General features: G+C 46.6%; 1 protein-coding gene across 2 annotated transcripts; it reads left to right on the forward strand.

Moving 5' to 3' along the window:
• Window positions 1-2,891: 2,891 nt before the first annotated feature.
• Window positions 2,892-43,630, forward strand: MKI67 (marker of proliferation Ki-67). Of its 2 annotated transcripts, none has more exons than XM_073685064.1 (21): window positions 2,892-3,061; window positions 9,405-9,513; window positions 9,596-9,677; window positions 10,243-10,358; window positions 19,666-19,732; window positions 19,813-19,843; window positions 19,968-20,777; window positions 22,186-22,424; window positions 23,084-25,292; window positions 26,035-26,144; window positions 26,228-26,399; window positions 29,050-29,178; window positions 29,423-30,246; window positions 30,601-30,637; window positions 31,461-31,517; window positions 32,131-32,259; window positions 32,709-37,487; window positions 39,546-39,761; window positions 40,483-40,590; window positions 40,686-42,035; window positions 43,470-43,630. In XM_073685064.1, the coding sequence occupies exons 2-21, from the start codon at window positions 9,422-9,424 to the stop codon at window positions 43,583-43,585; spliced, it is 11,673 nt and encodes a 3,890-aa protein (XP_073541165.1). In that variant the 5' UTR covers window positions 2,892-3,061; window positions 9,405-9,421; the 3' UTR covers window positions 43,586-43,630. The 2 variants fall into 2 exon arrangements, with proteins under 2 accessions (XP_073541165.1, XP_073541166.1); XM_073685065.1 differs by having other exon boundaries at window positions 31,464-31,517.
• Window positions 43,631-71,713: the final 28,083 nt, after the last annotated feature.

Genomic DNA, 71,713 nt, shown 5'->3' on the forward strand with positions numbered 1-71,713 from the left:
CATCAGGGGCTCTCCAAACGTGACATGACACCCGCAGACCATTCCTCTAAGTCTGCGTTCCAAAGGTTACTCCTTCCTTTCCAAGCCCTACCGTGCGCCCAAACAATAGTTTTCCCCTACATATAGGATATTTCATACTCAGGAGCAATTGCACAACAAATTTTGGGGTCCATTTTCTCCTGTTACCCTTGTGAAAATACAAAAATTGGGGCTAAAAGTACATTTTTGTGGAAAACCATTTGATTTCTTAATTTCACGGCTCTACGTTATAAACTTCTGTAAAGCACCTGGCGGTTCAAGGTGCTCACCACACATCTAGATAAGTTCCCTGAGGGGTCTAGTTTCCAAAATGGTGTCACTTGTGGGGGGTTTCCACTGTTTAGGCACATCATGGGCTCCCCAAACGCAACATTGCGTCCGCTAATTATTCAAGCAAATTTTACATTCAAATATTGAAATGGCGCTCCTTCTCTTCCAAACCCTGCTGTGCGCCCAAACAGTGGTTTTCCCCCACATATGGGGTATCGGCTTACTCAGGCGGAATTACACGACACATTTTGTGGTCCATTTTCTCTTGTTACCCTTGTGAAAATAAAAAATTGGATCTGAAGTACACATTTTGTGAAAAAAAGTTAAATGTTCATTTTTTTCCTTCCACGTTAAGTTCCTGTGGAGCACATGAAGGGTTAATAAACTTCTTGAATGTGGTTTTGAGCACCTTGAGGGGCGCAGTTTTTAGAATGGTATCACTTTTGGGTATTTTCTGTCGTATAGATCCCTCAAAGTCACTTCAAATGTGATGCTGTCCCTAAAAAAATGTTTTTGTAAATTTTGTTGGAAAAATTAGAAATTGCTGGTCAACTTTTAACCCTTATAACTTCGGAACAAAAAAAAAATTTTGGTTTCAAAATTGTCAGGTGTAAAGTAGACATGTGGGAAATGTTATTTAGTAACTCTTTTGTGTGACATATCTCTCTGATTTAAGGGCATGAAAATTCAAAGTTTGAAAATTGTAAAATTTTCAAAATTTTTGTCAAATTTCCGTTTTTTTCACAAGTAAACGCAAGTCTTATCGAAGAAATTTCACCACTATCATGAAGTACAATATGTCACAAAAAAACAATCTCAGAATCAGGGGGATCCGTTGAAGCGTTCCAGAGTAATTACTTCATAAAGTGACAGTGGTCAGAATTGTAAAAATTGGTTTGGTCATTAAGTACATAATTGGCTCCGTCCTTAAGGGGTCAAGTGTTTGTCTTTGTTGTATTGTTGTGTAATTATAATAAATTTACGGCATATTTATTTTGTAGGTTTCCCTCTCTTTTAGGCTTCATTTAGCTGTCCGATTTTCGCGTGGTTTTCACGAATAGCACTCGTACATGTGATAGTCTGTGGGGTCGTTCACACGTCCGTGATTTTTTGCAGTCTGAGGAAAATCTTTGAGACGTGTCTAATTTTAATCCGAGGGTTGGATTAAAATCAGCATAGTAAATCAATGTGTCCTTGAAAAAATCAGAGCGCACTCGGATGACATTCAGTTGCTCTCGGATTTTCATGGATTGACAAAATGGAGATATTTTTTAATTTCTTCACGCCCGAGATGGCCCTCGTACCACTCTCTGATGAGAATAATCGCTCCGTTTTTCTCATACGTGGAAAAAAAATCGGACTTTGTGAACCTTTTTCCAGGTTTAGTACACCCCTTTTTTCTATATTTTTTGCTGAGCCCGCTTCCTTTTGTTTTTCTTTTACGGCAGCTTCGAACGCCTTTTTCTTCCACACACGTGTCCATTTTCGGGTCAATTTTGAATCTTTATTACATACATTTTCCACATACGTTTTACTATTGTCTCAATGCAAAATTCTTTGTGAACTCGATCTGTTAACTGGTTCAAACAACACCTTTTTTTTTTTTTTGCTATTTTGTCAGATCTTTTTCAGTCAGCATTGGCTTTTTTTTGACAATTTTCTGCTACAAAACAGAATTTTGACGGCTGCACGCTGCGATTTTTTATTATCAGATTACGACCTTCTGAGCGTCTATTTGCAAAATTGTTAGTCTGGATGGGGCCATTTAGTGTAATATGCTCCGATCAACTGACTTTGTCTCAAAAATACAAAACTGGATTGTAATAATCCTTGGTGTGATTACATCCTTAGCCTCACTGTTCCATGCGGTTTATTATACAGCTCCATGTTATATTAAGGTGTATAGATGCTATTGTTTTCCTGCAGCTTTTCACTACAGGTGCCAGCAGCTCCTCGCACACTCTCCTACACGTTGTTTAGCCCGGTCCTGTAATAACAGACGGTGCTATGAGCAATATACATAAAGCAGGGTGCTATAACCAGCATTCTGACTGGAAATGTTACAGCAGCTCCCTTATTTCGGGGTCATTTGTGTGTGTGCGTGTGTGTGTGTAAAGACACAGTCTGGTCACATAATTCGCAGCTCTGACACGTTTTTATTGTTTATTTCCCTCATGAACATTTTGCCGCCATAATGAAGCCGTCCCCTTCGTCGTCTTTGTTTGAGGAAACCTGCGCGCCTTTTTTACCCCTCCTTCGTACACTCCCACCCCGAATCAGATTGGCCACTCCTCCAATCACGTGTCCTCACACAGCCAATAACCGCGCTTCGCGCTGCTTTTCGAACACTTTTTAAAACTTCATACATATTCATGGTATCCTTACGCCTGGCGAAATAGTACACCGGACATAATTTATTCGCTTTTCCTTCGAATACTATCAACCATATGAAGACTGGCTCGTGTTCAAGATGAGCGTGAGCAGCGTCTATACGAATACTCGTCTCCAGGACTTATTTGTCAAGTTAGCCCGTAAGTGAGGCGGCGGAAGGATACGGGGAATGATAGATCGTGGTCAAACATTTGGCTTTGACTTCGCGCATGCGCTATGATGATTCCGCGCGGAGGAGCCGAATGCTAGTAACGGACAGTAGAGCTGTTGTTGTCGTCCCTGCGTTTCGGCGGCGGCTCTAGGCTGTCTCCTCATTAATGGACTGAGCGATACGCATCGGAAACCTTTATAGGCTGCTCAGGTTGGTAATGGCGGCTTAATGGCGGGGGTGAAGATTCATGGCGTATGAGGTTGTGGGGAAGCCCGCCAAATTGTGTTCGTGAAATCCGGTGCTGTCACGCGGCTTTTAGCTTCTGTTTTTAACCCGTTGCGGCCCGCTCGGGTTGTGTACGGCAAGCGGGTGGCACCAATACACCTCAAAGTTCGTTTCTGGGCCGTGGGCTCAGCAGGAGCCTCCTCTCCTGGGGGATGTGGCTGGAGGTTAGTCCCATCGCCTCTGCTGGGGTAGAGGAGGTCTGAGATCCCACCCAGGACAGTCTGTTAAGGGGGTACAGGTGTATATATCTGTCAATATCGCTACAGGTTGAACTACAACTCCCAGCAGGCAGCTGTCAGGGCACGTGCAGCAGCTGCTTGTTACCAGCCCCAGTCTGTCCAGTTGTGTGTTACCAGGTTCATCACCTTGGACAGCAGGGTCCTCCATCAATCAGATCAGGGTGGCTGTAGATAAGGATGTGATTGGTGTTTTCTGGGTTGGTCAGATCCAGGTTGGATCGGTTCTGGCTCTTGGCACTGTGGATTTGACTCCTGAGCCAATCCAGTCATTCATAGTTTATTAGGACTGATGATGAGACCGTCGTCCATATGCTAGCAGGATATCTGTGACTGCCGGACTCAGGCCCCATTCACATAACTAAAAGTTTCCTCTAAACTCCTGATTTGTGTATGTATAGTGGGTTTGATTGTCCGACTAAGGCCATGGCCCCACTATCCGTATTTGGTCAGTTTTTTTTTTTTCTCAGGAGTGGAAGCCAAAAAAAATAAAAGCAGTGGTGCCGCCTGGAAAGGGGGGGGGGGGTCGCGTGGCGGCCGCTGTGCTGCCTGGGGGGGGGGGGGGTGAGAGTGGTTCATGATGGTTGCTTGGTAGTGTTGGACCTCCACCAACCTAATACTGATGAACTGGCCACAAGCCATGATCGCTACTTTACCCCAGTATTTGTAATCCAGGAGTGGGTGATAAATGCAGAAGTGGTGACGTGTTTCTTTTATACTTTTCCTCTGATTGTTCTCCTGGTTTTGTCTTACAAATACTGATGTAAAATACTAAACGTGGCCTTAGGTGAAGTCATCAATATATGCCTGGAGAACCCCCTATAACAAGTTATCACCTTCCCACAGGATACATGATAACTTGCTATTCGCTTTGGGTCCTTCCAATAACTAGATAGGGACCGTGAAGTGATGAGCAGGTGTGCTGAGCTGCGTTATTCCTGGTCTGTGGGACAGTTCAGCTCTTGGTTATATCTTCAGCCCTGATGACTGAATAGTGGATGTCTGTGTTCTTGCAGAACCCCGATCCCGTTATCTGCGATTATATAGTTAGGTGAGAACTTGATGAATCAGAATAGCACTTTTTAAAGGACCACTCCAGTTGTTTTTTTTTTTTGTGTGGATTTTGTGCATTGATAGAGATTGCATTGAAGTACTTTTTGGTTGCTGTTTTTTTTTTTTTTTTTTTTTGCCTTTTCCACTCCTGCATCACAAGACCTGTCGACTCACGCCGTCTTCTGTATGGACTGGAGGTCACTTTCTCATTGCAAGTGTGCGAGACTTAGAATGGAGCCAGGAGAGCCTTATCAGTCTCATAGACTTGCATTGAGAAAGTGATCTCTGATCAACACACAAGATGCTGACGGGTCACATGTGGTTTGTTGTGGTCTTGCCGCTGGCCGGGCACTGGTGATTTACCATGTCTGGCAGATCTTATAGCCATGGTAACTGGTTGCAATGTCAGGCTGGGGGAATCATTAGCCTCTTGCAGGATTCTGCTTAAGGCTGTGTGCCCACGATGCATTTTTTTAAGCGTTCCCGGAGCGGCAGAAACACTTAAAAAAACGCATGGTAGAAGGTCTGCCATGTTCCCCAATGCTAATCTGCATGTGCTGTGCACATGCTGCGGAAATTTCCGCTGCGGATTATCATTGCGGAAAAAAACGCAGCACTACCAATTATTTTGCGGAAGTGCTGCGTTTTCGCCGCCATTGACTTGCATTAGATCGCATGGATTACGCATCACTGTATATGTAGATGCGCATTCCATGCGTTTCAATGTGCGGATGGTACCCAGGTGTAGAGGAGAGGAGACTCTCCTACGGACCCGGGTACCATAGAAAAAAAAGAATAAAATAAAAAATAAATGTTATATTTACCTTCTGATGGCCCCCGCTGTGCTCATCCTCCCATACCGGCAGATCGTGGTGGACTGAAGGACCTGCGCAGACGTCATAGTCATGTGACTGGTCACGCGATGCTGACGTCGGCAAGTCCTTCAGTGTACCGCGATCTGCCAGGACGGAGCGAAGCAAGACACCGGGGGCCATCGGAAGGTAAGTATAGATTTATTTTTTTATTTTTAAACATTCTTTTGGTCACACTATATAAATCCATGCCGTTTGCATGGATTTATATAGTGTGACCAAGTTGTCAAGCACTTTCCAAGTGATGCTAAAATCGCTTGGAAAAGCGCTTGACACCCGCATGTGATAATGCAAGTGAAGAACGCTTCACATCCGCATGTACCTCGTATGAAAAACACATGTACAATCCGCATGCTTTTTTTCTGCCAGGGAGATGCAGAAACGCTCAGGAAAAAATCCGGAGCATTTCTGCATCGTGGGCACATAGCCAAACACGTGTTCAGTCCTGGAGGAGGACGTGAAGGCTGCAGACATGTGCTGCAGTGTTGTGACAGGCCGGTCACTGTAGATAAAGCTCCATACATAGGCTGTCAGCACTTACACTGGTGGATGGAGGCGGCCGCTCACGTGGACTATGCCTGACAATCAGTGCAGGTTGTGTAGCTGCTCTGCAGTGATCAGCAGAGGTTTTGTCATGTAGATGTGAATTATTCCACCCTGCACCCACGTTTTCCAATATTCTTAGATAATGTTGGGGTCTGAAGCCATTGTTCCTACAGATCTCTACTGCTGCTGTAAATATTCTGTCTCCTGTATAAATGCTGCTAGTACCTGGATGCCATCTGTGGATTTTGGGGTCTCTAGTTATCTAATTAGTTCCTAACATTTGCAGAAAGTCAGACACCCCAACAAGTAGGAATTTAAAGGGACTATCATGTCTAAGATAAGAATGTTAAAGTGAAAGTCAAAATACCTGGTGCCATCCTTTGTTATGATCGTGCCACTGTTGCACACTTCTGTTCACTTTACTCATCTTTTCCAAATGGCTGGCAATCTCGTGGGGAGGGAATCTGAAAAGTCTGGGACCAGTGCCAATGACATTCCTACTTTTTTTTTTTTTCCCTACAGCCATAACATTTTGCTTTCTGGTTGATGTAGCCATATGACGACTTGTGATATTGGTTTGTTTTATTTGCTGGTGGCTTAGACTGTGTGCCCACGATGCGTTTAAGCTGCTGCAATTTCGCTGCAGAAACGCTTGGTAGAAGGCCTGCCATGTTCCCCAATGATGATCCACATGTACTGTGCACATGCTGCGGAAATATCCGCTGCGGGTTATCATTGCGGAAAAATCCACAGCACTACCAATTATTTTGTGCAATCGCGTCGTTTTCGCCGCCATTGACTTGCATTGAATCGCTTAGTATCCGCATTGACTACATGTGCACATGCGGATATTAAGCGATTCCATGTGTGGATGGTACCCGGGTATGGAGAAGAGGAGACTCTCCTCCAGACCCGGGTACCATAGTACCTGTAAAAAAAAGAATTTAAAATAAAAAAAATACATTATACTTACCTTCTAATGTCCCTCGGTCTCCTTAGCGATGCGTCCTGGCTCCTCGGCTGCTCGCGATGGTCTAAAAGGACCTGCCATGACGTCGTTTAGTCACATGACGGGTCAAGCACTTTCCAAGTGATGCTAAAAGCGCTTGGCAACCCGCATGCGAATTCGCATGTGAAAAACGCTTCACTTACACTTGTCCCTGGCAGGGAAAAACGCATTTAAAATTCGCATGCTTTTATTTCTGCCAGGGAGATGCAGAAACGTTCAGGAAAAATCCGGAGCATTTCTGCATCGTGGGCACTTACAATACATTTTGAACAATACAAGTGACGACTGGTACAGGAGGAGCGAGGACCCTGCCCGTGAGGGCTCATAATCTACAAGGGATGGGTGAGCATACAGTAGGTGGGGGTAGAGCTGGTCGTGTCGCGGTGTGGTGGACCGAGGGTTACTGCAGGTTGTAGGCTTGTCTGAAGAGGTGGGTCTTCAGGTTCCGTTTGAAGGTTTCCACGGTAGGTGAGAGTGATGTGTTGGGTAGAGATCCAGAGTAGGGGGGATACACGGGAGAAATCTTGTATGCGATTGTGGGAAGAGGAGATAAGAGGGGATTAGAGAAGGAGATCTTGTGAGGATCGGAGGTTGTGTGTAGGTATATATCGGGAGACTAGGTCACAGATATATGGAGCAGACAGGTTGTGGATGGCTTTGTATTCCATGATTAGTGTCTTGAACTTGAGCCTCTGGGCAATGGGGAGCCAGTGAAGGGATTGATAGAGAGGGGACTGGTGGATTAGTCGGGCAGCAGAGTTTAGGATAGATTAGAGGGGTCTGAGAGTGATAGAAGGGAGGCCACAGAGCAGGAGGTTGCAGTAGTCGAGGTGGGAGATGATGAGGGCATGCACTATGTCTTTTGCAGATTCGTGGTTGAGGAATGTGCGGATCCGGGAGATGTTTTTGAGTTGGAGTCAGCAGGAAGTGGAAAGGGCTTGGATATGTGGTTTGAAGGGCGAGATCAGGGTTACCCCGAGGCAGCGAGCTTGCAGGACTGGGGAGAGTGAGCAGCCATTAGCTATGATTGATAGGTCAGATAGGTGGGTGGGTGTTAAGTGAGACGGTGGAAAGATGATGAATTCAGTTTTATCCATGCTAAGTTTTAGAAATCTGTCAGAGAAGACGGATTAAATAGCGGACAGACATTGTGGTAGATCTGTGTCATGAGCATGGCTTTGAGTATCACCTCTATGAGCTGTCCCAGGCCGAAGGTGTAGATGGAGAAGAGCAGGGGTCCTAGGACTGCACCTTGGAGAACACTGACAGATAGGGGGCGAGATGAGGAGGTGGTGTGTGAGTTGGAGACACTGAATGTCCGGTCTGTTAAATTTGAGGAGTGCAAGATAGGGCTGAGTCTTTAATGCCAAGAGATGAGTCTGTAGTAAGAGGGAATGGTCCACTGTGTCAAAGGCAGATGACAGGTCCAGGAGGAGGCTAGAGTAGTGTCGCTTGAATTTGATGATAGGTCGTTGGTGACTTTAGTCAGGGCAGTTTCAGTGGAGTGATGCGGTCGTAGAGGAAGCAGGAGGAGAGGTGGGAGGACAGTTCAGAATGGATGTGTTCCAGTAGGTTTAAAACAAAGGGGAGAAGTGATATGGGGCGATGGCTAGACAGAGAGGATGGGTCAAGGGAGGACTTTTTGAGGATGGATGTGATTGAGGCATGTTTGAAGCATGAGGGGAAGACACCAGTTGTTAATGACAGGTTGAAAAGGTAGGTTAGGGTTGGGATGAAGACTGTGGTGAGGTTAGGGATGAGGTGGGACGGGATTGGGTAAAGTTTGCAGGTGGTGGTGGTTTGATTTGGAGAGTAAGGAGGAAACTTGATTGTCTGTAATGGTGGGGAAGCTGGTTTTCGAGGCGGACGGTTGAGTAGTTATGATGAGAGGTTGTGGGAGCTTTGTCTGATGGTGTCAATCTTCTGCTTGAAGAATGAGGCAAAGTCTTCGGCTGAGAGGAGAAGGAGCAGGCGCTGGGGGACGAAGGAGAGATTGAAAGTGTTGAATAGCTGCTTATGGTTGTGAGACAGGGAGGATATGAGAGTTGAGAAGTAGGTTTGTTTTGCTACATTAACTGTTGACTTAAAAGAAGTGAGGAACTGTTTAAATGCGGTGAAATGCTCGTTGGAGTGGACCCTTTTCCATTTCTGCTCAGCAACCCTGGAGGCCCTCTGCAGTTCTTTAGTCTGGTTGGTGTGCCAGGGTTGCCTGTTGAGTGGGCGAGCTGTGGTATGTGTGAGGGGCACCAAATTGAGAGCTGGAGCTGTTGTGGTGTTATATAAAGTGGCGGCAGCATCTGCATTGTGTAATGAACTTATGCCTGTGAGAGTGAGAAGGGATTCAGAGAGTGAGTGTAGGTCTAGGTGTTTTAAGATTTCTGCGGGGTTGTGCATGTTTGTGGAGTGGGGATTGTACACCTGGGAGAGGAGATGGAAGAGAATGTAAGTAAGTTGTGGTCAGACAGGGGGAGAGGAGAGTTAAATAAAAACCCTTCATGTTTAGTTCCATTGGCTGTTATCACCAAATTGATACTCAATCTGTTTATTTATAGGTAAGTTTAATGTAAAGATGCCTCTGCATGGTGAAATAGTTGTGATAAAAAGAAATGGCTCAGACGGGACACACTTTCCGTTGACTGCAACATCGTGCTTGTTTGGAAGGTATGTACACGTTGCTTCTGTCCTAATGCTGCTGATGCCTTATGATACTGCGCTGAAACTAATGTCATTTCTCACATTACAGGAAAACTGAGTGTGACATCCGCATTCAGCTGCCACACGTCTCCAAAGAACATTGTAAAGTTGAGGTCAGGGATAATGGAGAGGTAAGTGATTGTACTAAGGAGGCTGCCTGGTTGGAGCAGTGCTGGGTTACAGACCCCAACCCCCACATTAAGGCCTCATCTATTAACCTGTGCACAATAGTTGTATGATATTTTATTAAAACCTTGTATCTGCTGGCTTGTGGGGGGACTAGATTCCTCATCTTTTCCAATCTCTGCTTGCTGTCCTTGAATGGTTACATGAATTGTTTGCATTTGGAGGCGGATACCTTTCCTGTCAACTTTGTTGGAAAGTATCAGTGCAAGTAAAGTACAAGTCCCGGCTGTTTGAGATTGGAAACACTTGTGATAACTCTGACTAGGTCTGAATAGACTTCAGCCTCCAAAGCTCAACAAATATTTGAAAATGTGAAGATATAGAATGAAATATTAGACAGTGACAGATCTTTGCATTTATATAAACCGTCTTTGTCAAACCTTACAGTATCAATGCAGGGATACTTTACTACGAAGTTAACAGGAAAAGTGAGCCGCTCCTATGGCGGTTTTTGGTGGGCGCTATTGGAGTTTCACAATTTTCTTAGACGGGTTTTGTATTTTTCTTTAGGCGTTTATTACCAACTTAAGCTCCGTGAACCCAACTCAGCTGAATGGAACTACTGTTAAAAAACCCGTGTGTCTCAAACACGGAGATGTTATCACAATCATTGATCGCTCATTCAGGTAAGTGCAGGTTTTGTTTCATGTTTTATTTTTTTTTCTTAAGAGAACGTATTGGGATGATTTTATTACTGAAATTAGTGGTACGGCTCTATAGGCTCTTGTACATTAATAAAGACACTTGTCTTTTTAGTAAACCCTTGTGCCAGTGCTGATTTACCGTATTTTTCGGACCATAAGACGCACTTTTTTCCTCCAAAATTTTGGAGTAAAATGGGGGGGGGGGGGGGTGCATCTTATAGTCCGAATGTTGGGGGGGGGGGGGTGTTATATTTGTGTGGGGGTAGCGGTGGAGGAGCGGGGCACAGGAGGCAGCAGCTGCCTGCTGCAGCCTACACTGTCCCCGCTGCTAAAGAAAATGAATATTCAGTGCTCCCCACGCCCATGAGGCGTGGGGAGCACTGAATATTCATGCTCCTTAACCCTAGAACGCATACCTGGGGCCTCGCAGGCCCTCCCTGTTAATTGTTTTCTATTTTCTGCAAGATTACTTTAGTTAGAATTTTGAAACTCTAGGTATTCCTCAGGTATATAGTTGTTTGTCATTTTTGTTTGAGTTATTCCATGTTATTGCACACGGCCTAAAAGGCCCCAGGTATGTGAAAGTGTAGATTTTTATGGTCATGCGTTCTAGGGTTAATAGCGGTATACAGTGTAGTCGCGCTGCTGCTGCCGGCTATCTCCTGAGCCCGCTGTTAAAGGGCATGAATATTCAACCTCTCTCCACACCCATGGGCGTGGGGAGGGGGTGAATATTCATGCCCTTTAATGAGTGGGCACAGGAGATAGCCGGCAGCAGCCGCAGCGTGGCTCCGCTGTGTGCCGGCTATGAAGGAGAGTGAAGTCACTGCTCCCCGCGCACACAGACTTGGCGTAGGGAGCAGTGACTTCTGGCAGCTGATTTCTCCATGTGAGCTGCGCATGGCAGTGACGTCATGCGCGACTCACATGGAGAGATCCGTGCAGGCAGACACCGGACACAGCGCTGGAGGAAAGAGAAGAAAGGTGAGTATGAGTGTTTTTTTTTTTTTTGCAGCCTGATGAGGATGAGGGGGTGCCATGCATACCAGGACGGGGATGAGGGGTGCCATGCATACCAGGACGGGGATGAGGGGTGCCATGCATACCAGGACGGGGATGAGGGGTGCCATGCATACCAGGACGGGGATGAGGGGTGCCATGCATACCAGGACGGGGATGAGGGGTGCCATGCATACCAGGACGGGGATGAGGGGTGCCATGCATACCAGGACGGGGATGAGGGGTGCCATGCATACCAGGACTGGGATGAGGGGTGCCATGCATACCAGGACTGGGATGAGGGGTGCCATGCATACCAGGACTGGGATGAGGGGTGCCATGCATACCAGGACTGGGATGAGGGGTGCCATGCATACCAGGACTGGGATGAGGGGTGCCATGCATACCAGGACTGGGATGAGGGGTGCCATGCATACCAGGACTGGGATGAGGGGTGCCATGCATACCAGGACTGGGATGAGGGGTGCCATGCATACCAGGACTGGGATGAGGGGTGCCATGCATACCAGGACTGGGATGAGGGGTGCCATGCATACCAGGACGGGGATGAGGGGTGCCATGCATACCAGGACGGGGATGAGGGGGTGCCATGCATACCAGGACGGGGATGAGGGGGTGCCATGCATACCAGGACGGGGATGAGGGGGTGCCATGCATACCAGGACGGGGATGAGGGGTGCCATGCATACCAGGACGGGGATGAGGGGTGCCATGCATACCAGGACGGGGGTGAGGGGGTGCCATGCATACCAGGACGGGGGTGAGGGGGTGCCATGCATACCAGGACGGGGATGAGGGGGTGCCATGCATACCAGGACGGGGATGAGGGGGTGCCATGCATACCAGGACGGGGGATATTGTCAGAATTGGGGGACATTACTCCTATGCCAGTGTCAGCAGAAGACCCCCCCCCCCTTAAAAGTGCATCATGACCACATTTTTTGCTTATTTTTTTTATTTTCCTCCTCTAAAACCTAGGTGTGTCTTATGGTCCGGTGCGTCTTATAGACCGAAAAATACAGTACTCAAGCTTTGAGGCCACATGTAATGCGCATTGCAAATGCATAAACAATGCACTTTGACTCTCCCCCAGTGCACTTCCAGGCTGAATTGCATATGACCTCAGAGCTTGATTTCTCAGCTCCTAACAAATTACCCTTTTTTAACTTGTTTTCCTATCTGCAAAATGTGATAATTTGCTGATCGGTGGGTGTAGCATCCCTGGGACTTGCACAAATCTCAAGAACAAGGCACTTATCTCCAGTAGAAAGAAAACAAGAGTGCACTTGTAATACCTGGGCTCCATTCACTTCTTATTATAGGACTGCGCTCAACTTTACGGCAGCCCCATAATGAATGATGTGGTGGTCGGGTATCCGATCTGCAGTGCCCATTTTGTTTAATGGGAATAAAAATTCTCCGCTCTGCCGATTGGTGCAGGCCCCTGTGATGATCCACCAATCAGCAATTTATCATTTATTATGTAGGTAGGTGACAACTTGTTTTCACTAGACAACTTTAACACTCCATGATGTGTTTTAATTACATGTCGTGTATTGGGCTCATAAACTGAGCCCAATCCACACAGAACTGATCGGGGCTGTTACAAAAGTGTCAAGTAAAGAGATGCTGCCCAGGTGTTTGTTCAGGCACCCATCAGGGTTACTGATTTGTTGCCATGGTAGCTTGGAGGTCTCCTGGAGGTCCCCATCACTGCCATGTTGGTTCCTTTGAGAAATGCAGCCACAGGCTGGGCCTTCTTGGGAGATCTTGACTTTTACCATATACTGTAGTTAGTATTGTATATAGTACAAGCAATTGCAGGTTCAAGTCCCCTGTAAGGGCTGAACAAAGACGGATTTTGGTAAGACCTTACCTGTAAAATCCTTTTCAGCGAGGGAAGGAAGGGAGACACAGTCATTACTAGTGGGTAGGCGGAGCCCACATAGGATAGAACACCTCAGATTAAAAAAGTGTTGTCCGGCCCCTCCATCTTGGCCTCCTCCTACTCCAGCTCTCCAGTCCGTACACAAGCTAAGGAAGAGCAAATATCACCAGCGGAGCAACATAACCCCTTCTGAAGAACTTCAGAGAAAAAACAAGACAGGTTATGCATATAACAGAAAAACCACACAGTCCCAGGTACTACTCACTGGACCTGACCACTGCGATGAGCTGGCAATGCTGGAACAGAGCCTTAGCGCGCCGACCTCAGCCCAGATAACCGCCATCAGAGAAGGGTCACGATGCATCTGAAAACACAACAACACACTTCTGCCATGGGAGGGAGCTGTGTCTCCCTTCCTTCCCTCGCTGAAAAGGATTTTACAGGTAAGGTCTTACCAAAATCCGTCTTTCAGCAGCAGATGGAAGGAAGGGAGACAGAGGTCATTACTAGTGGGACGTCCCAAAGCAGTCCAAAAATTAAGGGTGGGAAAAAACCAACAGAGGCAGAATCCCAACAACCTAGAAAAATGCGCAACTAGCGCGAAATACAAGTTAACGATAACTTAAACTACAGCCGCCTGCAGGACCCTACGTTCTAAGGCTGCATCAGCGGAAGCACTGACGTCCACCTTATAAAACTTTGTAAAAGTGTGGACGGAGCGCCAGGTAGCCGCCCGGCAGAGTTGAGCTGCCGAGGCCCCTTGATGAAAAGCCCACGATGAACCCACAGCTCTCGTGGAGTGAGCTCGAATCTTAATTGGACAAGATTCGCCCTTGAGTCGGTAAGCCTCTAAAATGGCCGACCGAATCCATCGAGCTATAGTGTCCTTGGAAGCTCGTTGACCACGCCGACGACCTGCTGGAATCACAAACAGAGAGTCCGATTTCCGAAAACCTTGAGTAATAGACAAATAGAACTTCAAAGCCCGCACTAAATCCAATGAGTGCAAGGCCCGTTCCTTCGCATTCCTCGGTTCCGGACAGAGCGAGGGCAACACAATATCCTGGTTAACATGAAATTGTGACACCACCTTAGGTAGAAAGTCGCCCCGTGTGCGAAGCACCACGCGATCCGGGAGAAACTCTAGAAAAGGAGGCGAGCAAGAAAGAGCCGCCAGTTCAGAAACCCTTCTCAAAGAGGTGACTGCCACTAAAAAGGCAACCTTCCAAGAAAGCAAAGAAAGTCTAACGGAGTCCATAGGCTCAAAAGGCCCATGTTGAAGAGCCTCCAAGACCAGATTGAGCCGCCAAGGGGACACAAGCGCCTTCCGCGGCGGAAACTGACGGGTTACCCCGCGAAAAAAGGAACGAACGTCCCTACGCGAGGCGATAGCCTTCCGAAACAGCAAGGACAAAGCAGAAACCTGACCCCTCAGAGTGCTAACTGCCAAACCCTTGTCCAGGCCATACTGCAAAAAGGCCAACAAATTGGGAATGGAAAAAATCCTCGGGTTCCATGAAGAACCCGAACACCATGAAAAGAAGGCCTCCCAAGTCTTGTGATAGATCCTAGTAGTGGCAGGACCCCTGGCAGCTCGCAGAGTGACAATGACTTCGGCTGAAAAACCTTGACGAGTCAAGATTTTGGTCTCAAGAGCCACGCCGTCAAATGCAGAGACTTCGGGTCCGGATGACGAACGGGCCCTTGGGTTAACAGGTGAGGGAGAGGAAGTGGAGGCGCAGCCAGAAGCGACACCAGCGTCGAGAACCACGTCCTCCTTGGCCAGTCTGGGGCTACTAACATAGCCGGGACTCTTTCCAGTCTGATCCGACGCAACACCAGAGGAAGTAAGGATATCGGCGGGAACACATAGATTAGCTCGAATTGGTCCCACGGAGCCACCAGAGCATCCACCGCCACAGCCTTCGGGTCCTTGTACCTGGACATGAACGTCGGTAACTTGGTGTTGAACCTTGATGCCATCAAATCCACTTGAGGAGTTCCCCAACGGGAGCACAGCTGTGCAAAAATTTCTGGGTGAAGACTCCATTCTCCGGGATCCACCTTCTCGCGACTGAGGAAGTCCGCCGTGATATTCTGAACTCCCGGAATGTGAATCGCAGAGATGGCTGGCACCTTGGCCTCGGCCCATACCAGGATCCGAGACACTTCCATCATGAGCCTGGAGCTCCTCGTTCCACCTTGATGGTTGATATACGCGACCGCCGTCGCGTTGTCTGTCTGCACTCGGACTGGCAGACCGTTTAAAGGGACTGTCCAGTGTTGGAGGCAAAGGAAAATCGCCCTCAATTCCAGGATGTTGATCGGCAGGACAGACTCTTCCGACGACCATACTCCCTGAATCCAGAGATCGTTCCAGACACCCCCCCCAGCCTGAAAGGCTGGCATCGGTGGTTATGACCGACCATCTCGGAAGGAGGAAGGACTTCCCCAGGGATAACGCTTCTGGACGTAACCACCATTCTAGAGACTCTCGCACCCTGTGGGAGATGATGACACTGCGATCCAGCGAAGCCTGTGATCGATCCCAACGGTTCAGAATGAGCATTTGGAGAGTCCTGGAATGAAATTGGGCAAACGGAAGTGCCTCCATTGACGCCACCATCAAACCCAAAAGGCGCATACACCTTCGAAGGGACATTGCTGTCGAAGACTTCATAACCTGTACATGTCGAAGAAGACTTGCTTGCTTGTCTGGAGGCAGGGACACCACTGCTCGTACCGTGTCGAAATGCATCCCCAAAAACAGGATTGACTGCGACGGTTCCGGAGACGACTTCTTCCAATTGACCAGCCACCCGAAGTCCTCCAGGAGCTGAAGGGATAGATTGCGAGCCATCACCGCCTCCTCCTTTGAGGACGCCACAATCAAAAGGTCGTCCAGGTAGGGAAGAACCGTAACCCCCTGTCTTCGAAGGATCGCCATGAGAGGTGCCAGAATTTTTGTAAAAACTCTGGGCGCCGAGGCCAACCCGAATGGTAGGGCCACAAACTGGAAATGGTCCTGACCTATGGCAAAACGAAGGAAGCGTTGGTGGGCCCTTCCGACGGGAACATGCAAATAAGCGTTGCGAATGTCGATTGACACCAAAAAGTCGTTCTGCGACAGGGCCGCCACAACCGAGCGAAGCGACTCCATGCGGAATTTCCGGGTGCGGACATGCCGATTCAATCTTTTGAGATCCAGAATGGGGCGAAATTTGTCCTCCTTTTTGGGGACCACAAAGAGGTTTGAATAAAACCCTCTTCCCCGGTCCTCCGGCGGAACCGGTACCACCACACCCTTCTGCAGAAGGGAATCGACCTCCTGCCGTAGAGCGGCAACTAGCTCGGGCTCTGACGGAATGCGAGATCGGCAAAACCTGTCCGGGGGTCGAGAAAGAAACTTTATGAAGTAGCCTGCTGACACAACCCGCGTCACCCAGGCGTCCGAAACGCGGGACGCCCAAGTCGATTCGAATTGGAGCAGGCGACCCCCCACTCGAGAGCCCTCGAGAGAAAACCTGGCGTCAGTCCGCCTTAGCGGGCTTTTTGTCAGCTTCCCGCTTGTCTTGACGGAAGCTCTGTTTCCAGGGAGTGCGGGATTTCTGAGAAGCCTTTTTTCCTGAAAAAGAGGGACGACCCGATCCCCAAGAGGGCTGACCGGACCGTCCCCTGGACCGAAAGGGCCGCCGACTACTACCGGCACTAGGCCTGCCCGACGCAGAAGCCACAGTTCTTCGCTGTGGTAAGGCCGCTTCTTTTGCCTTTGCCTTGACAATCATCTCCGTGAGGTCAGATCCAAATAACTGACCACCCTTGTAAGCTAAAGATAGCAAACCCTGCTTGGAAACCGCGTCCCCGGTCCACTGTCTGAGCCACAGTGCTCTTCTGACTGTGACCGCCGAGGATTGCGCCCTGGACAGCAGTGACGCGGTATCCAGACCTGCATCACTGCCATATCGGGCCGCATCCTCCAACAACTTGAAAAGCCCATCTACCTCGGATAGCGGGGATCCATCCTGCCACGCCGTCCGTAGACGGTCCAACCAGCTTAGGGAAGCTTTACAAGCACACATGGATCCTAGCACCGCTCTGAATCCATGACCCGCGGCCTCGTAGATGGATTTCGCCGCCATCTCCGTTTTTCTGTCCAGCGGATCCTGCAGACTCGCCTTCCCTTTAACAAGCAGTAATGAGGATTTGCTCAGCTGGGATAAAGGGACATCCAATTATCAATCAACTCCGTGGAACACGGATACAGTGCCTCAAAAAACCGTGTCCCCTGAAAACGTTTATCTGGACACAGGCGTTCCTTCTCCACTGCCCCATTAAGCTCATCCAGAGATGGTAATGCCAAGCGCGACCTATGCGACTCCTGAAACATCCGGGCCGACTTATCAGGACGTCTAGTTACCTCCTCCGGAAACTGTAACGCCTCCCTCATGGCTTGCACGGCCCAAAAAAGAGGCAGAGTGCCCCTGCCGATCCTCCTTATCCGAATCGGACATCTCCCCATCTGAGCTTTAAGGGGAACCCTCCATAACAGAGATCTCCGAGTCGCTGCGCGGGGAGGGCAGTACCGGCCTGTGGCGCTTCCTGCCATGAGAGGATCTAGCTGACACCCAATAACCTAGAAGGTCAGACAGGCCATCAATAGAACGAGTGAGGGCCTCCATTTTGACCACTGCCCCATCACCGAAACCCCCGACCGCTGCGCTTGACGCCGTCGAGGACTCCTGCGTGTCAGACACGCGAGACTGATCCTGTAGCGGACCTGGGAGACTGTCCGCACCTCCTGGACCCTGATCTGACATGCCCTCACACAGTATATGGCAGGTTAAACCTGTCAGTAAGTAGGACAGTGTGGTTTCTTAAAAGAAAGCTGAAGGGTTAAAGCTCTTAAAGAGAGCTACCCCAGCTGACCCCCAATTAAGGGATAACCGCCTAATAAGGGGTTAATGTCGCAGACTCCCCACAACCTCTGTGAAATGAAAAGGATGTGCGAGCCCCAGACAAAAAAAGGAACCTCTATATGAGGTAATAGCTGCAGGACAGCACAGTCTGCCACCTTATTGTGCCTCAGAAAGGTGCCCTGCGCTGAGGGGGTGAGGGGTGAAGCTTCTGCCCTGACAGGCAGAAGCGACTCACCCAGCTGGCCGCGGTGCAGTGTTCCTTCGGTCTGTCGTGAGGAGCCCGATGGAAGCCGTTCAGTAATGGCCGCCGCGCTGTGAGGAGAGAGAAGCTGGAAGAGGAGGGGCAGGAGAAAGCGCGCGCTCAGAGCGCTTCCTGCCCGCGAAAGACCGGGAAGGCGCGAAGCCGCGCGCGACTCCTCCGCTCTCCGCTCCCCGCTCCTGCCCCGCTTCCATGTCCTGCAGGCATCCACCTGCGGACAAAAAAGCACAAGTCACTACCTGAATACATGTAGCAGCGGCTGCCGCAGCAGCCGTACTCACCCAGCTGAGCGCCACAGGGACCCCCAGGGATTTGTGGCGCTGTGCCCAAGCTTCCCCCCAGGGCGGAGAACGCAGTGACCCCAGATGCGCGGTTTGCGTCCCCGCCAGGGAAGCATCCCTCATCCCCCGGGGCCGGCAGGGTTCTGCAGGGACCTCTCTCAAAGGGTAATGCAGATCCGCCAAGGGAGGGGTGGGGGTCCAGCAGCGCTGAGACCTCAAGACCACGGGGGTCCAAGTCTCTGTCCGATAAAAATAAAAAATTTTCTGAGGAGCTGCTTCCAGCAGCGACCATCCTCTGTGACCTCAAATTTTAGACTGGAGAGCTGGAGTAGGAGGAGCCCAAGCTGGAGGGGCCGGACAACACTTTTTTAATCTGAGGTGTTCTATCCTATGTGGGCTCCGCCTACCCACTAGTAATGACTGTGTCTCCCTTCCTTCCATCTGCTGCTGAAAGTAAAGTTTTTGAAAATGTAAAAAAATCTTTAATATTAACATTCTCCCCCCTTTCCCTAGTTAAAAATAAAGAAATGTAAACAAAAAAATACACTAATGCAGCATCCAAAAATGTAAAAAAAAAATAAAAAAATCTATAGAAGTAAAAAAAAAAACAAATAGAAATATATACAGGCATATACATCTATAGATCATATATCTATATTATGATTTTATTCATTTATTTTACCAAGCTTTGAATTTGGGGTTGGGTTGGCTGCGTCCTTTCTATGATCTGTATAGTGGCATTATTGTCTCTCCTGTATTATGACCATAATTCCTGACCCAAACTAACAGTGATCTAGGTATATATGATGCCTGTTAACAAGACACTTAGTTCGGCCAGGAAAATATGGCCCTTGTGCCACCCTGGATATAATTTTCCTTTTAAGGTAAAATATTAATGCTTTTTTATAATGCTATATATTAACAGATTTGAGAAACCTCCTACACAACAAGGAAAACGACGATCAACAGGGCTGGACTCTGACACCTTTAAGGTAGCTCTATTGATGGCAAATTTTATACTACATTTAATTGACTTGTAAACGCTTAATTAATTTTTCTCCCTTTCTTCCAGGTGTTTGCAAGTAACCACCCTTCAGACACAAGTAGGTATTTTGTACTTCTAACTGTCTTTTATTTCTTCTAAGTGTTGCGACTTGTTACTGTAGCGCAGGGATGAGATGTTACAGGTATTTTCAGATTTCTCTATCGTATATTTTTCTCAATCAGATGAAACCGTGCGAATTGAAACTCTAACCAATAAAACACAGCGCAAATCTGAAGGCAATATCCTCAAAACTACTCATTCGAGGCGATCGCTGCAGATTTCCTCTACGTCATCGCCAAGAAATGACTTGTCACCCTTTGGCGAATTGTACGAAATGCTTAAAAGTGAAGTGGAAAATGGGAAAACGCCCGTGAAAGAGAAAAGCAGTTCGCCAAAAAATATGACTCTAAAAAGAAGTCTTCAGGTGCAAGACGGCTCCCAGTCTCCTGTTGCGCCAAAGCGTACTTCTAGAAGTCAGTCCAGCGACAGCCCAATGACCCGTCCCAAAGAGGTTGCTGTGGTGCCTCGATCAGCTTCTGCTGGAAGAGTCAGGGAGGCCTCGAAGAGTCCATCAAGAAGTCCCAAAACTTCTACTAAAAACTTGAACAAGTCTCTACAAGAGGTGGGACAGGAACCTGAAGCAACGACACGGAGACGCTCCAAACGCGATTCTCAGCCAGTGCCTCAGGAGCAAGTGCATCCCATTGTAAATGGGTATGAAGAGAGACGCTCTCCCAGAAGATCTGCAAGTGCTGAAGAAGGCAAAGCAGTGTCTCAAATACAGTCTACCCCTAATAACGCAAAAACAGCAGACTCTCCAGCACCTCGCCGGCGGGGCAGTCAGTCTGCCTCTAAGCAGCTGGTGTTAAAGAGCCCAGACAGTTCTCCTCGAGGTAAATCTCCTACTCAAGGAAGGCAAAGCAAGACTCCAGATAAATCCCCAAAAAGAACTCCATCTGCAGCTTCTGTGACCGAGGGCAAAGCAAGTGAAGGTGCGTTCTTGCATTGTATGCTGTAGCTGCTTGTTCACTGGTACACCGAAACCTGGTCCAAAACGTATGCTAGTCTTGTTCTTATAAATACCTCTTTAATGCCCTGTCTTGTAGTTTACACATGTCAAATATAATCGTCTTATCCCATCTGTCCGTCCAGGAAATCCCGCGTCTCTGGTCGCAGCCAATCAGCGACGCGGGATTTCAGAACAAGATGGCAGCCGTTAGCGGCTCATCTGCCGCACGGAGGTCAGCGGCGATGCCCGGCGCTCGCCGGTCAACTCCCGGCTGCTCGCAGCATAAGTACCCCAACCTGCGGCACCGCTGACCGATGGCAAATGTGAAGGGAGGACCGGGGAGCGGCGCCGGTCGGGATACTTCTGCTCGCAGAGGAAGTACCCGCACAGTCACCGCCGCTCCCCAGTCTTCACTAATACGGTTCGCTGATTGGTCGTGGCCGGGACCAATCAGCGATATTGGCGCCAAATTTAAACACTGCTCTGCTGATGTCGGCCGCATACATATTCTAGAATTCCCGATGCGTTAGAATCAGGCCACCATCTAGTGTCAAATAAGAGCCTTAATATTGAGGTCAGGAGTCACTTGTTCAGTGGTAAAGGTTTTTTTTTCTAGACCGGAGGCTTCCAGGAGTTTACTCACCAGCTGCTGCTTCCAGTCGTTGAACGGCTGCAGCAGTATGTGGCCACTGCAGTCAATCAATGCCTTTTTGTCATCTACACTTTTGGAGCTGTTGAGCCCTGTGATTGGCAGCAGTGGTCTTATGATGGGATCAGGGGCAGGGGCCAGTGAGAACATGTTTATTTTATTTTAACCCTTGGAAGCCTGTAGGATGCAAAAAAAAATAAACAAATACCATCTTACTAGGTGTTCCACTTAACTAAAGCTGATCGAACGCCCTTATACATGTAAAATAACAAACGCAGCACATGCTTCCCCTTACCACTCAGGGCCCATTGCTGTTTTTCCACCACTGCAGTGATGAGCTCAGTTGAAGAGATATTGGCAAAGTATTTGGTACATAATGAGTTAACCTTTCAGTTATCAGTTTTCACTGTAGGGGGCGTGTTCTCCCTGTAAGATGCTGACCAATCATAAGCAGGCAGCAACATTCAGGGGAAATAAGACCACGCCCCCATAATAGCTCAGGTGGGTCTTTTATCCAGGTATTTCTGTGAACTCAGTTCTGATGATCAGTAAGTGCCCAAGGGATTTGATACCCAACCCTTTTCCTTGGGATATCCTAAAGTGCGTTCCTATAAGTTGGAACAAGCAATCTGAGATTTGTGATCAGTTTGGTTTGTGTCAGGAGACTTTCCAATTAATGGGGCAGTGTATTTTATTTTATTTTTTAGGTTATTTTAATTCATGTTTTTTTTTTTCTTAACAGCTGAACCAAGAAAAACTCCAAGGAAGCGAAGAAGTGACGAACTTTCCCTTCCTGAACCACCACCTAAAAGGAAGAGGGTCTCGTTTGGAGGACAACTTAGTCCAGAGCTGTTTGATAAAAGATTGCCTCCCAATTCACCTCTTAAAAAAGGTGCAACGCCTGCTCGACGGAGTCTGTCTATCAACTCGCCTCGCACCGTTACACGTAAAAGCTTTGGCCTGAAGCAATCGGTGATCAGGGTAAGAGATTTTTTTTACAGGATAGGATGCTGTTAAAATTCTATTTACATCTTAATAAGCCATGTTTTGCAGTGGAAGATTTCATGTAACTAAACAGAATATATTACATCAAGCAAAAAGGATTTTTATACGTTAACGAAAAATCCCTATCGTAGCCTTCATTGAAGGAGACCGGAAACCAGTGGTGTACGCTGCTGCCACCAGGAGGCTGACAGAAAGAATTACAACCTTAAGGGAAAATCTTAGGAATGTGTAGCCTGGTGAGAAGGTGATATTTTTTTTTTTTTTTTTTACTGGTGACAGCAGCGTACATCCGTGGCTTCTTGAGTCCCCCAAAGTGCCAAAGAAAATTGTATATGCAAGTTATGAAGGCGAAAAATCTTTGGTCTTGCTTGTTTCAGAACTTGTTTTCATACAATATAGGTGCTCAGTCTCATAGCAGTATTTTCCTTCAGAAACCTACATGTATAAGTATTATATAAACCAACCACTTCTACGTAGACGCAGCACTACTAGCTGCCAATAGACTGTTAGTGTTTCTCAAGAAAATAAGCCTCCCCCCCCCTTCTAATTTTAAACATTAATGTTGCGCCCCAAAATGCAGTCAAGAGTAAACAGTTTTTGTCCGTCCCCCCTCCCCCTTTCAATTTTTTTATTAGGAGGTCTTTGAGCATTCTGCTGGAAAGTCTAGCCCAGCAAGAAGTTCACCTGTGAAACGTTCACCAGCCAAGCAATCTCCCTTAGCTAAGACACTTACTAAAAGTTTATCGCCAGCTAAAAGTTCAGTTGATAAGAAGTCACCTGCTGGGTCTCAGAGCTCTGCTGCAGTAACGCCTGTGAAAAATTCTCCAGCTAAGAAATCTGTAGTGAAAACGCCATCCTTGTCTGCTAGATTAACACCAGTTACAAAATCTCCATCTACAAAGTCACCTGTCAAATCTCCGTCCAGAAGTCCTAAAGGTTTATCTCTTAAACCTATTCCCACTACACCAACAAAGACTGCGTCTGCGAGGTCCCCAGTTGCCAGGATGCAGTCACCGTCCAAGAGGTCCCCAGTGGCCAAAACGCCTACTTCAGCCATGAAGTCCCCTGTGACCAGGACGCCGTCCAAGAGGTCCCCAGTGACCAAAATGCCTACTTCATCTGTGAGGTCCCCAGTGGCCAGGACGCCGTCGCCTTCCGAGAGGTCCCCAGTGGCCAGGACGCCGTCGCCTTCCGAGAGGTCCCCGGATGCCAAGACGCCCTCTTCAATGAGGAGGTCTCCTGTGGAAAGGACGCCCACCCCTGCCAAGCAGTCCCTGGTGGCCAAGACGCCCTCTTCAGTCAGGTCATCTCCTGTGGCCAAGACGCCCACCCCAACCAAGCGGTCTCCTGTGGCCAAGACACCATCTTCAGTGAGGAGGTCTCCTGTGGCCAAGACGCCCTCTTCAGTCAGGTCGTCTCCTGTGGCCAAGACGCCCACCCCAACCAAGCGGTCTCCTGTGGCCAAGACACCATCGTCAGTGAGGAGGTCTCCTGTGTCCAAAACGCCCACCCCAACCAAGCGGTCTCCTGTGGCCAAGACACCATCCTCAGTGAGGAGGTCTCCTGTGGCCAAGACACCATCCTCAGTGAGGAGGTCTCCTGTGGCCAAGACACCATCCTCAGTGAGGAGGTCACTGGTGGCCAAGACACCATCTTCAGTGAGGAAGTCACTGGTGGCCAAGACACCATCTTCAATGAGGAGGTCTCCTGTGGCCAAGACGCCCACCCCAGTGAGGAGGTCTCCTGTGGCCAAGACGCCCACCCCAGCCAAGCGGTCTCCTGTGGCCAAGACCCCATCTTCAGTGAGGAAGTCTCCTGTGGCCAAGACACCCACCCCAACCAAGCGGTCTCCTGTGGCCAAGACACCATCTTCAGTGAGGAAGTCTCCTGTGGCCAAGACACCCACCCCAACCAAGCGGTCTCCTGTGGCCAAGACACCATCTTCAGTGAGGAAGTCTCCTGTGGCCAAGACACCCACCCCAACCAAGCGGTCTCCTGTGGCCAAGACACCATCTTCAGTGAGGAAGTCTCCTGTGGCCAAGACACCCACCCCAACCAAGCGGTCTCCTGTGGCCAAGACACCATCTTCAGTGAGGAAGTCTCCTGTGGCCAAGACACCCACCCCAACCAAGCGGTCTCCTGTGGCCAAGACACCATCTTCAGTGAGGAAGTCTCCTGTGGCCAAGACACCCACCCCAACCAAGCGGTCTCCTGTGGCCAAGACACCATCTTCAGTGAGGAAGTCTCCTGTGGCCAAGACACCCACCCCAACCAAGCGGTCTCCTGTGGCCAAGACACCATCTTCAGTGAGGAAGTCTCCTGTGGCCAAGACACCCACCCCAACCAAGCGGTCTCCTGTGGCCAAGACACCATCTTCAGTGAGGAAGTCTCCTGTGGCCAAGACGCCCTCTTCAATGAGGAGGTCTCCTGTGGCCAGGACGCCCACCTCAGCCAAGCGGTCTCCTGTGGCCAAGACACCATCGTCGGTGAGGAGGTCTCCTGTGGCCAAAACGCCCACCCCAACCAGGCGGTCTCCTGTGACCAAGACGCCTTCTTCAGTCAGAAGGTCCCCGGTGGCCAAGATGCCCTCTTCAGTGAGGAGGTCTCCTGTGGCCAGGATCCCCACCCCGGTGACTCCATATATGAAAGGACGATTCTCTGTTTCACGTATAGAGACACCACCACAAGAACAAGGTCAGAGTGATCTTCCAGCTTCACAGACACCAAAGACCTCTCGTAAATCTCTATCCGTGAAGAAAACTCCTCGAAGAAGCCGGAAACTTGAAGCTTTTGAACTTATTCGTTCCAGAAGGAGAAGTGGTGCTACAGAAGCCAACCTGCTTGGTAAGTCTTTATAAGCTTAAAGAGGCACTCGCTAGTGATGAGTGAGTATGTTTTGTTAACCCTTTCGGCGAGCATGCTCGGGTGCTCGCCGAGTATCTTTAGTGTGCTTGAATGTTATGTTTGAATCACTCCCCCTGTGCATGATTTGCGACTGACATCTTTAATACATGTGAGGAATGGCTAAGAAATAGGCATTCCTCACATGTATTAAAGTTGTCAAACGGTCACAAATCATGTGCACAGAGAGACTGAAACATAACACCCGAGCACGCTGTAGATACTCGGGAAAACACCCGAGCATGCTCGCTCATCACTAGCATTCGCATCAAAATTTGTATCCTCTTAATATATTGCAATCACATTTATATATCGCTGTGTTCTTACAATTGCTCATTTTGCTTTTCTACCCCATAATTCTTTTTCATTAAGTCTACGACATCACGTGGTTAAAAACAGACTGGCTGAATTGTTCTAAGCTCTATGTAGAAACTGTAAATCAGCTGGGTCAGGAGTTGAAAATGGGAATGAATAAATGCAGGGACAAGAGACTTCCTGTTTCTACATAGAGCAGAGAAGAATTAGCTGGGTAGAAAGGCAAAATGAACTTTTAAGAACAGTGCTACATAACATGCTGACTGCAATATACTAAGGATAAAAACTTTTATGGGAGTACTTCTTTAATAGACAGTTTGTTTCAGTTTGTAAATGTATTTTTTTTTTCTTTACCCCCTTCTTAATTTAGTGTCTAAAACATGGGCTGATGTTGTGAAAATTGGAGTAGCAAAATCCCAAAGGACGATTAATAAACCTGCACAGAAAATAGTGGCTATAAAAAAGAAACTTAAGCATAAGGTATGTGGTGGAATTTTTTTATTATATATAAATATATACTTTTTTTTTGTGTTGCAAATGTGATATGCTTTGCCTGCTTTCAGACTCCAATGAAAAAAATCAAGGATGTGACGAGCACAGGTCATGCAGACTCTCCTGCCACAATTCTTGTAGGAAGAGCTCATACACGAGTAGTGAACCTAACCGGATTTGTCCCTAAAGTCATGAGGAACCAGGCTGTGAAACTTGACACTGCCCACAATGAAAGTTTCACTGGTAAGGATTACTGCTAATATCTTGCTAAATGATGAATAAAGCCCCCGTCTCGCATAGCGAGATCGCTGCTGTGTCACGGTTTTGGTGACGCAACAGCGACCTCACCAGCGATGTCGCTATGTGTGACACTTTGCAGCGATCAGGCCCCTGCTGTGAGGTCGCCTATCGCTGCAAAATGTCCTGGACCATTTTTTGGTCGTTGCCCTCCCACTGGTCAGCACACATCGCTGCTCCCGCTGGTCACACACAGCGATCAGGCTGGTAACCATGGTAAACATCGGGTTACTAGGGGCACACGCGCACCTAGTAACCTGTTTATCATGGTTACGAGCCTGCTAAAGTGAGCGGTAACCTCCCGCTCACCGTAGCAGAGTGGTAACCATGATAAACAATGGGTTACTAGGTGCGCGTGTGCCCCTAGTAACCCGATGTTTACCATGGTTACCAGCCTGTTGAAGCAGGAGCAACTAGGAGCAGGACATCGTGGAAAGATTCTTTCCACGATGTCGCTGCTCCCCTGATCGTTGGTGAGCCTGCCTGTTTGACAGCTCACCAGCGACCACATAGCGACGCAGCAACGATCCCTGACAGGTCGTATCGTTGTCGGGATCGTTGCAGCGTTGGTAAGTGTGACGGGGCTTGAATACGTCACAGGCTGTAAAAGGGTTAAGATCCTGTGATAAGTGTAGAACCTCAAAAGTGGGTGGGCAAAAACTTTATCACAATTTCTGTTTTTTTTGTCCTCCCAGTTTTTGAGTAATGATCAGGGGTTCTTAAAGGAGTGTTCTCAAGTTCTTGCATTGCTTTAGTTGGCATAGAAAAAGCATGTCAACTGCACACTTGCCTATTTTCATCTGCTGTCATTCTCCTGCAATGAGGGATTTTCTCTTGTGCACAGCTAGTTTCCATGGAGCCCAGCCTCTAGTTCCTCTCCCAGTAGTTAACTCCTCACATGGAACGTAGTTAACTCTTAACATCCCAGTCAGGTCTCTCCAGTCCATTGATTTCTATGCAGGAGTTGGCTGCTTATCTTCCTCCTCTCCTCTTTTGAAGAGTTGGTTTTAAATCACCAGCCTGACAGCTTTAACAGGTCTCCTAATCTCAGATCTTGGCTTTCCCTGTTGGACCCATGTGCTTGTTCAGATGCCCTGTTGTCTCTGTAAATACAGTGTAAAAGTGTAGACTGAGAGCAAAGCACTTATACCGAAATGTTACGGCAGAACTTATGCTGGGCTTTATAGTTCTACAAGTATTATAGTTCTATTCACCAGAGTTGTCACTCTCAGAGGAGAGTGCGCCCTGCTAGAAGTGAGGAGACTACACAGATTGCATGCTCAAGAGACAGCCTGAGAATACCCCATTATGGGATTGAGCTCTGGAGAGTTTCTGGACCATGCTCCTAAAATGTCAATGTTATGTTTACTGAGCCACTTGGTTTTCACTTTGGCCTTGTGGCATTGTTCATCACCAAATTTCTCCTGGGTCATTAGGAGAAGTTGCTGTTGTAGGATGTTTAGATCCCGTTCTTTATTCATGGCAGCGTTCTTAGGCCAAATTGTGATCCATTTTCATTTTTCAAGTAGTAAAGTGGTTGCTCTCACAATTTTGCTTAATACTGCCATGAATAAAAGCATGAGATCTAAACATCCTACAAAAGCAACTTGTCCCAGTGATCAAGTAGTAATTTTGTGATATTCATACTTTTTGCAGCATGATGACCAAAAGTCCATGATGACCATGTCACAAGGCAAAATTGATAAGTAGGTGGCTCGGTGAACAAAATTGACATTTTGGGTCCATAGCCAGGATTCTTTATAGATTTCAATCTCATCAGAAAGCGGGAGGACAAACAAAAACACAAAAATTGTGATAAACTTGGAGCACTGATTAGGTAATAATAGGTAGTCAGTCAGGATATAGCCCAGAAGATAATATCCAGCTGCCAGGGAGAAAGGCAGAAGTCTTAAGAAATAAGTCAACACTAAATATTGAGTCTTTTAACTTCTAACAAATACATTAAGTTTGTGTAAACTTTTTAAATTCTTATAATGCTTCAGTAACTTTAGAAACATGTGATTTAGAAGATCTAAAACTCTGAAGCTGTAAAATCTGTCATTCTCAAAAAACTTTTAAACTTTTGGCCATGACCGCACAGGCGCGCACACACTAGATATGCCGTCTTTCAGGAGAAAGTTTTAGTTGTGTAAGCATACATCTATCAAAGTAAAAAATGGTTATGGTGCAGGAATCTGCAGTAATATTATTTTTCTATAGCACTCGATTAGAGGCTTTCGCTGTTTACATACAGCACGGACCGTCCAAAGTCTATCCTGCGGTCGACAGGAAGGGAGACGATGTCCTCCAAAAACCTCTAATCCTCTAAAATGATTTAGAAAAACTATGATACTGCAGAGTCCTGCACTATACTTTTTTTCTTTTGAAAGTGGAGTTACTGTATGCTTTTAAGAAAATAAGTGCTGCCACTCATTGATTGTGATTGGTATTGCAAATTTGCCTAACTCAATATAAAGGATGCTCAGTGGGGTTTTGTGATTTTGTTCTGTGTTTTTTTTTTTTTTTTTTTTTTTTTTTTTTTTGGGGGGGGTCAGTTCATCTTTGACTTTTTTTTGTCTTTTATCTTTTAATTAAGGTGTGGCTGAATTATTTAGCACCCCAGCAAATAAGCCAAGGAAAAGTAATCGCCTGGAAAGCTCGAAAACGGAGTCTCCCAGCTCAGTGCTTGTGGAGGTGTCGGTGATGAAGACTCCAGAGGAGTCAGGTCAGTGTTCAGATTGCCATTTCTGCCGTTAGTAAAAAACCTAGTGACTCATTCTGCAGCTTCAAAATAAAATTATCATGCAAGATAAAAGCCTAGCTCGCTGAAAATTTACCAGACTCTTTGGCAAAATAGGAGTTGGAAGCAGTTTATTGGGTGGGCTAGTCCTCGTATATATCCTATCCCTCCAAACTGCGTGTGCTCACAGCCTGACGTGTTTAAAACAAATAAATATTTTTGCCTACAGGTGAAATGGTGGTTTCTCCATTAGACAGTCCTAATACCACACGGCGTAGGCAGTACAGTCGAGATGCGGTGTCCAGGCTACTTCAGAGTCCGGCCTCCCCAGAATTGCGTAAGAAGGATGGTAGCGCCACAGTTGAGATGGCAGCAGGAACTTCAAAATCACAGAAAAATAATCGGAAATCTGTGGGTCTCTCCGGCATCAAACGCATCATGAGAACTCCAAAGCAAAAAGGGACACCGGTCACCGACCCTCACGCATTAAGGAAACTGCTGAGAACACCAACAGAAGCTGAAACCTCCCGGGCTTATTCTCGAAGATCCACTAAACTTGAAGTGCTTGGTATCGACAGACTCTTGAAAACACCAAAGGAAAAGCCGGCACCTGTAGAAGATTTCACGGGTGTCCAAAGACTCCTGAAGACCCCAAAACAGAAGGCAGAGCCTGTGCAAGATTTTGCTGGTGTGAAGAGGATCACAAGAACACCTAAAGAAAAAGTACAACCTGTGGAAGATATGGTCGGAGTAATGCAGACGATGAGAACACCCAAGGAGAAGCCTCTACCGGTGGAGGATATGGTCGGGATAAAACGCATGATGAGAACCCCCAAGGTGCGGGGGCAGCCCGTGGAGGACATGATCGGTATAAAGCGCATCATGAAAACCCCTAAAGAACGAGGACAACCAGTTGAGGATATTGCCCTAAATCACTTACTGAGTAGTCCAATTGAGAGCGTCCAGTCAATTGAAAGTACCCGTCCAATAGAGGAAATTTTTGGGATAAAGAACTTGATAAAGACACCGCCAAAGTCTTTGGTCAGTGAAAAGGTAATAAAAAAAAAAAAAAGTGTGTATATTTTATATCATATATTGAGACTTACAGGATCAGTAGTCAATATGTTTTCAACTTTCACTAGTGATGTATGGTACATAGTTTTCTATCAGACTTGAGCTCCAAAAGTATATTGGGCTCTGTACAGTGTTATTGGCTGCTCTAATGTGGGGTCAGTAGAGCCTTAGGGGTACATTAAATGTTTGCGCTGGGGAACTTATCTTGACATATATGCCAAAAGTAGGGCTCCGGCTGATGTGATCAGGGTCTTCTGTTTCGAAATCCACTTGTTCATGTGTGATTTATATTCCAGTTTTATGCTAATAGTTCCAACCTTTTTATTTTAATAGGCTATATCAAAGGATCGTGGCAGCCAATCTGCAAAGTGTAAGTATGACGATATCTATAATGATATGGGAAAATATAAGACCAATGTCCCCTAAGATCAGTGGGAATAAAATGACTAAGGGCCCCAATACACATTAGTCTGTTGGCTGAAGCAGCCAATATATAGACGTGTCGGCCAACAGTCTAATGTGCATGGCGGCACTGGTCGGGGGAGATGTCTATTGCATGTCCAATTTCAGACTGCAGATCGCATTGTTCTGGAGATAAGCTACCGGCCGACATTCATTTGGCGGCTTTCTCATAGAGAACACAGGAGCTCTCAGCCAAATGAGCCCTCCTGGTATGGGAGAGTCGGCAGCAGCCAACTAATGTGTATGACTGGCTTAAAGGGGGTATCCCCAACTCCAAGATCCTATCCCAATATGTAGAAGTAATATTGGAAAATACCTCCAAATATAAATGTAGTATAGTTCTTCTGATTCGCTATGTCTGTTACCCCATGTGCAGGGCAATGCAGTAGCTTAGGTATCCATGCTTATGACCACTCATATAGTGAGTTATTTGCTAGTGGTCGTAACCATGGATACCTAAGCTACTGCAATGCCCTGCACATGAGGTAAACAACATAGTTAATCAGAAGAACTATACTACATTTCTAATTAAAGGCAATTGCTAATATTACACATACTACATATTGAGAATAGGATCTTGGAGATGGGAATACATCACATCTTTGTGCATGGCTCATTCATTCAGACAGGTTTAGAGACTGGATTTGTAATGGGTTAAATATGACATGAAGGAAATTTTTATTATATTTTCCCCCCAATTTAATTTAATTTTATTTTTATATATATTTTAGCAGCAAAGAGGGGCACATCTGCAAAACGCTTAAGCCTTCTGGTGGACACTACATCAGGTAGAGAATATTCTTTCAATTCATTGTATTTCCAGTGTGCATTTGTGTGTGGAAAGCGCTCATTGTGGGAGATTTATTACTGTGTCATATGTAGTAGGTGTAGTAATATTAGAAAATATCTCCAATTGTTTTTCTGATTCGCTATGTCTTTCCTCATGTTCAGGTATTGCAGGATCTTGAGTATCCATGGTTATGACCACTGATAGTGACAGCTAGTTGTGAGTGGTTGTAACCATGGATACCTAAGCTACTGCAATGCCTGCACATGAGGAAAGAGACATAGCGAATCAGAAGAACTATACTACATTTCTAATTGGAGGGATTTGCTAATATTACACTTACTACATATTGGGAATATCTTTTAAGTTTGCGCCTATTTCTTGGCTTACTTTATGCCGGAGATCTGCACATTTTTGGGCGCACAGTGTTGCATGCTAGGTTGCTATTTCTTTCTTCGAGACCCAAGCCTTCTTGTTGGAATTTGAGCGGTAAAGCCTTTTCTCGTCTGGTGGTCTGACAGAAGACCTCACCAGTGTAATCTGGATTATGATAAATTGATTAACTATTTCCATAACCAGATATAAAAATAATCGCTTTCAATTTGTAACCACAGGTAAGGCTGCCCACGACACGGTGCATATACAGATTACGCCACAGTCTGTTACACCCAGCAGCCAAGAGGTTGTTAGATCTACGCCACCGAGAGGCAGACCCTCCACGAGTCGAGGCCTTTCCTCCACAGGTGAGTCTGTGCTGACACTTCCACTTACAAATTAAAAAGAAAATACTCGGTCTTCACTGCAGTTGCTCCCTTGTAATATGCTGTTATAGAAGCTACTTTCTAAAAATCTATGCAAAACCCCTCCTTGCTATTGACTGTTCAATCATGGACGATTTGTTTCAGTGTGCAACAAAACCTCTTAATTGATGGGGATGGCTGTTTTAATCAAGCGTAACATGAGAGAGAATTGTGTGAATTCAGCCTTGTTTTACTTGCATAAGCGAGGATAGTGCAGGGGCTGATTTCATGTCAACTTTATATAGAGGAAAAACTGGAAGCTAGTGGACCTATTCTGTAGAATAGTTTGTAGTAGACTTGCCACCTCTGCTCAGCTTAATTTGGGCTTGTTTGGTAGCTGACAAATTGAAATCACATATTTTAACACCATTTTTTTTTTTTGTCTGTTGCAGAAGTGCTTAAGGATCTTGTAGAATCTGAAGCGACTTTCCCAAAACATAGAGGAAGACCAAGCTCTGCTGCCAAATCTCCTACAGGATCTGCTTCTAAAGCAGAAGAGATGTCCCCAATTCAACACGGAAGACCTAAAGCCACGGCAGAAGAACCAAAGGAATCTGTTCCCATTGCTGATGGCAAGGTTACATCTTCAGCACGTAAAGGAAGACCTAGCACCACGTCGGAAACACCAAAAGAGTCTGTGTCTAACACTGTCATTGAAGTGACTTCCACAAGTCGTAGGGGAAGACCGAGCTCTAAAGGTGAAGCTCCTAAGGAGTCTCTGACAATATCTGATGGAGAAATGCCAACAGTCATTGAAGTGACTTCCCCAAGTCGTAGGGGAAGACCAAGCTCCACTGGTAAAACTCCTAAAGAAGCTCTCTCTACTTCTGATGCTAAAGTGACTTCCCCAAGTCGTAGGGGAAGATCTAAAACTGAGGCAGAAGAACCCAAAGAATCTGTTCCCATTGCTGATGGCAAGGTTACATCTTCAGCACGTAAAGGAAGACCTAGCACCACGCCAGAAACACCAAAAGAGTCTGTGTCTAACACGGTCATTGAAGTGACTTCCCCAAGTCGTAGGGGAAGACCAAGCTCCACTGGTAAAACTCCTAAAGAAGCTCTCTCTACTTCTGATGCTAAAGTGACTTCCCCAAGTCGTAGGGGAAGATCTAAAACTGAGGCAGAAGAACCCAAGGAATCTGTTCCCATTGCTGATGGCAAGGTTACATCTTCAGCACATAAAGGAAGAACTAGTACAACTGTAGAAGCTCCAAAGCAATCTGTGTCTGATGTGGTCAGTGAGTCCATTTCCCCAAGACGCAGGGGCAGACCGAGCTTTAAGTCTGACGCTCCTAAGGAGTCTGCCACAATATCTGATGGAGTAAATGCAATACCATCAGTCAGTGAATTGATTTCCCCAAGTCATAGGGGAAGACCAAGCTCCACTGGTAAACCTAAATCCATGGCAGAAGAATCCAATGAATCTTTTCCCATTGTTGATGGCAAGGTGACATCTCCAGCACGTAAAGGAAGAACTAGCACCACAACAGAGGGTCCCAAGGAGCCTGTTTCTGATGGGGTCAGTGAGGTGATTTCCCCAAGACGCGGGGGAAGATCAAGCTCCACTGGTAAAGCTCCTAAAGAAGATCTCTCTAGGTCTAATGCTAAAGTGAGTTCCCCAAGTCAACGAGGAAGATCTAAAACTGTGGCAGAAGAACCCAAGGAATCTGTTCCTATTGCTGATGGCAAGGTGACATCTCCAGCACGTAAAGGAAGACCTAGTACAACTGTAGGAGCTCCTAAGGAGTCTGTATCTGATGTGGTCACTGAGGTAACTTCACCAAGGCGCAGGGGCAGACAGAGCTCCAATTCTGAAGCTCCTAAGGAGTCTTCGGCAGTATCTGATGGAGAGCTAGCTTCCCCAACACGAGAAAGATTGGGAAGCCGTAGAGGAAGACAAAATGCCTCTGCCATTAGCATTGAATCTGATCCGCCAACTTCTCCAGCACCTAAAGGAAGACAAAGCACCACAACAGAAGCGATCAAGGAAGTAGTACCTAAAGTTACTTCCCCAACTCGCCGTGGAAGATCCACAAAAAGCATTGCCTCAGCCCCGGAGGAGTCTGTTCCCTTTGTCGAGACCAAGTTGGCATCCCCGGCACGTAGAGGAAGACCACCAAGCAGCATTGCGGTTACTAATGCATCTGATCTCCCAACCTCCCCAGCACCTAAAGGAAGACAAAGCACCACAACAGAAGCCATCAAGGAAGTAGTACCTAAAGTTACTTCCCCAACTCGCCGTGGAAGATCCACAAAAAGCATTGCCTCAGCCCCGGAGGAGTCTGTTCCCTTTGTCGAGACCAAGTTGGCATCCCCGGCACGTAGAGGAAGACCACCAAGCAGCATTGCGGTTACTAATGCATCTGATCTCCCAACCTCCCCAGCACCTAAAGGAAGACAAAGCACCACAACAGAAGCCATCAAGGAAGTAGTACCTAAAGTTACTTCCCCAACTCGCCGTGGAAGATCCACAGAAAGCATTGCCTCAGCCCCGGAGGAGTCTGTTCGCTTTGTCGAGACCAAGTTGGCATCCCCGGCACGTAGAGGAAGACCACCAAGCAGCATTGCGGTTACTAATGCATCTGATCTCCCAACCTCCCCAGCACCTAAAGGAAGACAAAGCACCACAACAGAAGCCATCAAGGAAGTAGTACCTAAAGTTACTTCCCCAACTCGCCGTGGAAGATCCACAAAAACAATCACCCCAGAGGAGTCTGTTCCCTCTGTCGAAACCAAGTTGGCATCCCCGACACGTAAAGGAAAACCTAGCAGCTCCACAGTTACTAATGCACCTAGTCTCCAGACTTCCCCAGTACCTAAAGGTAGACAAAGCACCATAGCCGAAGCAATGAAGGAAGCTCCTGAAGTTGCTTCCCCAACTCGCCGTGGAAGATCCAGTACTAGGGCGGTGCTTTTTGTGGAAGAGTCTGTTCCCTCTGTCGAGTCCAATGTGGCATCCCCATCACGTAGAGGAAGACCACACCGCTCCACAGTTTCTAATGCATCTGATCTACAGACTTCCCCAGCACCTAAAGGAAGACAAAGCACCACAACAGAAGCGATCAAGGAAGTTCCTGAAGTGACTTCCCCAACTCGCCATGGAAGATCCACAAAAAGCCCAGCCCCAGAAGAATCTGTTCCCTCTGTCGAGACCAAGTTGGCATCCCCATCACGTAGAGGAAGACCACACAGCTCCACAGTTACTAATGCATCTGATCTACAGACTTCCCCAGCACCTAAAGGAAGACAAAGCACCACAACAGAAGCGATCAAGGAAGTTCCTGAAGTGACTTCCCCAACTTGCCGTGGAAGAACCACAAAAAGCACCGCCCCAGAAGAATCTGTTCCCTCTGTCGAGACCAAGTTGGCATCCCCTACACGTAGAGGAAGACCACACAGCTCCACAGTTACTAATGCACCTAGTCTCCAGACTTCCCCAGCACCTAAAGGAAGACAAAGCACCACAACAGAAGCGATCAAGGAAGTTCCTGAAGTGACTTCCCCAACTCGCCGTGGGAGATCCACAAAAAGCTCAGCCCCAGAAGAATCTGTTCCCTCTGTCGAGACCAAGTTGGCATCCCCATCACGTAGAGGAAGACCACACAGCTCCACAGTTACTAATGCACCTAGTCTCCAGACTTCCTCAGCACCTAAAGGAAGACAAAGCACCACAACAGAAGCGATCAAGGAAGTTCCTGAAGTGACTTCCCCAACTCGCCGTGGGAGATCCACAAAAAGCTCAGCCCCAGAAGAATCTGTTCCCTCTGTCGAGACCAAGCTGGCATCCCCATCACGTAGAGGAAGACCACACAGCTCCACAGTTACTAATGCACCTAGTCTCCAGACTTCCTCAGCACCTAAAGGAAGACAAAGCACCACAACAGAAGCAATCAAGGAAGTTCCTGAAGTGACTTCCCCAACTCGCCGTGGAAGAACCACAAAAAGCACCGCCCCAGAAGAATCTGTTCTCTCTGTCGAGACCAAGTTGGCATCCCCGGCACGTAGTGCCAGACTTAGCAGCTACGCAGTTACGAATGCATCTGATCTACAAACTTCCCCAGCACCTAAAGGAAGACAGAGCACCATAACAGAAACGCTCAAGGAATCTCTTCCAGTTCCTGAAGTTACTTCCCCAGTGCTCCGCGGAAGACCCAAAAAAAGCACCGCCCCAGCACCGGAGGAGTCTGTTACCAAAGCTGAGACCAAATTCACATCCCGGGCACGCAGAGGAAAACAAAGCGTACCTGCAGTCACCAATGAATCAGTTCTCCCAACTTCCCCAGCACCAAAAGAGAGACTGAGCACCAATACAGAAGTACTCAAGGATGTTACTACAGTCACTTCCCCGAATCGCCGTGGAAGAGCCAAAAAAAGCATTGTACTTGAGGAGTCTGTTCCATTAGTTGAGACCAAATCGACCTCCCTGGGATGTAGGAAAAAACCCAGCACCCTTCCTGAAATCTCCCAGGAGCCAGCTACTCACAAAGATCATCCTGTTTTTACTGAAGGTAAAGCAACATCGCAAACACGCAGGGGCAGACAAAAGGCTGCAGAGGAATTGCCCCAAGAGCCTTCAGCTCCTGAGTTGCCAGTAACTCGTGGAAGTAGGTCTGAAGTCTCTGCTGAATTATCAGAGCAGTTGCCCAGCGTCCAGTCACGAAGAGGAAGACCAAAAGCCTCTGCGCAAGTTTCTAAGGTGTCTGCCTCCGTCCCTGAGGTGCATGTAAGTTCTCCAACCCGCAGAAGCAAATCTAAGGACATTGCAGAGGCACCAAAGGACTCTGCTCCAGCTGTGACTGACGCGGCCACTTCTCAGAAGCGCAGAGGGCGGACAAAAGTGACCGAAATTGACTCTTTAGTAACATCTGGCACTGTTAGCGAGACAACTGCACCGAGGCGTGGAACTAGGTCTAAGGATACGGTCGCTGCCTCAGGGGAGTCTGCTCCAGCTGTAGAGGAGGTAACGTCACCGATGCGCAGAGGGGCTAGAAAGGCGGACTCTCCCAAAGAAGCTGCAGTTTCATCTGTGCAGGAAGCAAACGATGTTTCTGAAGTTGCCTCTCCAACACGCACGGGAAGATCGAAGAAAACAACCGAAACATCCAAGGAGACAGTGCCTGTTTCTGAGGTTACATCACCTAAAGGAAGGAGGAAACCTGCCATTGCTGAAGGTGAGTGAAGATTTTACTAAAGCTTAGCCCATTTCTGCCCAGTGGTCAGCGCTGATAGGAAGCGAGCAATTCTGCTACACACAGGCGATCATAATGGGCTACGTGCCCATTATGCGTTTTTTTCAGCGGAATTTCTGCAGCGAAAACGCTTGGTAATACGTGCCCTACGGTCCCCAATGATAATCCGCATGTGCTGTACACATGTTGCGGAAATTTCCGCTGCGGATTATCGCTGCGGAAATTTCCGCAGCATGTCCGTTATTTTTGCGGAAACTCGGTGTAATTGCCTCTATTGACTTGCATTGAATCACATAATATCCGCATGACTACATGTACACATGCGGATATTAAGCGATTCAATGTGTGGATAGTACCCGGGTCTGGAGAAGAGGAGACTGTCATCCAGATCCGGGTACCATAGTACCTGTTAAAAATAAATAAATAAATAATAAAAAAAAATAATAATAATTTGAAAATAAATAAACATCCTACTCTCCTTCTGATGGCCCTGGTCTCCTGTACGGTGCGTCCTGGCTCCCCGGCCGCTCGCGTTGGTGTAAAAGGACCTTCCATGACGTCATTTAGTCATGTGACAGGTTACGTGACCGTTGATGTCGGCGGTCGCATGACCAGTCACATGACTAAATTATGTCATGGAAGGTCCTTTTACAACATCGCGAGCCCCTGTGGAGCCAAGGCGCATCGGAGAGAAGACCGGGGGACATCAGAAGGTGAGTATGATGTTTGTTTTTTACTATTTTTTTAACTATTAACTTGGTCACATTATATAAATCCATGCCGGTTGCATGGATTTATATAGTGTGACCAAGTTGTCAAGCACTTTCCAAGTGATGCTAAAATCGCTTGGAAAGCGCTTGACAACCCGCATGCAAAAACGCTTGACAAACTCTTCTACCTGGTGGGAAAAATGCATGTAAAATCCACATGTGTTTTTCCTGCCAGGGAGATGCAGAAAAAATCAGCGTTTCTGCATTGTGGGCGCACAGCCTTAAAGCATGCAAAAAGTGTAAAAAAAAAATAAATAAATAAAAATATAAAAGTTTAAATCACCCCCCTTGCGCCCCATTCAACATAAAACCCATACACATTTGGTATCGCCGCATTCAGAATCCCCCAATCTGTGTATATAATAAAAGAATAAATCCGATCAGTAAACGACGTAATGAGAAAAAAATTGTAAATTCCAGAATTACGTTTTTTCTGCAGCGCTCAGCTGTTACAGCATTGAGGATGGGACTTCTAGAAATCCCATGTCCACTGTGCGTCTATGTACTTGGGGATCACCCACGGAAACGGACATGCGGCGCGTCTTTCAGACAAGCAGCATGTCCATTTCTCTTGTGGGTCCACTAGTGGACTTTCCCCATAGATTAACATCTGAGGAAAGACCGCATGTAAAAAGAAAAAAAAATTGTGTGCCTCATTTGCCTAAAATGAGGTCGGAAGCCACGTGGCTATCCCACAGTGTCGAGGCCGCAGGCGGCTCCTCACCGTGGGCACATACCCTTAATAATATGCCCGTTCTCTGGGGTGGGACTGTGGGCAGGGTCTTCCCTTCATGCTAGGATGAGGAACGTACTTGTGCTTCGGGGCGGCCTGTGGGCAGGTCTTTTGCTGATCTGGCCTAGAGAACCAGGATAAGACCCTGCCCCGGAGCTTGGGCATATCATTAACTCAAAACTGCAAACACTGATTACGCAAGAACCACAGGATGGATTTTTTCACCTCAGGTATCATATTAATCATTGCAGCAGCCCCAACATGACACTGCCTGCTGACAGGTTCGCTTTGAAGGGACTCAGTCTGAAAAGTCATTCTGTGCAGATTAAAGTCCATCTGCTCTGGCTTCACGGCAAAGCCATTCATTTATATACGCCTTCCCACCTGCTTGTTTTCTCTCCATCTCCCCTTCTTCTTTGACACCTGTGGCTTCATAGTCTGAGAAGGGGGTAGATAGGTGGGAAGGTGTAACCAATCTGCCCTGTGTCCTGCTGTCGCGGAGCTTGTAACCTGACTGTTAACTCTTCGTCCCTGTAGGAGATTCCAAGTTCTCTCAATTACCACCTGAAGACACAAACCAAAAGACTGTCGGCTCAACCAAGACAACTGTCCGCCAGATCGTCAAATCCTCAAAGCCAAGTGCAGAGCAGCGGCTACAAGAACCTGAACCGGAGTCTGTGGCTGAAAAGACCCAGCTACCCGCGCCAAGAGGAAGAAGGAAAGCTGTGCAAAGTGAACCCGCATCTTCTGAAGGTACATGAAATACAGCCGCTTTCTGGGCTAGATAGGGAATAATCTTATGTCATGGGGAACGTGGAGTAATGTCTCCTCAGCTACAGCCATTCTAAAGCTACTGAACACGGTTTCCGTATTCTGAGATAATGCCTTCCTCATTTCATCCGCCTTGGATATTCTGAGATCTGGGGCATTTTCTCAAACTACCAATGTGTAAAACAGTGGACCTAGTCTTAGGTGGAGGGGTGCAAAAGTCAGGCACCTGGTAATACCTCCTTAGCTGGTATTTTTAATCTGATTTACAATATAATTACAGGTGCAATTTTATTTTTTTTAATTTCAGGAGCGTGCATAAATTATTGGACTAAATGCTTTGCATAGCAGATTCAGCGTTTGGGCGGCGGCACAGACCAGTGTCCTGTTGTACAGGAGACAGGTGTAATACGATTGTGTAGTGCTGGCTCCCTCTACTGGACACATGGCAGAATGCTTTGTCTTGTGATTACATATGTACCGCCCAGCTATGGCTGCTGTTTAGATTAAATTTGCTATTCTGTGTATTTAAAAAGACCATTCTCTGCCATCCTGCAGGATAGTTTTTACTCTGTATAATTATCGATAACACAATTTTGCGAACCTGTTTTTCAGCTCTTTATTCACAACCATTATGTACCGTAGCTGGTAGTCTGCTTCATTGCAGTAACTCAAGTTATTTTTCCTTTTGGCTTCTTGGTTTTAGGAGATCATAATTTAAGTTTGGAGCGTGAACAAACAGAAAAGTTACCCGTCCAGACTTCCCCCGTGGCCAGAAGAGGCGGAAGACGGAAAGATACAGAAGATCTTGCTGGTGAGTTCAGAGCACGCCAGATTATCAACCTGCAATTTCCAATGTTGTAGAATTGGCTGAAAGTATTTTTTTTTTTATTTTTTTTATTATTGCAGCTGCGAAGCCAGATGATGTTAAACCAAAGACATCCAAGCAAAAGACTAGAAGCCGGGGCCAGTCTAAGGCCAAGGGCGTCACAGAAGTGAAGGAAAGCTCGGATTCAACAGATGAGTCCATTAAGTCTCCAAAAGGATCAGCTCAACAAGCAAAGGAGTCGGCGACTGAAAATCAGCCTAAGAGTTTACGTGGACAACCAAGAAAAAGAAAAGATAACTCTCCCGAGGCCGGTACAGAAACCGTGGTACCTGAAGCTGAGGTCCCCCAGAAGAAGGCAGCGCCTGCTAGAGGAAGATCTAGAGCTGCCAGAGATATTAGTGATACATCTGATGACCAGGCAAAGGGATCTAGTTTACCAGCGACCAAACCGCAAAGAGCTTCTAGAAGAAATCAGAGCGTACACGACAGCTCCAGTGCTGCACATGAGGAGCCGACGAAACCGGTGTCTACAGAATTTACTACGAGGAGCACACGGGGTAAGAAAGCATCCGACAAAGATGAACCCCAGCCAGCACCTGAAGTAAAGGGTAGAAAAAACACGAGAGGTAAAACTGTGGAAGAACTGGATGCTTCTAAATCCAAGGCAAAATCTGTACAATGGCACCCTCTGCTGGCCACTGACATTCAAAGCACAGCAGACGAAGTAAAAGCTCAGGAGTCCAATGAAGCATCTACCCGAGGTGGAAGGTCCAAAGGAAAGGCCAAACCTGATGCTCCTGAACTGCAAGTCCCTGCAAAGAGATCTCGCAGAGGAAGCAATCAGGAAGCTGAGGAGACTCCAGCAGCACCCGTCCCAGAAACTCCAACAGTATTAGATGCTGCTCCTCCTAAAAGAGGGAAAGGAGCCAATGTGCAGAAGGAAGACACCGGGGCTAAAGCTACAGAGTCTACTAAAGTGAAAAGTCCACAACGGGGCCGACGAGCAGCATCAACTGTACTAAATGCTGAAAATAATGCAGAACATGAGGTTCAACCGTCCACTTCAAGAAGACAGAGGGGAACAGCGGCTAGTAAGACAGCTGGCGAAAAAGAAAGTGCCCAGTCCCCTGTTAAGGCTAAGAGCCAGAAGGGAGGCTCGGGTCAAAATGACGCTGATGAAAAGTCCCCCAAACCTGCACGGGGAGTAAAAAGGAAATTGCCAAACACTGAAGCAAACATTCCTCCTCCTGAGGAAAGGGAAACACTTTCCCAAGCCAGCAAATCCGTCCCAGTGGAAGCAGAGAATATTCCTGCTGGTCGTGGTAGGAAGAATCAAAGAAATGCCAAAACTCCGAAAAGTGAAGTACAAGAGGTGCCAGATAAGAAGCCGGCGGTGACCTCCGAATCGCCAGCAAAGAAAAGGAAAACAGGTATGCAAGGCGAGATAATAGAATGCTCAGTGATTGTCAGTGTCACTGTAGGTTTTCTCATATTAACAACGAGAATGAGAACAGTTGTAAAAGAAAACTTATACAATGCACAGATCTAAGAACGATGTTGTAGGATTGTCTGGCAGATAGACGGCCATGTGCGCTCCGAGCAGGAGCCAGATATGTTATGCTAACACCTCGACACAATATAGTCCTTGTTCTTACGGGATTTGGGGTAGTTCAATAGGGCTCACTTCCACATGGGGGTGAGTGGTGCTGATTCAACAGCCCTGTTTTAAAGCACCACTCCAGCGTTTATTTCACCACTGCAGTAGTGCTTTAAATGCAAGTCCCCGGTCTCCTACGCCGCTTCTGGCGTTTTCAGCGGTTTTCGCCGCTGCTCATTTCAGTCTGTGGCTGTGTTTCATGGAGTGGCACTTTTCCATACAAGTCTTAGAACCTCCTTCTGGCCCTCATAGATTTGCATTCGCTCTAGTGACGTGGCTTCTGACTAGCTGCGCTCACAAGTTGGCGCAGAGGGACTGGATCTGACACTGAAGACACCGGAGGGTGGGTATATGACCCAGGGCAGGGGGCTTAGATTTAAAGCGCCACTCCAGCGCTGGGAGAAAAAAAAAACTTGCTGGAGTGGTGCTTTAACAGCTGTTGATTCCCATGTCCAAAAATATCGTCCATTTGTCTTGAGATTTAATTGCTATTGCTGCCTGATATGTCCTACTCGGTGTCCTCTCTCCAAGCCTTGTATCAGTTAGAGGAAAGTATACCTGTACAACCCCTTTAAGTTTGTAACTACAACTGTAGTGAAGTTGACCATTCTTGCTGAAGAATCTCAAAAATGTGCCCTCAAATGATCACTTGTTAGTGATAAGTTGAGCTTTGAAGTTGAAATGACTCCTTCATTCTGCAATTTCTAACAACGAACCAAAATATAAATGCAACACTTGTTTTTGCTCTCGTTTTTCATGAGCTGAACTCAAAGATCTAAGACTTTTTCTATGTACACAATAGGCCTTTTTCTGTGTTCACAAAGTTGTCTAAATCTGTGTTAGTGAGCACGTCTCCTTTTGAGATATGCCACACCTGGGAGGTGGATGGGTTATCCAGATGCTGATGAGACAGCATGAATATTGCACAGGTGGTGCCTTAGGCTGGCAGCAATAAAAGGTGCAGTTTTACAGTATTGAGAGGGTACGTGTCCAGGTTCCTGCCTCTATCCACCAACTTCGCAGCCGTTTAAGAGGAGTGGAGCGACCATCCTCGGGCCACAAGCATCAGCTTGATATTTGAGAGAAATGAGTTCAGCTCATGAAAAATAAAAGCAAAAAACAAGTGTTGCGTTTTGCTCAGTGTATATACATCCGGTATGCATGTATGATATTTAAATCTAACTTTCCTCTTTTGCTGCTTTTCCAGAGGCGGCTGCCACTGCAACTTCGAAAAGGAGCTCCAGAAAACCAACATCTAAGCCTGATATCGAGAAGCCATCCGTAGCAGCAAAAACCAGAGCAAGCGCAAGGAGCAGGAAATAAAGCCGCTGTCATCTTCCTCCTTCTTTTTTTTTTTTTTTTTTTTTTTTTAAACTTGTAAATTAAATTATAAAGCTTTCAAGCAGATTACGTACAAAAAAAAAATAAATTCTTAAGTGGATTCACAGAACTCTAGATGTTTTAATACTTTAGCGTTGCCTCTTAATTGTTTTCAAAGGAATTGTACATTTTTATATTCAATTTTTTTTTTTTCCTATTTGTCATGAGTTTAAACTTTACAATTTTATGCAGATGATTGTGACTGGAAAAAAGGGAATGAATACTTCATGGCCACTTCTGAAATTCAGATTTTTTTTTTTTTTTTTTAACATGGTGGTGTTTTTGTGTTTTTTGTTTTTTTTGTTTTTTTTTATTGCAATATTCATATTAGATTGGTATACCTGTTGAATAAACTGAAAATTGCTAGTATTTGCTTCTGCTGTGGTTTAAAGTATTGGAATGATATATATATTTTTTTTTTATTATTAACTTGTTACATTTGTAATTTGCTTTTGCTTTAATGTGATGCAGAGATTGTAATGGAATCATTCCAGCTCGTGGCTTTGTGTAATTATGCCAAGCACACTATGTCTTAAGTGAGGTTTTAGCCACCATATGTATTTAACGTTTGTTTCTTTGTATTTTTTTAATATGGGGAGGGTGGGTTTAATATATGTAATATATATATCTTAGACATGTCTGGTCTCTGTTCCAAAGGTAGCTAAAAAAAAAAAAAAATCATTACTACTGCGTACCAGCTGAGGGCACGCATACAGAATTTTAAAGGGGTTGCCTGGTATTAAAAACAACAATAAAGGCACCACCATATTGTGTATCTGGCATGGCTGCTCCATTCATGTGAAAGGCTGAGATGCAGTACATGGCCTATAGACCGGAATGGTGGTATTCCTGCCAGGCGTCTTTTTTTTTTTTTTTTTTTTAATATATTCCCCCCCCCCCCTAGAAAACCCACTTTCAACTCATAACAGAATGTGTAAAAAAAAATATGCTTTGCGGCTAATGTGATTGTTGTGCAAAATGCATTTTTTTGTTTTCTTTTTACGTATATTTCTGCTGCAGCAACATGACTGCCCCCAGGGAATGTTAAAGAGCAAAGTGTGCTCAGAGGAATGTAGCTGAGGCCCTTTTGCATCCTGTAATGCCTTTTGGGTACCATGCAGTGGCCTTCACAGTGAATGCACAACTGGTTTTTAATAGTGGTGTATGTAAAATTACAAGCATTGAATGGAGTTTTTGATTTGTTTAATGTATTAAAAAAAAAAAATAATAAAAAGCTGACTTGCAAAGGTGTTTCCATTTTTTTTTTATTCAGTTTATGCATTTATTTAAAGAGTAGCTGTCATTCCATTTCACATTTTAGAATAAGTTTTCCTTTTTGTAAGTGACAGATAACTGTTGGCCACTAAAGGACTCCTGAGTTTTCGCCTCTGGACTATCTCTAATTTTTAATTTTCTTTTGAGCTAATGGGTGTAAACTAGATCATTAACAGAACAGAGTACTGGTAGGTTAACAAAACGACGAGATGTAGGGAGGTATAGCACTAGAGAGAGATCACACGGCTCGTTCATTTGGTCCGATTGCTGTCTGTTATTCAATGGGACAGAGCAGACGAGCGTTGTGTAAAAAAAAAAAAAAAAAAAATTGCACACAGATAAAGAGGGAAAAAAATCGTTCCTTTTCTGGATGGAACTCAAGATATATTTTTTTAATACGCTTGTGTGAACCTGACCACTCGGTGGTTGAGAGAATATGTAGGGAGGTGGAGAACACACAGGGTGGTAAAGGCAACAGGTTGGGTGCCACAGATGAAATGTAGGCAAGTGCCCCACTAGAGAGCACAGATACGGTGGTAGACAGATGAGAGGTACATCGATAGGGCAGGAGAGAGATGAGATGTAGAGAGCACAGGTAAGGTGGTAGATAGCTGAGATGCAGGGAGTGGCCTCAGTAGAGAGCACAGGTAAGGTGGTAGCTGAGATGCAGGGAGTGGCCTCAGTAGAGGGCACAAGTAAGGTGGTAGATAGCTGAGATGCAAGGAGGTGCCCCAGTAGAGAGCACGGGTAAGGTGGTAGATAGCTGAGATGCAGGGAGTGGCCTCAGTAGAGAGCACAGGTAAGGTGGTAGATAGCTGAGATGCAGGGAGTGGCCTCAGTAGAGAGCACAGGTAAGGTGGTAGATAGCTGAGATGCAGGGAGTGGCCTCAGAGAGCACAGGTAAGGTGGTAGATAGCTGAGATGCGGGGAGTGGCCTCAGTAGAGGGCACAGGTAAGGTGGTAGATAGCTGAGATGCAGGGAGTGGCCTCAGTAGAGGGCACAGGTAAGGTGGTAGATAGCTGAGATGCAGGGAGTGGCCTCAGTAGAGGGCACATGTAAGGTGGTAGATGGCTGAGATGCAAGGAGGTGCCCTAGTAGAGAGCACAGGTAAGGTGGTAGATAGCTGAGATGCAAGGAGGTGCCCCAGTAGAGAGCACAGGTAAGGTGGTAGATAGCTGAGATGCAGGGAGTGGCCTCAGAGCACAGGTAAGGTGGTAGATAGCTGAGATGCAGGGAGTGGCCTCAGAGCACAGGTAAGGTGGTAGATAGCTGAGATGCAGGGAGTGGCCTCAGAGGGCACAGGTAAGGTGGTAGATAGCTGAGATGCAGGGAGTGGCCTCAGTAGAGGGCACAGGTAAGGTGGTAGCTGAGATGCAGGGAGTGGCCTCAGTAGAGGGCACAAGTAAGGTGGTAGATAGCTGAGATGCAAGGAGGTGCCCCAGTAGAGAGCACGGGTAAGGTGGTAGATAGCTGAGATGCAGGGAGTGGCCTCAGTAGAGAGCACAGGTAAGGTGGTAGATAGCTGAGATGCAGGGAGTGGCCTCAGTAGAGAGCACAGATAAGGTGGTAGATAGCTGAGATGCAGGGAGTGGCCTCAGAGAGCACAGGTAAGGTGGTAGATAGCTGAGATGCGGGGAGTGGCCTCAGTAGAGGGCACAGGTAAGGTGGTAGATAGCTGAGATGCAGGGAGTGGCCTCAGTAGAGGGCACAGGTAAGGTGGTAGATAGCTGAGATGCAGGGAGTGGCCTCAGTAGAGGGCACATGTAAGGTGGTAGATGGCTGAGATGCAAGGAGGTGCCCTAGTAGAGAGCACAGGTAAGGTGGTAGATAGCTGAGATGCAAGGAGGTGCCCCAGTAGAGAGCACAGGTAAGGTGGTAGATAGCTGAGATGCAGGGAGTGGCCTCAGAGCACAGGTAAGGTGGTAGATAGCTGAGATGCAGGGAGTGGCCTCAGAGCACAGGTAAGGTGGTAGATAGCTGAGATGCAGGGAGTGGCCTCAGAGGGCACAGGTAAGGTGGTAGATAGCTGAGATGCAGGGAGTGGCCTCAGTAGAGGGCACAGGTAAGGTGGTAGATAGCTGAGATGCAGGGAGTGGCCTCAGTAGAGGGCACAGGTAAGGTGGTAGCTGAGATGCAGGGAGTGGCCTCAGTAGAGGGCACATGTAAGGTGGTAGCTGAGATGCAGGGAGTGGCCTCAGTAGAGAGCACAGGTAAGGTGGTAGATGGCTGAGATGCAGGGAGTGGCCTCAGAAGAGAGCACAGGAAAGGTGGTAGCTGAGATGCAGGGAGTGGCCTCAGTAGAGGGCACAGGTAAGGTGGTAGCTGAGATGCAGGGAGTGGCCTCAGTAGAGGGCACATGTAAGGTGGTAGATAGCTGAGATGCAGGGAGTGGCCTCAGTAGAGAGCACAGGTAAGGTGGTAGATAGCTGAGATGCAGGGAGTGGCCTCAGTAGAGGGCACAGGTAAGGTGGTAGATGGCTGAGATGCAGGGAGTGGCCTCAGAAGAGAGCACAGGAAAGGTGGTAGCTGAGATGCAGGGAGTGGCCTCAGTAGAGGGCACAGGTAAGGTGGTAGATAGCTGAGATGCAGGGAGTGGCCTCAGAAGAGAGCACAGGAAAGGTGGTAGCTGAGATGCAGGGAGTGGCCTCAGTAGAGGGCACAGGTAAGGTGGTAGATAGTGGAGATGCAGGGAGTGGCCTCAGTAGAGGGCACAGGTAAGGTGGTAGATAGCTGAGATGCGGGGAGTGGCCTCAGTAGAGGGCACAGGTAAGGTGGTAGATAGCTGAGATGCGGGGAGTGGCCTCAGTAGAGGGCACAGGTAAGGTGGTAGATAGCTGAGATGCAGGGAGTGGCCTCAGTAGAGGGCACAGGTAAGGTGGTAGATGGCTGAGATGCAAGGAGGTGCCCCAGTAGAGAGCACAGGTAAGGTGGTAGATAGCTGAGATGCAGGGAGTGGCCTCAGAGAGCACAGGTAAGGTGGTAGATAGCTGAGATGCAGGGAGTGGCCTCAGTAGAGGGCACAGGTAAGGTGGTAGCTGAGATGCAGGGAGTGGCCTCAGTAGAGGGCACATGTAAGGTGGTAGATAGCTGAGATGCAGGGAGTGGCCTCAGTAGAGAGCACAGGTAAGGTGGTAGATGGCTGAGATGCAGGGAGTGGCCTCAGTAGAGGGCACAGGTAAGGTGGTAGATGGCTGAGATGCAGGGAGTGGCCTCAGTAGAGGGCACAGGTAAGGTGGTAGATAGCTGAGATGCAGGGAGTGGCATCAGTAGAGGGCACAGGTAAGGTGGTAGATAGCTGAGATGCAGGGAGTGGCCTCAGTAGAGGGCACAGGTAAGGTGGTAGATAGCTGAGATGCAGGGAGTGGCCTCAGTAGAGAGCACAGGTAAGGTGGTAGATAGCTGAGATGCAGGGAGTGGCCTCAGTAGAGAGCACAGGTAAGGTGGTAGATAGCTGAGATGCAGGGAGTGGCCTCAGTAGAGGGCACAGGTAAGGTGGTAGATAGCTGAGATGCGGGGAGTGGCCTCAGTAGAGGGCACAGGTAAGGTGGTAGATAGCTGAGATGCAGGGAGTGGCCTCAGTAGAGGGCACAGGTAAGGTGGTAGATGGCTGAGATGCAAGGAGGTGCCCCAGTAGAGAGCACAGGTAAGGTGGTAGATAGCTGAGATGCAGGGAGTGGCCTCAGAGAGCACAGGTAAGGTGGTAGATAGCTGAGATGCAGGGAGTGGCCTCAGTAGAGGGCACAGGTAAGGTGGTAGCTGAGATGCAGGGAGTGGCCTCAGTAGAGGGCACATGTAAGGTGGTAGATAGCTGAGATGCAGGGAGTGGCCTCAGTAGAGAGCACAGGTAAGGTGGTAGATGGCTGAGATGCAGGGAGTGGCCTCAGTAGAGGGCACAGGTAAGGTGGTAGATGGCTGAGATGCAGGGAGTGGCCTCAGTAGAGGGCACAGGTAAGGTGGTAGATAGCTGAGATGCAGGGAGTGGCATCAGTAGAGGGCACAGGTAAGGTGGTAGATAGCTGAGATGCAGGGAGTGGCCTCAGTAGAGGGCACAGGTAAGGTGGTAGATAGCTGAGATGCAGGGAGTGGCCTCAGTAGAGAGCACAGGTAAGGTGGTAGATAGCTGAGATGCAGGGAGTGGCCTCAGTAGAGAGCACAGGTAAGGTGGTAGATAGCTGAGATGCAGGGAGTGGCCTCAGTAGAGAGCACAGGTAAGGTGGTAGATAGCTGAGATGCAGGGAGTGGCCTCAGTAGAGGGCACAGGTAAGGTGGTAGATGGCTGAGATGCAGGGAGTGGCCTCAGTAGAGGGCACAGGTAAGGTGGTAGATAGCTGAGATGCAGGGAGTGGCCTCAGAAGAGAGCACAGGAAAGGTGGTAGATAGCTGAGATGCAGGGAGTGGCCTCAGTAGAGGGCACAGGTAAGGTGGTAGATAGCGGAGATGCAAGGAGGTGTCCCAGTAGAGAGCACAGGTAAGGTGCTAGAGGCTGAAATGCAGGGAGTGGCCTCAGAAGAGAGCACAGGAAAGGTGGTAGATAGCTGAGATGCAGGGAGTGGCCTCAGTAGAGGGCACAGGTAAGGTGGTAGATAGCGGAGATGCAGGGAGTGGCCTCAGTAGAGAGCACAGGTAAGGTGGTAGATAGCTGAGATGCAGGGAGTGGCATCAGTAGAGGGCACAGGTAAGGTGGTAGATAGCTGAGATGCAGGGAGTGGTCTCAGTAGAGGGCACATGTAAGGTGGTAGATGGCTGAGATGCAAGGAGGTGCCCCAGTAGAGAGCACAGGTAAGGTGGTAGATAGCTGAGATGCAAGGAGGTGCCCCAGTAGAGAGCACAGGTAAGGTGGTAGATAACTGAGATGCAGGGAGTGGCCTCAGTAGAGGGCACAGGTAAGGTGGTAGATAGCTGAGATGCATGGAGTGGCCTCAGTAGAGGGCACATGTAAGGTGGTAGATAGCTGAGATGCAAGGAGGTGCCCCAGTAGAGAGCACAGGTAAGGTGGTAGATAGCTGAGATGCAGGGAGTGGCCTCAGTAGAGAGCACAGGTAAGGTGGTAGATAGCTGAGATGCAGGGAGTGGCCTCAGAGAGCACAGGTAAGGTGGTAGATAGCTGAGATGCAAGGAGTGGCCTCAGTAGAGAGCACAGGTAAGGTGGTAGCTGAGATGCAGGGAGTGGCCTCAGAGAGCACAGGTAAGGTGGTAGATAGCTGAGATTCAGGGAGTGGCCTCAGTAGAGAGCACAGGTAAGGTGGTAGCTGAGATGCAGGGAGTGGCCTCAGTAGAGAGCACAGGTAAGGTGGTAGATAGCTGAGATGCAGGGAGTGGCCTCAGTAGAGGGCACATGTAAGGGGGTAGATAGCTGAGATGCAGGGAGTGGTCTCAGTAGAGGGCACATGTAAGGTGGTAGATAGCGGAGATGCAAGGAGGTGCCCCAGTAGAGAGCACAGGTAAGGTGGTAGATAGCTGAGATGCAGGGAGTGGCCTCAGTAGAGAGCACAGGTAAGGTGGTAGATAGCGGAGATGCAAGGAGGTGCCCCAGTAGAGAGCACAGGTAAGGTGGTAGAAAGCTGAGATGCAGGGAGTGGCCTCAGTAGAGAGCAGAGGTAAGGTGGTAGATAGCTGAGATGCAGGGAGTGGCCTCAGTAGAGAGCACAGGTAAGGTGGTAGATAGCTGAGATGCAGGGAGTGGCCTCAGTAGAGAGCACAGGTAAGGTGGTAGATAGCTGAGATGCAGGGAGTGGCCTCAGTAGAGGGCACATGTAAGGTGGTAGATAGCTGAGATGCAGGGAGTGGCCTCAGTAGAGGGCACATGTAAGGTGGTAGATGGCTGAGATGCAAGGCGGTGCCCCAGTAGAGAGCACAGGTAAGGTGGTAGATAGCTGAGATGCAAGGAGGTGCCCCAGTAGAGAGCACAGGTAAGGTGGTAGATAGCTGAGATGCAGGGAGTGGCCTCAGTAGAGAGCAAAGGTAAGGTGGTAGATAGCTGAGATGCGGGGAGTGTCCTCAGTAGAGGGCACAGGTAAGGTGGTAGATAGCTGAGATGCAGGGAGTGGCCTCAGTAGAGGGCACAGGTAAGGTGGTAGATAGCTGAGATGCAGGTAGTGGCCTCAGTAGAGGGCACATGTAAGGTGGTAGATGGCTGAGATGCAAGGAGGTGCCCTAGTAGAGAGCACAGGTAAGGTGGTAGATAGCTGAGATGCAAGGAGGTGCCCCAGTAGAGAGCACAGGTAAGGTGGTAGATAGCTGAGATGCAGGGAGTGGCCTCAGAGAGCACAGGTAAGGTGGTAGATAGCTGAGATGCAGGGAGTGGCCTCAGTAGACGGCACAGGTAAGGTGGTAGATAGCTGAGATGCAGGGAGTGGCCTCAGTAGAGGGCACAGGTAAGGTGGTAGATAGCTGAGATGCAGGGAGTGGCCTCAGAGGGCACATGTAAGGTGGTAGATAGCTGAGATGCAGGGAGTGGCCTCAGTAGAGAGCACAGGTAAGGTGGTAGATAGCTGAGATGCAGGGAGTGGCCTCAGTAGAGGGCACAGGTAAGGTGGTAGATGGCTGAGATGCAGGGAGTGGCCTCAGAAGAGAGCACAGGAAAGGTGGTAGATAGCTGAGATGCAGGGAGTGGCCTCAGTAGAGGGCACAGGTAAGGTGGTAGATAGCTGAGATGCAGGGAGTGGCCTCAGAAGAGAGCACAGGAAAGGTGGTAGATAGCTGAGATGCAGGGAGTGGCCTCAGTAGAGGGCACAGGTAAGGTGGTAGATAGCTGAGATGCAGGGAGTGGCCTCAGTAGAGGGCACATGTAAGGTGGTAGATAGCTGAGATGCAAGGAGGTGCCCCAGTAGAGAGCACAGGTAAGGTGGTAGATAGCTGAGATGCAGGGAGTGGCCTCAGTAGAGAGCACAGGTAAGGTGGTAGATAGCTGAGATGCGGGGAGTGGCCTCAGTAGAGGGCACAGGTAAGGTGGTAGATAGCTGAGATGCAGGGAGTGGCCTCAGTAGAGGGCACAGGTAAGGTGGTAGATAGCTGAGATGCAGGGAGTGGCCTCAGTAGAGGGCACATGTAAGGTGGTAGATGGCTGAGATGCAAGGAGGTGCCCTAGTAGAGAGCACAGGTAAGGTGGTAGATAGCTGAGATGCAAGGAGGTGCCCCAGTAGAGAGCACAGGTAAGGTGGTAGATAGCTGAGATGCAGGGAGTGGCCTCAGAGAGCACAGGTAAGGTGGTAGATAGCTGAGATGCAGGGAGTGGCCTCAGTAGAGGGCACAGGTAAGGTGGTAGATAGCTGAGATGCAGGGAGTGGCCTCAGTAGAGGGCACAGGTAAGGTGGTAGATAGCTGAGATGCAGGGAGTGGCATCAGTAGAGGGCACAGGTAAGGTGGTAGATAGCTGAGATGCAGGGAGTGGCCTCAGTAGAGGGCACATGTAAGGTGGTAGATAGCTGAGATGCAGGGAGTGGCTTCAGTAGAGAGCACAGGTAATGTGGTAGATAGCTGAGATGCAGGGAGTGGCCTCAGTAGAGGGCACAGGTAAGGTGGTAGATGGCTGAGATGCAGGGAGTGGCCTCAGTAGAGGGCACAGGTAAGGTGGTAGATAGCTGAGATGCAGGGAGTGGCCTCAGAAGAGAGCACAGGAAAGGTGGTAGATAGCTGAGATGCAGGGAGTGGCCTCCGTAGAGGGCACAGGTAAGGTGGTAGATAGCGGAGATGCAAGGAGGTGTCCCAGTAGAGAGCACAGGTAAGGTGCTAGAGGCTGAAATGCAGGGAGGTGCCCCGCTTGAGAGCACATGTAAATGAATAAGATGTAGAGATGCACTGGTAGGGCAGCAGACAAATGAGATATAGGAAGGTGCCCTGCTAGAAAGCACAGGTACGGTGGTACACATGTAGGGAGGTGCCCTGCTAGAGCGCACAGGTAGGGTGGCAGATATGAGCTATAGGGAGGTGCACAGATAGGGCTGCAGACAAATGAGATGCAGTGGGTTTCAGCACAGGGTGGTAGAGATGAGATGAAGTACAGGGAGGGTGGTACACAGATAAGATGTAGGGAGGTGCAGTAAAATAAAGCGTTTTGGGAGTCTGTGTGATTGTATCCTTTATCGCATATGCACTGATTGGCACAGGGTGGAGGCATCTGTAGCAGCCGGATAGAAATATGAGCCTGGCTGCAGCATTCAGGATGGTAATCAGCTACCATTTCATTCTCACCTTGATTTCTGTTAAATTTAAAGTGCAGCTAACATGCTTGTGCAATTGATTCAATTTAGGGAACAGTCAAAGATTGTAGCCATGGGAGGTCGTCACTGAACCACCCATGCTAATAATTTTTATATTGGTCGACCATGACAGCACTACGAGACGTTATCCGCCCACCAAGGACTGGAAACCTACAGGCTTAAAAGGGGTGGCCCTCTCTCTTGCCTTTGTTTGGTTTCCTGTCCTTTGATGGAGGGAACCTATAGCAGGCTTTCTCGTGGAAGAACTTCAGATGAAGCTCTGGATTTGGACAAAGGGGCGCTGCTCGACAGCCAATCTATTTCGCCAACATATTCCGCAGCACTTTACTTTTTAGAGGGGACTTGTCCAGACAATAAAAGACATTACAGAATAACAATCACATAAATAAACAGACCAGGAGGAGAGAGGGCCCTGCTCGCAAGCTTACAATCTATTAACCCATGCTGTTATCTTTGGAGCGAACAGCTCTCTGCTGACCCCTATCGTCCGGATGATTACACCAGTGGCCGAATTAGCGGAAGAGACCGCACACTGTTTATACTAATAGGCCGGTTATCGGGAAACTAACAGTGACCGTATGGTATATACACCCCTGGGATGTGTAGATAATACACCCTTCCCCCGGTACAGTCACGACTAGCTCCACGATGACCCAAGTACCACTTTCTGCCACAACCAGTCGTTTTTTTTTATATACAGGCTGACTGGATGGCTGATTTTGGTAGTGTATGGCTTCGGGGTGCGGTTTACAGAAAAAAAAACTTAACTTTTATATTTAATCCAGAATGATAGGCAGTGTTTTATAAAGTATAAAAAAGATTTTACAAAGGGTACAATACAGCATATAGTTACATAAAATAAAAGGAAGAACGATAGAAATTTACTAATGCGCTCAGAGATGAGTCAACTTAGCTGAAGGAGAGCACTTTGATTCGAGATGTTTAATGAACTGGATTCATTCATACACGGATGTTTGTCTCTACAGGAAGAAAGATCATAATTTGGCTTGACCTTTTATCAGCCCCTAAGTTACGGCCACACACCCCCATCCTTGATGACTTCACGTTGGCTGGGTTGTGGGTTGGTCTCAGACCTTCAGGGTTTTATGAAATGATCAACTTGTGCAATAACTTCTCTCCAGATGATCGCAGAAGTTTGAGATCACCGCCATATTTTTCATTGAGATTTTACCGTTACCCAGAGACCAAACATAACATAGTAACATAGTTTTTAAGGTTGAAGGAAGACTAAGTCCATCTAGTTCAACCCATAGCCTAACATGTTGATCCAGAGGAAGGCAAAAAAAAAACATGTGGCAAACACTAAGCTCCACATTGGGGAAAAAATTCCTTACCGACTCCATACGACAATCAGACTAGTTCCCTGAATCAACGCCCTATCAAGGAATCTAGTATATATAACCTGTAATATTATACTTTTCAAGAAAGGCATCCATGCCCTTCTTAAATTTTAGTAGTGAATCACTCATTACACCATCATGGTGCAGAGAGTTCCATAGTCTCACTGCTCTTACAGTAAAGAATCTGCGTCTGTGATTATGATTAAACCTTCTTTCCTCCAGACGTAGAAGATGCCCCCTTGTCCCCGTCTCAGGCCTCAGAGTAAAAAGATCAGTAGAAAGGTCTTTGTACTGTTCCCTCATATACTTGTACATTGTAATAAGATCACCCCTAAGCCTTCTTTTTTCCACAGTAAATAACCCCAAGTGTAATAACCTGTCTTGGTATTGCAGACCTCTAATAACCTTGGTCGCTCTTCTCTGCACCCTCTCTAGTTCAGCTATGTCTTTCTTATACACTGTAGACCAAAACTGTACACAGTATTCTAATTGTGGTCGCACTAATGACTTGTATAGAGGTAAAATTATGTTCTCATGAGCATCTATGCCACTTTTAATGCATCCCATTATTTTATTTGCCTTTGCAGCAGCAGCCTGACACTGGCCACTAAACGTGAGCTTGTCGCCCACCAATACACCCAGGTCTTTTTCAGTTACAGTTTTGCCCAGTGTTTTACAATTAAGCATATAATTATACATTTTATTTCCTCTGCCCAAGTGCATTACCTTACATTTATCCCCATTAAAGCTCATTTGCCATTTATCAGCCCAAGCTTCTAGTTTACATAGATCCTCCTGTAATATAAAATTGTCCTCCTCTGTATTGATTACCCTGCAGAGTTTAGTGTCATCTGCAAAAATTGAAATATTACTCTGTATGCCCACTACAAGGTCATTAATAAATATGTTAAAAAGAAGGGGGCCCAATACTGACCCCTGTGGTACCCCACTGTTAACTGAGACCCAGTCTGAGTGTGTTCCATTAATAACCACCCTTTGTTTCCTATCACTGAGCCAATTCTTAACCCACATACATATATTTTCCCCTATTCCCATTGTTCTCATTTTATGTATCAACCTTTTGTGTGGAACCGTATCAAAAGCTTTTGAAAAGTCCATATACACAACATCCACTGCATTTCCTTGGTCCAGTCCCGAACTTGCCTCCTCATAAAAACTGATCAGATTAGTTTCACAGGAACGGTCCCTTGTAAACCCATGTTGATATTGGGTCATGAGGGTATTCCTCCTCACATACTCTATTATAGCATCTCTTAGGAAACCCTCCAGGATTTTACCCACAGTAGAGGTTAAGCTTACCGGCCTATAATTTCCAAGTTCAGTTTTTGTCCCCTTTTTGAATATTGGCACCACATTTGCTATACGCCAGTCCTGTGGTACAGACCCTGTTATTATGGAATCTTTAAAGATTAAAAATAATGGTCTATCTATGACGTTACTTAATTCCTGCAGTACTCGCGGGTGTATCCCATCCGGGCCCGGGGATTTGTCAACTTTAGTGATTTTTAGACGCCGCCGCACACTGTTCGACGATCCCTGTCTTTGTGACAGATTGCCCTATCTGTTCCCTAATAATTGAGTCCCCCACTACCAGCACCTGCCTGGCCTGCCCTACTCTCCTATTTCCCTCTTTACTGGAGCTGACACTCCTCCGGCTTTCAGGGGACATGCCTTGCTGCAGTAGTGCTACCCCTGTACTGTCACTCCCATCATCTGCCAACTTTGCAACCTTATTGGGGTGTGCCAGATCAGGACTAGCCTCCCTGGCACTCTTCCCTCTACCCCTCCCCCCTTCTAACTGTCACCCAACTAGCGACCTCACTGTCCTGCAGCTCCCGACTACCACCCTCCCCCACATCTACCCCAGTGAGTTGCTGCTCAGTGAGCAGCAGACTCCTTTCCATGTTGTCAATGGATCTCAGTGTTGCCAGCTGCTCATTTAGATCCAGTATCTGGGCTTCCAAACGCACAACGTGCACACATCTCGCGCAGCAGTAAGCAACCCCGACCGACTGTTCAAGGAATACATACATGTGGCAAGATGTACACTGGATAGCATTGTCAATAATGGAGCTCATTTTCTAATTGGGATTGCAATAGACAGAATGATAAGTAAAAAGAAAAGTAAAGAATTAATGAAATGCAGTCAGCAATTCAGTCCAAAGTCCTCCCTTCCAAACTCCCTGAATACAAAGTCACTGAAAAACAAGTCACACACTTACTTTCGTTCGCACTTACGCTCCGGACACACTCAGCTCGTTAACACTCGCAAACTAAGAGATTTAAAGAGGTTTTTTTTTTTTTTTTTTTCCCTTTTCCAGCAATGCACCCTTCACCTCAATGCACTTCCAAAGTGGCTGTTGTAACTTATCTGGACACTATTGATTTGGGGCTTGTAGGCAGATTTTTGGAGAAAACATACATTTTCCTCCCTGATTCATCCTGAAACAGAAAATGTATGTCCCATCACTATTGGATCTACACAAGCTTCGATATTCATAATTTTCTTTCGGAGACATACATTTGGGCTCAATGTATACCATTTTCATTGCAGGCAACCACAGTGTCGCTTGAATTCAAAATGCATTTCCTGGGGACAAAAAGGCTTTCACTTTGCTAGTTATGTGTAAACACATGTACCCTATTGTCCAACCTGCTGAAAAGACTTCTGTCTCAATTACCTATCCTAAATCTCAATCTTTCACACAAAAAACATTCACTTTTCCACTGCAGAGAACCTTTGACCTAAAAGGAACTGCCTGCATTCTAATTAGGATGGTTCACTATCAAGCTATAACCTCACTTCCTACTTCTTTATGTCCATTGCACCAGTGTAATTTCTAGGAGACTCTAGATTGCCACCTCTTGTCCCTACTGCAAAAGCGGGAGGAGGGGTGAATGCCCCCCTTTAGTGTGGCATCAAAGATTTTAATATTTTCTGACACCACTCCTTTTTGAGGTAGTACGGGGGCTGATTTACAGATCACCCCACAAGCCTACCTTACGGCCATTCCTTCCTGGATCCCACAATACCCTCTCCTCCTGGTATTCAGAGATGGACTTCTCCGAGGGGTTACTCAGTGCCACCAGACAGGTGTGAGACTAATGGCTAGAGGTAGCCAGAAGTGATGCTAAGGCCCTAACCTTAAAGGAACCCTCCGGGAACTGTTATGGGCCAGTCACTGGTCCTGTTATCCCGCTGGATGATGAGAGTCCAGAAGCAGAATATTACCTGGGCTCTCAGGCCGCGGGTGACAGCACCTAGGTAGGCTGTCTACCTGGGGGATAACCACATTTTCCCCTTTCTTTGACAGGCTGCGGACCCAACTCACCACCCTGACCGACTGAATATTATTTTCCTGCCACACACCTACCCACCACCCTGACCGACTTGGGGTACAATTTTCCCACCTCTCTGACAGGTTATGGCTACCTATCTCCCATCATCCTGACAGACAATGGGATACACATTTCCCTTGCCTTGTGTCAGGGCTCAAACCTAGCAGCTCTTGTGCACCAGACGGTAACTCTTCCCTCTGAGCTATTCAGCTCGCTGTACAGTTCCGTGCTAACCCAAATACCAGTACCTGTGTTGTTCCTGAGTGGTTTCACCCTGTGTTGTTCCTGAGTGGTTTCATCCTGTGTTGTTCCTGAGTGGTTTCACCCTGTGTTGTTCCTGAGTGGTTTCATCCTGTGTTGTTCCTGAGTGGTTTCACCCTGTGTTGTTCCTGATTGGTTTCATCCTGTGATTTCCTGTTTGACCACCCTATATAAACTTCGCCTGGCACCTCCTTCCTTGCGATATTATTGAGCTTCCAGCCTTTAGTCAAGCTCTCCTTTCATCCAAGACTATACTGCTGTTCCCGTTTACCGACCTCTGGCTATTCCTGACTATGCTACCTGCCGGTGCTGCACCTAGTGATTGCAATACCACTACTCCAACCCAAGTCAGTTCATAACAGAATAATCTTGCGCACAAAATGGAGTCTGTTGCAGCCACCCTGAAGCAACAAGTTGCTGAACTTCAGAATCTTGGTGCCACATACCAAGAAAAATTTTCTAAGTTGCAAACACAGGTGTTGGATCAGCAAAAAGAAATTATTGCGCTTCAGAGACAACTTCTGGATTTGTGCAACTCAGGCCCGGAATCAAACACATGCATGCCACTGCCCGCAAAGTTCAGTGTGGATCGTCATCATTATCGTGGATTCTTTAGTCATATCTATTTCCAGATGCAAGCTGCACTGTTTACCAGTGACAGGAAGAAGATTCTTTTCATTATTAATCTTCTGACTGATGAAGCTCTTGCATGGCCCTCACCTTATGTGGATAAGAATTGTGACCTCCTTAATGACTTTGTTTCCTTCATCACCGCTATGGATCAAGTGTTTGGCCCGAATCGCTGTGCTAGAGCTGAAACCAAGTTGTATAATCTACCTCAAGGGTGGTGCTCTGCAGCTGAATATACCTCATAATTCTGCCGCTGGGTGGCAGACACCATGTGAAATTTAGCTGCCAGAGGAGTCAATTTCGATGAGGATTATCAGAGCTAATAAAGGGTGAGCTTGCAAGGGTCGAGACCCCTGATAATTTAGAGGATTTTATTCAATTGTGCATCTGAATCGATCAGAGACTCACTGAACGAAGAAAGGAAAGACTATGAGTATTTGGAAACAACCCTAACTACTCCTTTACTCAATCAGCATTAAAAAACCAACAGGAAATGGAAAGTGTGCCTCAACCTATGGAAATTGATGTTATCTAAAAACCTCTCTCTGCAGTAGAGAAGAAGAGGGGACGTACAGAAAATGTATGCCTCTATTGTGGGGGCTCTGGACATTTTGCCATCAACTGTCCTAATAAAAGGACTATAACCTTCACAAATGCCAAAACTGAAAGCAATTTAGACCTTTCTGAATGGCTAGATCCATTTATGAGCCCATCTCATCTGTAATGCAGGATAAAGGCAAAGAACAATCACCATTGTCTCATTTTGTCGTTTCCATACAAGTCATATTCGGGAGCCAAAAAATACAATACCCTGCCATGTTAGATTCTGGAGCAGGAGGAAATTTCATGTACTTACAATTAACACTTGATAAGAACATTGCAAGTAGGACTAAATCCATGCAATCGATATGGAAACTGTGACTGGATCACCTTTATCTTCTGGACCTGTTACGAGACAATTGAACTTGAAATCTGTATTGAACCTAATCATCATGAAGTTGTTCATTTTCATCTTATTTCCTCTCCAGAATTTCCAGTTATTCTAGAAATTCCCTGGTTTTCAATCCATAGCCCTTCTATAAACTGGGTATCAAGGACCATTACCTTTCCCTTTGAGTATTGTAAGAACAATTGCCGTGCTAATTTATCTGTTCTCAAACAAATTCAAGTATCTGACATTTCTCATCAAAATTATGATAAACTACCACCTCAGTACCAGCAGTTCAGTGATGTCTGCAGTAAGAAGAAAGCCGATCAACTGCCTCCTCATCGTTCTTACAACTGTCCCATTGAATTGCTTCCTGGAGTATCCATTCCGTTTTGGCGAATTTACAATCTTTCTGAACCAGAACTGAAAGTACTACAAGAATACCTAGATGAAAATTTAGAGAAAGGCTTCATTCAACCTTCCTCTTTGCCAGCTGGAGCACCCTTGTTTTTCATAGAAAAGAAGGATTCAACTCTGCAGTCTTGTATTGATTACAGAGAAATAAATAAGATTACCATTAAAAATCACCACCCACTCCCCTTAATTCCTGAGTTGCTGGAGAGACTGCGTTCTGCCAAGATTTTTACCAAACTCGATCCAAGAGGGGCTTATAATATCATACGAATTCGCCTTTAGAACTAGATATGGACATTTTGAATACTTGGTTAAGCCTTTCAGCACTTCATTAACCCCTTTCTGACGTATGACCTAATAATACGTCTTGTTGACCTGAGCCGATTGGACCAATGACGTACTAGTAGGTCATGCGGCGATCGCGCCCGCACACAAGCGGTTCGCGGCGATCGCCGCCGGGTGTCAGCTGATAGCTCCGGGTGTCAGCTGTGACTATGTGCAAGGAGCGGTCCCGCACCGCTCCCGGCACATTAACCCTCTCAATGCTGCGATCGAAGTCGATCACAGCATTGCGGTGGCAAGGGGAGGTGATCGCAATACTCAACTCCTCTTCCGGCCTCCAGCGCTGTCTGCCGCGGCTTCCTGGATGTTGCCATGACGACCCGATGTCGTCATGACAACATCCGGGTCACCAGACAGCAGGAAGATTCTTTGGTCATGCGCAGTGCATGACCAAAGAATTTTATCCCTGTGCAGCACTGACAACCTGTATAGCATAGGAATGGTGCTGCATTCCTGTGCTATACAGGCGATCAGAATAAAAAAAGTGAAAGTCTCAGAGTGGGACACAGAATAAAAGTCCAAAAAGTGTTAAAAAATGAAAAAAAAAAAATAAAAAAAAATAATCCACCAAAAATAAATATAATTCTGAAAAAAAAAAAAGCTATAAAAGTACACATATTTGGTATCGCCGCGTCCGAAACGACCTGACCTATAAAACTATCCCACTAGTTAGCCCCTTCAGTGAACACGGTAAAAAAAATAAATAAAAAAACTAAGCAAAAAACAATTCTTTATCATCATACCGCCAAACAAAAAATGAAATAACACACGATCAAAAAGACGAATATAAATAAAAATGGTACCGCTGAAAATGTCATCTTGTCCCGCAAAAAACAAGCTGCCATACAGCTCCATCAGCCGAAAAATAAAAAAGTTATAGCTCTCAGAATAAAGCGATGCAAAAAAATAATTTTTTCTATAAAATAGCTTTTATTGTGTAAAAGCGCGAAAACATAGAAAAACAATATAAATGTGGTACCGCTGTAAACGTACTGACCCGAAGAATAACGCTGCCTTATCAATTTTACCACACGCGGAACAGCATAAAAAAAAAACATAAAAAAAAATTCTGGAATGGCTGGTTTTTGTTTATTCTGCCTCCTAAAAATCAGAATAGAAAGCGATCAAAAAATGTCACGTGCCTGAAAATGGCACCAATAAAAACGTCAACTCATCCCACAAAAAACAAGCCATCACATGACTGTCGGCCAAAATATGGAAAAATTATAGCTCTCAAAATATGGCAATGCAAAAACTAGAGTTTGCAAAAAAATGCGTCTTTTAGTGTGTGACAGCTGTCAATCATAAAAACCCGATATGATTCTGGTATCGCTGTAATCATCCGACCCGAAGAATATAGTCGTCTAATCACTTATACCACACGAGGAACGGCGTGAAAAATAAACTCTAGGGTTAGGGTTGTGTTAGGGTTAGGGCTGTGATGGGGTTGGGATTTTTTTCAAAAGTAAAAAAAAAAAAAGATGACGATATGGCGACTAGTGTTGAGCACAAGTGCTCGCTACTTGAGTTTGCATCGGGTGCTCGGGTATGCATTGAGTATCGCGGGTGCTCAAGTGACATGCTCGAGTCTCTGCCCCATATGCTTCGTGGCCAAAAAAACCTTGCGGGGATTGCCTGCCATGCACAAGCGTTCCCCGCATGTTTTTTTTGGGTGTCTAATAACCATGAAACATGTGGGTGGGGACTCGAGCATGTCCTCAAGCACACGCGATACATGGTGTATACCTGAGTACCTGATGCAAACTCAAGTAGCGAGCACTTGCGCTCAAGACTAATGACAACTTATTCAATATGATGACCTAATGTTATCAAATTCTGTGTCGTACCTATGGATTCAAAATGTTCACTATACCCCTTGATAAAATCCTTGAGGGGTATAGTTTCCAAAATGGGGTCACTTGTGGGGTGTTTCCACTATTTAGGCACATCAGGAGCTCCCCAAATGCGACATGGCGTCCGCTCTCAATTCCAGCCAATTTTGCGTTCAAAAAATCACACAATGCTCCTTCCCTTCTGAACCCTGACGTGCACCCAAACACTGTATTTTCTCCACATATGTGGTATTGGCATACTCAGGAGAAATTGCACAACAGTTTTTGGGGTCCATTTTCTCCTCTTACCCTTGTGAAAATAAAAAAATTAGGGCTAAAACATTATTTTTGTGGAAAAAGTTTGATTTTTTTATTTTCACGGCTCCATGTTATAAACTTCTGCAATGCACTTGGGGGTTCAGGGTGCTCACCACACATCTAGATAAGTTCCCTGAGGGGTCTAGTTTCCAAAATGGTGTCACTTGTGGGGTTTTCCCACTGTTTAGGCACATCAGGGATACATCCGCTAAGTATTTTACATTCAAATAGTCAAATGGCGCTCCTTCCCTTCCAAACCCTGCCGTGCGACCAAACAGTGGATTTCCCCCACATATGGGGTATCAGCTTACTCAGGAGAAATTGCACAGCAAACTTCATGGTGCAATTTCTCCTGTTACCCTTATCAAAATGCAAAATTGGAGGCTGAAAAACATTTTTGTCGCAAAAATGTGAAATTTTTATTTTTACGGCTCAATGTTATAAACTTCTGTGAAGCACCTGGGGGTTCAAGGTGCTCACCACACATCTAGATAAGTTCCCTGAGGGGTCTAGTTTCCAAAATGGTGTCACTTGTGGGGGGTTTCCACTGTTTAGGCACATCAGGGGCTCTCCAAACGCAACATGGCGTCCGCTAATTATTCAAGCAAATTTTACATTCAAAAGTCAAATGGCGCCCCTTCTCTTCCGAGCTCTGCCGTGCGCCCAAACAGTGGTTTTTGCCCACACATAGGGTATCGGCGTGCTCAGGAGAAATTGCACAACAAACTGCATGAAGCAATTTCTCCTGTTACCCTCATGAAAATGCAAAATTGGAGGCTGAAAAACATTTTTGTCGCAAAAATGTGAACATTTTATTTTTACGGCTCAGTGTTATAAACTTTTGTGAAGCACATGCGGGTTCAAGGTGCTCACCACACATCTAGATAAGTTCCCTGAGGGGTCTAGTTTCCAAAATGGTGTCACTTATGGGGGGTTTCCACTGTTTAGGCACATCAGGGGCTCTCCAAACGCAACATGGCGTCCGCTAATTATTCAAGCAAATTTTACATTCAAAAAGTCAAATGGCGCTTTTTCTCTTTCGAGCTCTGCCGTGCGCCCAAACAGTGTTTTTTCTCCATGTATGGGGTATCTGCGTGCTCAGGGGAAATTGCACAACAAATTTGGGGGTTCATTTTTTCCTGTTACCCCGGCGAAAATGAAAAAAAAATTGTGTCTGAAGTAACATTTTTGTGAAACAAGTTAAATGTTCATTTTTTTCTTCCACATTCCAAAAATTCATGTGAAGCACCTGAAGGGTTAATAAAGTTCTTGAATGTGGTTTTGATCACCTTGCGCGGTGCAGATTTTAGAATGGTGTCACTTTGAGGGGTCTTTATGACAGAAAATACCCAAAAGTGACTTCAAATGTGATGTGGTCCCTAAAAAAATGGTTTTGTAAATTTTGTTGTAAAAATTAGCTGGTCATCTTTTAACCCTTATAGCTCCCTAATAAAAAAAAATTTGGGTTCCAAAATTGTGCTGATATAAAGTAGACATGTGGGAAATGTTAATTATTAACTATTTTGTGTGACATATCTCGCTAATTTAAGGGCATAAAAATTCAAATTTTGAAAATTGCAAAATTTTCAACATTTTTGTCAAATTTCCATATTTTTCACAAATAAACGCAAGTGATATCGAAGAAATTTTACCATTATCATGAAGTACAATATGTCACGAAAAAACATTCCCAGAATCAGCGGGATCCGTTGAAGTGTTCCAGAGTAATTACCTCATAAAGTGACAGTGGTCAGAATTGTAAAAATTGGCTCGGTCATTAACGTGCAAACCATCCTCGGGGGTAAAGGGGTTAATGATGTTTTTTGAGATTTCTTGGATCAATTTGTTGTTGTTTATCTCGATGACATTCTTATATTTTCAGATACCTTGGAGGAGCATCGCAGACATGTCAAGTTAGTTCTGGAACGTTTACAGGCGAGTCATCTCTACACTGTGTTCCAAATTATTATGCAAATAATATTTTCTCAGATTTTCCCAAGTTACCTATATGAATTGCAGTCATTGTAATTTTCCAGTCAAATAACTATTAGAGTACAATTGAAAGGTTTTTGTACAAACTGCCTATGATAACAGTATATTTTAAAAAAAATAAAAAACTCAAACTGCACTCAAAATGCATGTTCCAAATTATTATGCACAGCAGAGTTTTCAACCTTTTCATTTTAATAAAGACCAAAAAAATGGTCATTTTTGAAATTATAAGCATTAGCAGGTTATTACAAACTGAAATCAAACAGTTTTCCACTCAAAACTTTATTCTAGGTGATGTTACATTTGCACATAGGACCCCTTGTTCGAAAGGAGCTTCTGAACTCTCTCGTCCATTGAATTTGTCAGATTTTGGATGGTTTCTGCTTTAATTGTTTTGCATGAGGACACAATACCCTCCCAGAGCTGTTGCTTAGATGTGAACTGCCTCCCGCCATCATAGACACTCCTTTTGATGATGCTTCAGAGGTTCTCAATGGGGTTGAGGTCAGGGAAGCATGGGTGCCACACCATAAGTTTGTCCCCTTTTATGCCCATAGCAGCCAGAGATGCAGATGTGTTATGTGCAGCATGAGACGGGGCATTATCATGCATGAATTGAGACGTTTGAGGCAGGGATCAGGTAATGTGGAAAAATATTGTTCTCACTTCCGTCGCTGGTCTGCCCAGGTGGGGTGGAACGATTCAGCTTTGAAAAGTTTGTTTCTTGCGGGGCTAGGTGAAAGGGTTAAGGATTTGCTGATTGCTTATCCCGTCTCAATTCAGTCTCAGCTGATGAGACACGATCAGGATCATCATACAACAAACCCAAAGCAGAAAAAAAACTATCCACTGATCTAAAGCATGGATCACTAGGTTGGAGAGAAAAGGCCCATCCCTGAGGTTCTTTGCGCAAAAGTGACATTATGAACCCTATGCGCTGTGATTCATCACCAGAGGATCTGGGTCTCAAACAAAAATACAACAAACAAGCATTTTTAAAGGAAAAAAATTCTTGTTGATCACCAAAAAATAAATCAGGCAATCGTATCTTTGGCTCCACAAAATGTGCTCCAGAACAGCTACTCACGTGTTGTTGGAGCTCGGCCACCTCCAGAGAGAGTCCCTGCAGGCGTTGAGCCAAATCCTGAACCGACACCATGATGGAAACTGGAGGTCTTTCCTTAGAGAAATTTTTGGGCTGGACTTACTGTTATGATCTGCTACAAGCACTAAGGAAAGAAAGGAGATCTGTCCCTACAATAGAATTAAGCTAGATCCCTACGATGTAACGGGGAACCTGATCCTGCGATCAGACCCGCTAAAGTCCTCGGCTAGTCTGTACGAAGACCTATAGATGTGAGGGAGGGATCCCTACAAGAACTAGGGACTGGGAGAAAGATGGACACCTCCTAGCAGAAATTGTAGCAGTAAAAGACAAACACACAACATAGAACATAAAGGTCCGAAGACCTAGCTAAACTGACTGAGAAAGGTAACTAAGCACCAGGCTAGCTTGAGAGTAGAAATTACAATGAAGTCCAGCAAGGCCAGGAGGGCGGAGCAGGATTAAATAGGCAAAAAAGGTCATGTGACCAGCAAGATAGAAAAAACCTAACAGGAGAGTTCTAACATCCTAGTCCATCCAAATCCAGAACTGCCGTTTGTTGACTACTCAGACTGCGATGGGGGCTGTTTTGTCACAGCTTGTTGCAGACATGATGCAGTTTCATCCATGTGCATTCCTTTCTCATACCATGCCATCTGCAGAAAAGAACTATGACATTGGAAATAAAGAACTTTTATCTATTAAAGACGCCTTCTCCGAATGGAGACATCTTTTGGAAGGACCCAATCATCCGGTGACTGTCCTTACTTACCTCAAAAATTTAGAATTCATGTGTACAGCTTAGAGGTCTGCAAGACAAGCACGTTGGGCCATATTTTTCTCCAGGTTTAATTTTATAATTTCTTATCAGCCTGGTTCAAGAAATGGCAAGGCTGATGCTCTGTCCAGGATATTTACTGAACCTCAGGAGAGGTCTAACACTTACTACCATTCTGCATCCAAAAAATTTCTTGGGAATACTGAACACTAAAGAATTTTTCTCAAAGATTAAAGATGGATACTAAACTGACTTTTTTCTTAACCATCCTTCTAAAGACGTTAATCTTTCATTTAAGGAGGTGTTTTGGATGCAGAACCACCAAATATATGTCCCCGAATCTGCTCAACTTGAAGTCCTCAAACTTGTCCATGATTCTAAATTATAGGACACCCTGGAGTCATGAAAATTCAAGAACTACTGCTTCGCTCTTTTTGGTGGCCTAATTGTAGGAACGATGTGAGAAAATATCCTTTTTAACATGTGCACAGAACAAGACGCCACCATCTTGTCCTTTTATGACTCCTTCGACCTCTTCCAGTTCCAATACAGGCCTTGGGGATCAATCTCAATGGATTTCATCGTGGACCTACCTCCATCTAAAGAAATGACTGCTATCCTTGTTATGGTGAATCGGGTCACAAAGATGGCCCATTTTATTACAACTAAAAGGATTCCTACGGCTGAACAAACCGCAGAATTAATGGTCAGAGAGATATTTAGGCTGCATGGAATTCCTGACAATGTAATTTCTGATAGAGGTGTTCAGTTTACATCAAGATTTTGGAAAAGCTTCTGTACAGCTTTAGGAATTACTGTCAATTTGTGACAGACTTACAAAGTAGCTGAAATCTCAGAAAGAACTAATTGAGATATTACAAAAGGCCCAAGAAGATTATAAAGAAGCAGCAGATAAACATCGCAAAGACGCTCCTACCCTTCAGGTCGGTGACAAGGTTTGGCTATCTATAAAAAATTTGAAAACAAACATACCATCTTGTAAATTGGGTCAAAAATTCATAGGACCTTTTCAAATTTCTGCACAAATTAACCAAGTTGCTTTCCGTTTAAAACTTCCTAACAGTCTGAAAATTCACCCTGTGTTCCATGTATCCTTGCTCAAACCATTCAGTGAGAACCTGTTTCCAGGAAGAACTCAGCTACCTCCTCCACCAGAAAAAATCCATGGTGAAGAAAAGGATATTGTGGATAAAATTCTGGACTTAGAAGATTTAAAGGAAGATTACAATATTTGATGCAATGGAGGGGTTACGGACCAGAAGATAATTAATAGGAGCTGGAGTGCAACGTCCATGCACCCAGGCTTACAAGAGCCTTTCATCAGATGCATCCAGAGAAGCCCAGCCCTGAGATGTCCTTAGGCCATCATGGAAGGAGGGGACTACTGTCATGACTCAAACCCAGCAGCTGTTGTGCACCAGGCGGCAGCTCTTCCCTCTGAGCTATTCAGCTCTCTGGACAGTTCCTTCCTAACCTAGATACAAGTACCTGTGTTGTTCCTGAGTGGCTCCACCCTATGTTGTTCCTGATTGGCTGCATCCTGTGATTTCCTGATTGAACACCCTATATAAACCTCGCCTGGCACCTTCCTTGTGAGATTATTGAGCTCCCAGCCTTTAGTCAAGCTCTCCTTTCACCTGCTGCTTTATCCAAGACTATACTGCTGTTCCTGTGTACAGACCTCTGGCTATTTCTCACTATGCAACCTGCTTATCCTTCAAACTATACTGCTGCTCTCGTGTACCAACTTCTGACTATTACAGACTACGCTACCTGCCAGCGCTGCCCCTAGTGTTAGCAATACTACTACTCCAACCCAGGTCAGTTCATAACACCCTGCTTGGTTGTGGAACATACCTTACCACCCTGCGGTTACCTTAGGAGCTGGGCTAATTATGGGGCAGCTACCACTGGCCATGTCACGGTCTGTTGTGACACTGGTCAGCTGCACGTGTCCACCTTCCCTATGATCCCAGTGCTTCTCCCCATCCTTTCCCATTACCTCTGGAGCTGTGATAGTGATTGGGCAGCTACCATCAGCAATTTTCCTTATGATCCCCGTGCTTCCCCTCATTCTCCCCTGTTACCTCAGGAGCCATGGTAATCATGGGGTAGCTACCACCGGCCATGCACAGTCTGCCGTGACACTGGTCAGCTGCATGGGACCACCTGCTTCATGGTCTCTGTGGCTGCTCCCATCACCCTTAACACTTATGCTGGCTCCTTTTAGGAGATCCTCAGCAACATCACCCCGCGGTGTGATGTGGCTGAGTTCTCCTTTACCACAACACACATTTTCATTATGACATTTCATTGAAAGTTGCATTACATGACATATAAGATTTGGGAGGGTTGTCAGGGATGTAGTGGGCAACCGACCGTCCCAGATCAATTCCCAATAACACATTTGTAAGGAGATTCTCCGACACACCCACTTCTCTTAACCCCCTCCCCCCACCCCAATCCAGGAAAACTCGGACCATCGGTAATGGACGCCGAACACCCCCAAACCTGGTCAGGGACTTCCCATGGATAGGTTCTTCCGGTAACACAAACTTAGGGCGGATGAGGGTATGTTCTGTGCCAGTGTCCTTGAGACCAACAGTAGTGCTGCTGCCCCCAGTAACCGGTTGCAAATTCTCACATGCCCTCCAACCGTCCCACTCACAAAAAGAATAGCTGCACTAGACTAGGCCCTTGTGCCTCAGGTGTGGGGTTCATCTTCTGCCTCTCCGGGCAGACTAGGCTGATGTGACCAGTTTGGTCGCAGGTATAGCACCGCCCGGAATCATATGCAGGCCGGTGCTGGAAGATGGGGCAGGACCACCTGACCGCTGGCTAGCAGGGGCACTGTTGGTGGTTTATGGCTTACCCCCTCTCCAGCTGGCCATGGCTGACTTCTGCACCTTAGACATACGGTTGGCCTCAGACATCTCCAATTTGTGCTACTTTAGTGGCCTCCTTTGGCTCCTGGTCCAGCACGAACTATCTCACCTCCAGAGGGCAAAGATGAAGAAACTGGTCCTTCACCATCAGATCCTTCAGTTCCTCGAAGGTAGTGACTGACAGTCCTTGGACCCACTGTTCAAAGTTGGTTCTGAGCCTGTCCACCACATCACTATAGCTGTTGTGTGGTCCACAATGGAGGGCCCGGAACTTTTTGATGTACACCTCAGGAGTCAGCTGGTACTTTTTTTTATCAGGGCCTCGTAATCTCCATCTTGGTCTCGAGGGAGAGAAGCAAACACCTCCATAGCTTTTTCTTGGAGCCCTGGGGTTAAATATCGAGTTTATTGGTCCTCAGGCAGCTGGTATTGCCTGCACGCCATTTCAAACCCCCGCAGAAATATGTCCAAGTCCCCGTCCATGTCATGAAAATGCTCAGGACAGGGTTTAAAGCTGTTGGCATTGCTTGATTCACTGCTCGATGGGGTGAATGGCTCCTTTTTATTCAGGCTAATTCCAGCTGGTACAGACATTCGTCTTGTCGCTCAGCAGCCTCCAGGTTGGCTTGGGCCTGTCGCTCAGCAGCCTCTTGGTCAGCTTAGGCTTGTTGATTTGCTCGTTCTTGGAATCGCAGAATCAGCTTCAGACGTCCTTCACGATCATCGCCGTCGAGTTGCTCAAAGGCCATCTGCAGGTCCACACTACCATGGCACCTGGTATGGCTGGCATTGACAGATGGGACCTCTGCAGCAGCGTCACCTGCACCTTGGCTGGCCTCCCCTTCATCAAGGCTCGGGTGACAGACTGGCTCTGCATCACCTTGAAACAATTCAGCAAACATTTGGGGCTTGATTTTGCCCGTGGGGACAATCCGTCTCATGGTAAAGAGGTCAATAAGAGTATCCTTCGTCTGCTGGTTATACCAGGGCTCTCCAAGCATAGTCATCATTGCCAAACAAAAGATAGGAAATAAAAGCAAAAGATGGGGAGGGGTGTAGCTGCTACATGTACAGCAATGTCCTAGATAGAAAATGATAAAAACACTAAGTCTGATTCCTCAAAATTTTTGCACTGAATTCTCGCAAGAACCATGCAAGTTTTCAGTGACAGGAATGATTGCTCACTCCAGCCACTGATGTTCTGTAAGATCCCACCACAAAATATCGCAGCCAGGGGGGCCGCCACTGAACCACCTATGCTGTTATGTTTGGAGTGAACAGCCCTCTGCTGCCCCCTATTGTCCAGACAATTACACGATTGACTGCCGACTAACGGAAGAGGCCGCAGGCTGTTTATACTAATAGGCCGGTTATCGGGAAACTAACAGTGAGCGTATGGTATATACACCTCCGATCCCCACGCCTGGGATATGTGTAGATACCCCCAGTATGGTCATGGCTAGCTCCACGATAACCCAAGTACTACTTGCTGCCACCACTAGTAGTTTTTTTATATACAGGCTGACTGGATGCCTGATTTCTGATAGTGTATGGCTTGGGGTGCGGTTTATAGAACAAAAGGAACAGAACTATTTTATATTTAATCCAGAACGATAGGCAGTGTTTATAAAAAATTTATAAGAGATTTTACAAGAGGGACAAAACAATACAGCATATATAGTTACATAAAATAAAAGAAATAATGAGAGAAACTTACTAAGGCGCTCAGAGATGAGTGAATTTAGCCAAAGGAGAGCACTTTGATTCGAGATGTTTAGTGAATGGGATTCATGCATACATGGATATGTATCTCACTACAGGAAGAAAGATCATAATTCGGCTTGACCGTTTATCAGCCCCTAAGTTACAACCACACAACCCCTTGATGACCTCACATGGGCTGGGTTGTGGGTTGTTCTCAGCCCTTCAGAGTTTTATGAAATTCTCAACTTATGCGATAACTTCTCTCCGGATGATCGCAGCCATATTTTTCATCGTGATTTTACCGTCACCCAGAGACCAAACATGACATGGCTGTTGTCAGTTATCTGTACACTATTGATTTGGGGCTTATAAGCAGGTGTGATAGTTCGGAGAAACCATGCATCTTCCTCCCAGATTGATTCTGAAACTGAAAATGTATGTCCCATCACTATTGGATCTGCACAAGCTTCGATATTCATAATTTTCTTTTGGAGACATACATGTGGGCTCAATATATAGCATTTCCCTTGCAGGCAACCACAGTGTCACTTGAATTCAAAATGCATTTCCTGGGGGCTTCCACTTTGCTGGTTATGTGTAAACACTTGTACCCTATTGTTGTCCAACCCGCTGAAAAGACTTCTG

This window comes from Phyllobates terribilis, unplaced genomic scaffold, assembly GCF_046119375.1.
Source record: "Phyllobates terribilis strain yellow unplaced genomic scaffold, ASM4611937v1 Scaffold_5__5_contigs__length_657084704, whole genome shotgun sequence".
Classification (NCBI taxonomy): Eukaryota; Metazoa; Chordata; class Amphibia; order Anura; family Dendrobatidae; genus Phyllobates; species Phyllobates terribilis.

Coding starts and splice junctions, on each gene's coding strand:
- MKI67 (XM_073685064.1), top strand. CDS start 9,422: ATGCCTCTGCATGGTGAAATAGTTGTGATAAAAAGAAATGGCTCAGAC. Junction 25,293..26,034: donor TACAGAAGCCAACCTGCTTG/GTAAGTCTTTAT, acceptor TTCTTAATTTAG/TGTCTAAAACATGGGCTGAT. Junction 29,179..29,422: donor GAAGACTCCAGAGGAGTCAG/GTCAGTGTTCAG, acceptor TTTTGCCTACAG/GTGAAATGGTGGTTTCTCCA.